A 72089-nucleotide genomic window follows, 5' to 3' on the forward strand; every position below is an offset into this window, starting at 1 on the left:
ATTTTGAAATGGTTTTTATTTTTATATTTTCAGGTTTCATGTTTTCACTTTAATTTTAGTTTGTTCTAGTAACTTTTTGTGCTTTTGTCATTTTGTCATTATTTTAATGTTTTTTTATTTATTTAACTTTTTAGTATGTTTTTACTTTTTGCAAGTTTTTACTTTTAGTCATTTTAGTTCTTAAAAATAATCTTATTTCAATTAGTTTCCAAATAAACATTTTTTAAGTTCCTTTTAAGTCAGGTTTTTTCATTTAGGCTCTGTTTTACTTAGTGATAAGACCTTTTAATTGTTTTTTAACAGTATTAGAAACATGCTAATTGACATTTTATATACTGACTTGCAGAACACTTCTACTTAAACTTATTATTTAAAACGTATTATTATTTAACGGATTATTTTACTGAGTATTCATTTCAAATATATAGTTATTAGTGCTGTCAAACAATTAATCGTGATTAATCGCATCCAAAATAAAAGTTTTTGTGTACATAATATTTGTGTGTGTACTGTGTGCATATATATATATATATATATAAATACTCACTCATACAGTATATATTTTTAAAATATTTATATTTATATAATTTATATTATATATAAATATATTTAATATACAAATATAACATATTATTCCTAAATATATACATGCAGGTGTGTATGTAAAAATTTCAGCACCCTTGGTAAATATGATCAAAGAAGGCTGTGAAAATTAATCTGCATTGTTAATCCTTTTGATTTTTTTATTAAAAAAATCACAAAAATCTAACCTTTCATTGGATAATAAGAATTTAAAATGGGGGGAAATATTATGAAATAAATGTTTTTCTCTAATATACATTGGCCACAATTAACGGCACCCTTTTAGTCAATACTTTTTGAAACCTCCATTTGCCAGTTTATCAGCTCTAAATTTTGTCCTATAATGCCTGATGAGGTTAGAGAACACCTGACAAGAGGTCAGAGACCATTCCTTCATCCAGAATCCCTCCAGACCCGATTCCCAGCTCCATGTTGGTGCTTCTTCTCTTCAGTTCACCTCACTCATTTTCTACAGGGTTCAGGTCAGAGGACTGAAATGGCCAAAGCAGAAGCTTGGTTTTGTGCTCAGTGCCCCTTTTTTGTGTTGTTTTTGAGGTTTGTGTTTGGATTATTGTACGGTTGGAAGATCCAAACATGGCCCATTATAAGATTTCTAACAGAGTCAGTCACTTATTGATTTTTTTATCTTTTGGTATTTGATTGAATCCATGATGCCATGTGTCTAAACAAGATGTCCAGGACCTCCAGCAGAAATATAGGCCCACAACATCAAAAATACAGCAGTATATTTCATTGTACACATGGGGTACTTTTTATCCCTGTGTTCACCAAACCCATCTTGAGTGTTTGTTGCTAAAAAGCTAATTTTTTAGTTTCATCTGACCATAGAAGCCAATCCCATTTGAAGTTCCAGTCGTGTCTGATAACTGAATATGCTGGAGATTGTTTTTGGATGAACTAGGAGAATTTTTCTTGAAACCCTCCCAAACAACATGTAGGTGCTGTTTGACAAATTTTTTAAAGGTTTTCTGACCCCGAGAACTATTTTCTGCAATTCTCCAGCTGTGGTCCCTGGAGAGTCTTTAGCTACTCAAACTCTCCTTCTCACCGTGCATTAGGATGATATGGAAACAGGAAGCCATGACTGGATAATTTCATGACAACACTAACAGTTATACAAAACAGGAATTATTTTATCCAGTATTCATGTGCATGGTTAGCTTAGCAACATGCTATGCTATACAACAAATGTCATTTATTTGCTAACTGATTTGTATTTGAGGTATGCACTTCACTCATTCCTTTGGGATCGAACTCATGACCTTAGTGTTGATAGTGCCACGCTTAACTATTTGAGCTAATGCTAATACTAACGGAAAACTCCACTGAAAGGGCATGCTATTCGCGTAGCACTTCCTATGTAGAGCATTCCCAATTAGTAAGTTAGGATGCTGTCTTAGAAGTCAGCTGCTTATGTAGGCAGTATGCAGCACGACAGCTCACTAGCTCTGGAAACATGTGCGCCTTATGTGTTTGTCTATTTGTGGCTATGTATGTGTGAGCGCTACATATAACATATCAGTGTCTACACATAATTAGACCTCACCGACCGAACCAGCAGTCAGACTGCCAGTCGCTTGGATTGAATGAGCGAGACACTAGGCTGAGCAGTAGAGTTCCATAAACACCTCTGGGTTTGAGTCTAAGTGTTTGAGACTGCTGCCTTAGGGTGACATGAGCGTGTGTGATTTTGAGTGGGAGCCCGGAGCTAAAGGCTGAGGGCGGCATGAAAGATACGCTGGCGTCTCCCTTCCGCCACAGGCTGCACACTTTCCCAGTTCTCCCCACAGAGCAGCCTCACTCTTCCCCTGCAAAGCTGTCAGTGCCACTTCAGCGATGCCGCTTGTCTTTGTTCCAGTCAGACGAGGATGATACAGATGAGAAGATAGATAAGATAGACTGCAGGCTGGAGAGGAAGTGTCGGCCGCTGTTTGGGAGTCTGCAGCTTGAAACGCCTCGCGCGTGCTTTCTGGTGGCACGGAGGAAGTGTTAAATTGAATCTGTGCTCCGTGTAGTGTGAACTACTCGACGTATCTTAACGTCTTAACTCGACGCCCCCTTGCCAACTCGACACATCAAAGTCATCCACACCTTTTGCTTTATATAACTATTTCAGGGCGCTGTAAGAGGAAGAGCCTTATATATACACACAATCAGATGTGATGTAGTAGAGAGATAGTTAGGTGCAATACTTTACTTTACTTTTAGTCATTTAGCAGACGCTTTTATCCAAAGCGACTTACAAATAAGAAAAAGTAACTAAAACTAAAAGTTAACACTGTAAATACTCTATACACACCCATTTAAGAAAATACAGAAATTAAATAAAATTGACAAATGCATACAACAACAACATTTCAATAGTAAACAATATAAAAAAATATAAATAAATAAAATAAAAATAAAAAGCGATACTAATATCCTTTGCCGGTGTCCTAGCCCGGTGGAGTCGCACGGTAGAGTCGATGGTCTTTACACTCTTTGGTCTTCACACTAAGAGGGCTTCACACGAGGGCTGCCGCGACCGCTGCCGCGGTATAATAACCTTTTTTATACCTATCTAACAAATCACTGCTAAAATTAAGCTGAACTCACTTTCCTATTAATCACTAAAAATGGCCAAGCAAGTGCACACACTGACAAGATACGCGATACAGTATGAGACCAAACGCGATTTCAGCAACTCTCAACATAGTAAACAAAATAAGCGTTTCCTTGCAACGGCAACTGCGCTAAACACTGAGACAAGTAAATACACTTACGAGCTGATTTTAACTTCCACTGATAGACTGCTTCTCTTAAAGACTATTTCATTACACTGCCTTCTGCTGGCGCTTGAACCCACTTTCCTATTAATCACTAAAAATGGCCAAGCAACTGCACACACTGACAAGATATGCGATACAGTACGAGACCAAACGGGATTTCAGCAAACATAACAATAACAACAACAACAATAATAGATATAATAATAGACCAAATAGGCTGCATAAATTGCATGTGACACATTACATGTTTTATCACACCAAGTGTACAGAGTGAACCAGGACCACTGTTTCAAGAACAGCTTTTTATTTAGTCTCACCTGAGCTTTTTGGGTTAAACAAGGTGTTTACTTTAATTCCAAGAACCAGTTTGAATGGTAAACATGCTCTAAACATGTACCGCTACATGATAGTTTCTGTATTTTAGTGAACAGAAAATATTTTGTCTTGTGAGGAGGCATTAATTTATCTTAGCAGTGGGCCTTGACTGCGGTAATTGTTGTGTGAGGGCAGGCGGTGTGCCGATTCAATCGCTCTCTTTGAGGCACGTAGATTCACTCTTTCCAACACGCGTGTGCATGCAAGAATGAGTCAAAATGACTTATCCAGCGGAGGATGTATTAACACTTCATATCCATAAACTCAAACCTGCAGCCTCATGTCATGTCGTGCACATCAGTCAGAACAGAGCACCAACACAATATAAAATTCCAATTTCAGGACAAAAATGGCTTTGAAAGACCTAAAGGGAGTATTAATAGCGGAGACCTTTTATATTAAAGTACCCTACAGCCTCTGTGTGTGTGTGTTGACTAGAAAGTATGTATGTTTGCTGCTTTTTCATTTTATGTAGTGCATATGACATTTTTCGAGTTTCAGTATATAGCCAAGTACAGCCTACGCTTACAAAAATTCACCATGGTAACCTAGTTTCCACAAAAATCCCATAGTTACCAGTACTACAGTTCTTTATACATTGAAGCTGTCAATATCAAGTCAATATTAGCAACTACTGTCATTGAAAAAGATTATAGAAAGGCTTCTTACACTATTTCAATGGAAGTCCTTATGAATTTAATATGATTTTACAGTATTAGCAACTAGAGAGTGCGGTATATTAACAGAAACATAAATTTCCAAAAATTTCAGAAATGTGGCATATTTAAGAGAAAAATATGATGTTGGATTGTGAAAAGTCACTATTTGACAGAAAAAAATGGCAGTTAAAAATTTTAAATATATTTTAAAAATGAATAACCCTTTTATGTTTTTATGAAATATTCTGAAGATGTTTTCTTTAGAATAATGCACTTTAATAAATCATTCAAGAACACCCAAATGTATTATTAAAAGCAAATAAGTTCAGTTGAGATTTTATGTTGACTTTTGTAACTATAAAATGTAAGTGACAAAACATGATGATATAATGAAAAAATTATTTTCACATTTTTATAAAATAATTAATTATTATATTAAGAATGAACTTTCTGCCTAAACACATATTTCAATGTTGTCACACAACCAATAACATCTTCCCTAACATTACCCATAATCAAAACCCTCATGCGGTCATGATTCTTCATAATCAACCGAAATAATCTGACATCCCTTTTGGCTTTCCCCAAATTTCCCTCAGAATCTCCCCGTGAGCTCGGAGGAAACATCTCGGGAGTGTTTTCCACTGCTTGTGCTATTGAGGCTAAACAATTTCACTGCACTAATTGGCCAATGTCAGGCGTGACACTAGGATAAACAAACGCTGCTCAGGAAAACTGAGACAAATGTTGGCTAATTAAACTGATGGTTGAGAGAAAAAAGCTGACAAAAAATTAGAAAATAGGAAGAAAAAAAATCCCACCATGTGAGGCAGGCTTCCTATTTCCAAACGTCTCTGCTCCTCTAATTAGACTTTATTTGGCAAACGGAAGAATTAAATAAATATATGCCGAAGTAAATAAATAAAAGCGTTTGAGAGGCAAAAGTCAAAACGATTTTGCGGTGTTTGGCGCCGAGACCTTTGAAAGAGGACAAAATGGGCGTTTTAGCGAAGGCCTCGGATTCACCGTGTGATCTCCTCTCTTCGTCATTTAATCACTTGTGTCAATTTGTTACTCTCTGTCTGCTTTGCGAATAAACAGTCACGGCTTGACGACGGACCTTGACTTTGTTTGCGTTGGACTTTGAGATGTGCTGGCACACACAAATGCTTTTCTGTTACCTTCCCTCCCTTTCTAAATCATTTCTCCGTCTCTTCTTCCATAATCTTTCATGCTGTCTCTCTCCCTGTCTCAATTCCTGGTTTTACCACCCCCGCTCTACCACCACCTCCTACTCCGGAGCGTGTGTCACTGGATGTTTATAGGCTGTTGTTTTCGACGCTGATGACCATTGTCACACAGTGTTTCTATTACCCATCTGCCCTGATGGATGGCCCCTCTCTGCGCTCATGCTGATAGGAGTGTCCTTGATCAGCAGAGGAAGAGAGCGGGAGAGGGGGATGGAGGAGGGGGACTGGCTGAGGTGGGGTTGGCACTACCTGTCCATCCACGGTCTCGGCAGACCACAAACTTCAGCCGTGACACGTGTAGATCAGCCCACTTACAGACACGCGGTGACACGGCGCTTGTAAATTGGGCCGCTGCCAGCTGAGGTGGGTGTGGACGCCGAGTCCCTTTCACTGGTTAATTGGCAACCAGCAGTCTGCTGAGGACAGCGCCGTCTTCGTCATACAGCTGTGTTGAAGGAGTCCACGGGACAATGGAGATGTAACGGGCCAAAGCTTTAATGAAAGACATAAGTTGGGTGTCTCTGCGGCACTTCTGTATTTTGAGAACATCTGCAGAAGTTGCGCTTGTTTAAATACAGATGTAACACTGCCAATCCAAGTTATAGTTGGGTTGAATACAAATACAGATTTCATTTGAATGATAAAATCCAAAGAAAGACTTTTACCTTTATGCCAGGGTGTAACAGACGATGTAGTCTGATTCAGGAACAAATGACTCTTATGAACCAGTTCTTTTGATTCTTAGTGAATCATTATTCGCACAGCGTTAGCAGTGTAGTCTGATTCAGGAACAAATGAGTCTTATGAGCCGGTTATTTTAATGAATCATTCAAAGAGACTCCTGAAATATGTTATTTTAAGATTTGAATATAAGACATTAATAATAAGAAATGATATATAGGCTATAATAGTCTGTCTGTCTATATTAATGTTTTTGTATTGTACCAAGTTAAAAGGTTCCCTGAGTTTGTATCATACGCAAATAAAGCAGATATTATAATTAAAATATGTATATGTCAAAATAGTTTGTATTTGAATTGAAAGCTGTGAATCAGAAGCAGCTCAGGAAATCTGTATCAATACCCAGCCCTAATATCTGCACTATTTGTTAATTGTTTTCCATGGAAACATGTAGCCCTTACCATTTCTACATGTTTTTTCAGCATTTTATGCCGGGTTCTTGAGACGTATCCCAAGTTAAAATGAGTTCAACTTAAATAAACACATCTCGAACGTCCCCTCAGTACCTATTTGAAGCTTAACACAAAAAGGGTTTAAAACGTACGGTTAGGAAGAGGTCACTTTAAAAAATGGATTGTGTGCCATATGTGGAGTCGTTTTGAGTGTGTTTGGCTGTTTCATCTCTGATAAGAGTCATATTAATGATATTCTGTGTGGGAACAATGATAGCAGCGATTTGCCTCAGCATTGTCATTTACTGATTGATTATCCCGTGATTTATGTTTTAATATAAAGGGGGGGCCGCACCAGAGCACATAATACAATATCCACAGTTAAAATAACTTAACAAGCTGGAGGGAGAGCAAAAACAATGAAATTTCAAATGGATAGAACAGCTTATCAGTTATGACCCCTCTACATATACGCTCTACGTGTGTGCGTACGTGTACATGAGAGAAAGCAGAAGATTGAGAGCGAGCGAGTGTGTTTCCTCTGTAGACAGTAGGCTGATGATGAATTTTTAAACAGATCACACTGATAATTGTATTTCATATCTGTCAGTGACGAGGAGACTGGCCACTGAGATGCTATTTATGTCAGCGCACCTCGCTCGGTACAGCCCTCAATAAAACTCAAATCACGAGGGAGATTGTTAAGTCTTCCACAAGAATTATTAAATTGAAGGAAAATTTATGGATGATACTTTATAACAATTAATCAAGAGATGTTGATTAATAAAGTTATCCTCCTCCTCCTCCTCCGTTACAGGCGATGTCGGGCAGCTCACAGATATGGTTTTGTCATTCTCTCTGATTAATGCAGCCCAGCTCCTTCTTTGCCCACCACACCCCAGCCCGGTGGCCCCACGCACTTCAAACACTTTCTACCTGTTAACCTTGAGAAAATATCCCAATGAGTGGGGCGACAGAGAGCGAAGGAGATCATGTGGGACTGACTGAAAAAAATCGAAATGGAGTTTTTGGAGAATGTCACCCAGCCAACCTTGTCACTGTGATTAGGCTACTGTGATTAATTAGTTTAGTAAGATTGAGCAATTAGGTCAGAATTGTGTGTATACGTGCAGAGACATCATCTACCTTTTTTTTCTCCCCTTTTTAACTACTCACTTGGGGGAAGACTACAAATAAATTTTGAGTAAATTTATAGAAATAAATACAGTGGATTATCAATGCAAATTCTGAATATTTATGCTGTAAAAATGATAAATATAATTAATATAAAAATTCAAAATTATAGATAGAAAAATAGATAAACATGAGTTTCATGAGCCAGGTTACATAAAAAAAATCTATAAATATAGTTACGTATATAGAGAGATATGATGAATTGGTTATTGTTCAAAAAGTAATTTTATTATAATTTTAATTAACATTGGAATAGTATATAGTATAACAAATAATATATAAACGTTATATACATATACATAAATAACAATTGAATTGTCTAGGCCATTGTTCATTTTTGAAAATTGTGATGATAAATGGTAATTATGATCATTATTAATTAGGGATTCATTTACATTAGAATTTACACAATATATTACGTATATTGATTGAAAATTATATTTAGTATATTGTTTGTATATATTATGTACGTCATATTTAATTTAATTTAATAAAACCGTAAAAGCAGTAATATTAAAATATTAATACAGTAGAAATACATACCTTTATTGTAATTTATATTCATTAAAAGCTTAATTATTCATTATATATTGTTTACAAACACTTAAATATATTATATAAATATAACATAACTATATAACTTACCTTTACAGTAGAATGCTTACAAATCTGAAGTGCCCCGAAATGGGTACGAGGTATGTATGTGTGTATTTGTATTAATGAAGGAGAATTTCAGTTGACGAGACCTCAGAGAAAGAGAAAAACATAGGAAAATCTCCAGCATGTGACCTGGCCAGTATTTGAGGAACAAAAAAGCTCTCATTGAGAAAGATGTGCTGCGTGTGAATGTTTGCAGGGTAGTTCGGGGTGGAGCAGGGCTGTATACGTCTGATTTGCTGATATAGCCTTGAGGCTGGCGTCATCAGTCGCTGCCGCTGCAGAGGCCAGCCAGAGCCAGCCGAGACTTTTGGAAAGACAGGGACGGCGTTCAGGCTCCTGCCAGGGTGTGGAGGGACAACTTAGGGCCGGAAAACCGGGCCTGGTTCAACACTCGGATCAAAGGCAGAGAGCCGTTCTCTATAGAGCCGTTTATCCCCTGATAGTATCCCCTGTGTCTTTTTAGTAAAAAAAACAAAAAAACATTCATTTGAATGGTCTCGAACGCGCCGTGTTATCATAACAGTTTGGGATTGTACGGGATATTTTAGCTGGTCAATGGAGAAAAGAGGAAAACATTTCTTGTTGTTCTTATTAATGCTTTTAGATCTTTTATACAAACAAACACATTTCCACTAAGCGTCAGAAGGAGAGCACTCAGAGCAGCTTTAGGGGGCTGTTTTTCTCTTTGTTGCATCAGTAGTGAGGAGAGATCTCTCTCTAACCGAAACCCTCAGGCTATGAGTTTGACTGAAGCAGGGGAAAAAAACATCCTATTTTGTTTCTCTTAAAAACCATACATTATCAAAGGCGTCTCGTGCATATCTTTGATCTAAAACGGTTACATCTTAATAATTACGGTTCGGCTGTGTGAAAGAACCAAATGTTTCTTTTTTCATTCCGGTATGGTTTGAAAGTGTGTTCACCGTCTTCATGAAAATAAGACCTGGGAGCAAACAAAAAAATAAATAAAAACAGACAGAACTGCGCTGCTATATTATTTAATGACAAGATGTGGAAAGAGGGGGAATATCCTTTTAAAAAACTGAATAGAAATCACGGTGTGTAGCTTTCTTGTCTCATCCTGATCTTTGCGCTCTTTCTTTCACTTTTTATAACAATTCATCCGCTCAATAAAGCGCTGAGAGAGATGTTTCCAGTAATCCTATATGCTTAAATATATCTGCACCATGTTTTCTGGCCACTCTCTTTCCAAGCTTCTGTGGAAAATGATGTTTTTACAGAACATTTCCCTTTGCAACCAATCAAAGAGGTGCAGTCAGTGGTAATGAAACAGGAAAACATTTCAGCACTCCTCTCTCCTCTTTAATGGCTGAAAAATGCTAATTGGAAGAAGACCGCATGTGTCAAAGAAAACAAAAGCGGTGGTATGGCAGGCAGCGGGACTCATGTTGGAGGATGGTATTTTGAAATGTGAAATGTGTCACTTAACTCTAGCTGAAACGCACGCCGTTTGGAGGGGAGGTTCGATGAACGGAAGCCCCTCCTGCATGTGGAGGTGCATCGGAGCAGGAAGAGACGTTTATGAGGTAATAACCAGATGCAGTCAACACAGAGTATGAACATCTGCTCCAAGAAACCCGAAAGGTCCAACTATATACTGATCCAGTCGTACCTAACACGTCTCAGTCGTTGATTTTCATGTGCATGACTTGTTGCATAACTACATCTATTTAAGATTGTTTTCATCTCAGACATCTATTGTGCAACTAATCATATACAGAAAATGTTTGGATTCTAGATATTTTCTTTGGCAGTACTGGAACTTTAAAACACTTAAATGCATTTAGCTGTATAACAACTGGATAAACATTTCAAACAATTTAAAAAATCTAAAATCACATTCCTCTTAAGTCATTTTTTCTGTTATGAACTATCAATCAAAACATATTTTTCTCCATTATTTGAAGGGGAGAAAAGGTCTAAAATAGAGGGATTCCACCAAATGTCAGATTCTCAAGTCAAATAAGTTTTGTGATCAGCATTTAGTGAAGTACAAAAGTAATGAGTTACGTAAAGCTGTGTGATGGGCCTCCTTCCTCCAGAGAAAGGTGACATTTTAATTACCCTGCCTTATCTGATGGATTTCAAGATATTCTTCCCAGTAAAAGCCTTCTCTTTATTATTTTTTGTGTTATATGTTCTTAGTTTTCGCCTGTCAGTGACTGTACAAAATTCATTTGACCCAGTCGTTGATTGAAGGTGGAAGTTTTTATATGTTATAAAATAGTTTTTTTATCAAGAGCCTCAAATCTCTTCAGTGTGAGAAGTGTCTCCTGCTTTTATGACAAAAGAAAAAATCCCTATGAAGGAACAATTGATAAAATAGATTTCTGACTTGAGTAATATAAAACTTGCTCACTCTCTTTTGAGAGTTTTTTTTTTTTTTACTTTTTTATACCATCAACTTTTCGTGAATTAATAAAATATATTTCATATATAGTTTTAAATGATACAAAAAATAACACACCAGAACTTTGTCCACTATCCTTTATTTGCATTATTATATAAATAAAAACAAAAAAATCACAGCAAATTGTTTGTTTTATTTCAAACATTGGACAATTATTTAAATAGTGAAAATACAAATATATGTACTGTATTAATACAGCAAAAAAATCCATAATTTGCAATACAACAAAAAGCTCAAGAGTCAGTAACAACATCAGCTGATCCAGCGATGGAGAACTAGAAGTGTAATGCTGTATATATTTCATATAAGTGAATGGAGAGATGTTGTAATTTTGGTTTTAATAAACATAATTGCAGTGGTGGCATGTGAAATGGCTTTGATCATCATCAAAGACGTAAGGTTACACCGCAGAGCCGATGTGGCATATTATTACTACTATTTGGGTTGCCGCGTTTAAGTGCACAGTTATAATTTTAGCAGTACTGACGTTAATACCCAAGCAGTCTATCAATAGCTGGATGGCTTCATGTGCAGTAGTGAACAGTGTACAGCTTTACAAAAAAATCAAATATATATATATATATATATATATATAAAATTACTCTAAATGCACGTTTTGCTGACCTCTGACCTGTGAACTGCAATATTGTCCTTTTTGGAGAATGACAACATCACCTACAAGACAAGAACAAGATTTTGGAAGCATAATCAATACATCTGAGTCACGTGCAATGTTAGAATACTTTTTCACAAAATTCACAAAGCTATTTCTGTAACCCCATGGGGGAGATATGTTGCTGAAAAATGCTTTATGCTGTAATTGGTATTTATCTTGCCTGCTGATTTTGTGAAAGTGAAATACATAATTATTTTAAAAAGATGACTTGACATACACATATTTGCATAGGGGTTAGTACACTGAATTTTTTAGGAGAATGTTATGATTGCTTGTAAATGTTCTTTTATTTGGCTCGGCAGTCTATTTACATCAGCACTGAAATGCAGAATTTATGTATCTGTATTTCCAACACGCATGCATACTGTATGTTCAGTTTTCATATATATATATATATATATATATATATATATATATATATATATATATATATATATATATATATATATATATATATATATATATACCTTTTTGTGTGAAAAACTAAAATGTCATTAACAGCCTGTAGTTTCTCTATTGGAAAATACAGCAGTGACAGCATGCTATGTTATTGTTTATAAACCTTCAGATCTCGCCATACATATCTGTGGACACATATGACGGCATCCCGCCTCGTGTAGCTTCCCAGCAATTTGGATCATAATTTGCTGATGTGATGCGACATGCTACATAAAAAAAAAAAATACTTCAAAGACTATCACCTCAAATCTCCCTCGCTTTTTTAGTTCCAGTCTTTTAACAACCGTCTGCGATCCCTTAAGCAGACAGCGTAATATTGAGACATGAAGAATTTCTACAACATATAATGTGCATTATAGCATGTCCTGGCATTTTTATGCAAATAGGTCCATCTTAACATCTACAGTAAATAACCGATCAGACTGAAAAGCGTATAAAACTGAGGTTATTTTTCATAACATAAGATAGATGAACCAAATCCATTTGCTGTCAGTCATTATGAAGTATCAACACTTCAAAACAATGATAGAGAATCAGTTTAAAATCGTATATAACACCATAAAGGGCATAACATCTATAATCCCTCAATCTGACGCAGCTTTCTTCAAATACATAGTTGATAAATGAAAAATATAAATATGTATTTCTTACAAATGCATGTTGTGGGTGAGGATCTACATTGAGGGGCACTTTTTTTATTATTATTGTTAATTTAAAAAATCTTCTCTTTTTTTCAAACATCTCCAGTCATTCATTTAATAAGAAACTATACAGAGCTTATACAGGAAAAGACAAACATGAACATTTCTCCTATTAGATATTTAACCAGGACTGTAAAGCTGAAAATGGCACAGTTCAGGCTTCACACGAACCTTTCAAAGTGCGTTGGCATTGCATCTTGAGCTTTATGCTTGTGCTTGCGTGGCATACCTTCAAGCATGGCCTTTTACAAAAGAATAAGATGCAATACACCAAATAAGATGATAGGTGCAAACATTTATACATTATAACCATTCCCAAAACACATAAAAACACACACACACACACACACAAACATAAGCCGACCTGTCAACACTAACTAAAGCTCAAAATTTGTGTTGCCACTGATTTGTGTTGGCACATATTAATAAAATACAAAGTGCATAAATAAAGGTTTGTTTGACGTATTTTTCATTAGATGGTAGAAAAAGATATGAGCATTACAATTCTCTTAACATCAATAAAAACTACTGTAACTATTTGTATATCTATTAATCTAAAATTATTTCTACAGGCTTGTAGCAGTTCATCAGCATACAATGAGCACAGCTGTGGATAATTCACCATGCCAAGACACACTCACGTCTGGGTTTGGAGAACGATAAGAAACCCAGCATGGATTTTTTTTTTTTTTTGCTAGTTTTTTATGCATTGTTTTTTGTTTACACTTTACATTACAGTTTTAATGTTACAGGCAAATTACTGTTACAAATGAACAATGAACATGTTCAAATAATTTTAGGGATTCATTTGTAAATTCAGACTTTCAATGTTGTTGCTTGTAAGCACTTACATTAATATATGTTTAGCACAGGCACTGCAATCTAAAGCGTTAAATCCCTTTTAAGTGCACACTAACACCTTGAAGGGAACTTCATCACAATGCTAAATACCAAAAATTATTTCTGGAAGAAAGTGCCGCAAGAACTGCTCCAAACAAAAAAAAGTCACTGAATTTAAAGTCTGTTAGGAGAGACCAAATAATGCTCAATGATATAAATAACACGACTAAACAACACAAAGCATTAAATTCTGGAAAATGCAAATGAATTTCAGTGGGACAGTTTCACAGTGAGCAACGGTTTAAGAGAAGTGGAAGAACAGAAGTGCTTGTTTTTACATATGATTTTCACGGCAATAATAAGAAGATTCAGATCAATCCATAATCATAATAAGAATAATACATAGGCTATATTATCATCAATAGCAGCAGCCTATTATAAAAATTAAATTTACTGAAAGTTAAAAAGAATTGAACTGTACACAGAAAGCACGTTTATTGAACTATGACAAGCTAATTATCATTGTGCCGTTGTCTTGCACCGAGACCGAGAGAGCTCGGTTGTTAAATCGCAATAATCTCGGGAAAGCGTAGCATTTTTTAACCCAGCGATACTCTAACCCTACAGCGGGAGAAATCTCGTCTTCTTTGAGCCCGATGAGTTTCTGATGGGAGATTGGTGACGTAAGAGCCATCAACAGCGACAGGCTGATCGAGGTAGTCGCGAGGATGGATAGATGGACAGATGTTGGGGCGGAACTTGGACATATTTCCACATTATTAGCCCCTACCGACAGGCGTACAGCATAAATGATCAGTTAGATAGCAACTGGCAATAGCTCAAGGATGCGCAGCACCGTCAAAGGTAAGGACATGATTTAAACGTCGCGTGCTGAAATATCAACGCTTTGGCGGCGGTGATGTATAATATCCTAGCCTGGCTTGTTCGTATGTTTGCACTATACTAACAAATGTGTGCACTCACCGGGATGCGATATGCAAGGCGAAGCTCTCGCGTCGGTCCACAGGCTGAATGATCCGCTGAAATCACAGCAGAATCCCGGCGCGACGAAGAACCTTAAAATCCGTTAAAAACATCAGGCGACCGGAGCGAGCCGAGGCCACCTCAAAAAAATTCACTCGGATTTCTCGCGTTCCCCTTCCGAGCGATTTTAAAAAAACACACCCACCCACTCGCCAACTTACAGAAAGAGTGGACATTGCGTCAACGCTGGTATAAAGACAAAAACTAAGTTGAGATTTAAGTGTGATTTTGGGGGGGGTGCCAGGTAGGCTACACCGGTGTCAACAAAGTAGGCTACTGAAGAGCAGATATGCGGTGGGTTTAATATGGTTCCTATTCGAATAGGATGCGAAATGTCTAACACCGTGGACTCGTTATTTAATTTGTGGATGTTTTGCACTTGATGAATAAGTAATGTGTAAGCCTTGTAGAGAGGCTTGTTACGGTCATACTCAACTTGTTCCAGGAGTCCCTCCCCTTCCCGTGCAAAGTGTTCACTTCCTAGTAAGGTGTAACGAATCAATCTGTAACTTCCAACTGTCCTTTTTTTCGGCGATGGAAAAAGGTCGCAAATAGTTTCCTTTTAGCGCATGAAATGGTTCGCAGTGTTGTTCACCCCGGTAAACGTGCGCGAGACAGATAAACAAAACTGGCAAAAAAAAAAAACAAACAAAAAAAAAAAAACAGTGAAAGGATCAAAGACATGTTGCCGTATGCATGGAAATATATTTTTATATGCATGGAAATAAAATGAAATTTACAGCGGAGACCCCCTCCTTTATGCATTTGAATGTTTTGCGCGTGACGTGAAACTTATTTTATTTTCGCGATGACGCCGAGAACACTGCATAACTGGAAAAACAGTTGTACAATCTAGTTTAATTTCAACACCACTGTTTGTTTCATAAAACCGCATACTTAGTGCATTCGTGTGAATGGACAACATCCAAACAAGTGATGTCTTCTCCAAAAAGGCAGTTCGTTGTCTTTCAGACGCTCCTGTTTTGTGGGGAGGGAGAAAACAGAACAATTAAAAAGATTGACAGGTGGGTTTTCACTGTCAGAGTGACGCTCCGGAGGGGTGGAGTAAAGAGAGAGAGGCAGGAAAGGCAACTCGATGTGTCTGTCTATCAGTTGAGACTGTCTGAACCGCTCACGCATCCTGAACGCGCGATACATATTTCAGCGAAGAGCCGCGAGACCGACGCCGCTTCGCTCCCTGGAGTTTTTGTTTTTTTTAAAAGAGTAATTAATTCACGTTCGGTGCGAGAGAGTGTGTTTTTTTGTTTATATATCGCTCTGTAGTAAACGCGTCACGCTCGCCCGAATCAACTGTCCACATGTTTCCCTGAGCATGGACGGACAGTGTGTTTGGTGAATATCGGGAGGAGCACGAGCAGAGACTCCACTGCGCGCGCGGGGAATTTAGTCCGTTGAAAATGCGCACTGAGCTCGAGCCCCATTTGTGACTGACATTAACTGTCTCCTGTCTGCCTGTCTCTTCCCTTGGTTTTGTCCCGTTTTTAGGCTTTCCACCGAGCGAGAGGACGGAAATACAGTTGGACGGGCTCTCCATAACTGGAAGTTTCTTCCGTTTTGCTACAAACTATTGCCATAATCTGAGGAGAACCTGAGGAAGCGTTACCCCCCTTGTGCGCTTCTGCGCCGTTAGACATGGACGGGAGATATATCTGAGCTCTTGGCAATCATGCTATGACTTAGAATTATTAAACGTGTCGGCCAGATACACCTACATTTTTTTTTTATTTACAGACCTTTCTAGTCTGTAAAAATATCTACAACCTCTCAAGACCTATTGACCCCTCTTAGACTTTGCATCGGCTCAAAGTGACTTTTTAAGAGGTGGAATAAAAACAGACTCTGAAGAGAAGAGGAGCGCCTTAATACATGCTTTGTATTACATTTTTGAAATTAATTCTTTTTCTCCGTCACTGGCATTTTGATTCTGTATGCGAAGTCAAGTGGAGGGTGGGACGACAGCATGCCGCGGAGAAAGCAGCAAGCGCCGAGGCGATCTTCAGGTAAGCGGTGCATGCATGTTTTGTTTACTAATATTAGTGCATAGGGAGGGGGGCATACAATCACGTACACTTCATCGTGTTGATTGAAATGCTTGATCTAAATATTACCTGTATTATTTTTTACTTTTAGATTTTTTTTCATTTCTTTTTTTTTTTTTTACTTACAAAGAATGTCAAAACAAATGTAGTCTCCTCAGAACGCCTTGTTTTAAAAACTAACGCGTGAGTAACTTTTTTTTTGAAGGTGTGCCAAATTAAAACTAAACACTCCACCGTGGCCTATATAGTCGAGTGAAAATGTAGTTTCAAAGTGCTCCAGTTCGTCTATTTAGATGCGGATTGCCGTCCTTGATTTGATGCTTGATTGATCGACAGTCATGTGGCCGCCTTTGATCTATTCATTCCTGATAAACATCAGTAAATCATTCACCATGGAAACACGCATGCGCCGTGCCGCCGCAGCCACTCAAAGGACAACTTTTGCCCCCGTCGTGCCGGAAAATAGAGAAATGAAAGAAGTTTTCGGCAGGGTTATACACTACTTTTTTTTCGTTATTCAAAGAGAGGGAGAGAAAAGGGGGATAAGGGATTGCTGGGGCGTGTCGAGAGCACACAATGTAGCAGAGAGAACATCTCTTCCTTGATAGATCACTGAGCAAGGCCTCTGTACTAAGATCTGTTTTCCTCTCAGCTCAATTTATTCATGCAAAATGTACCTGTGCTCTTTGATGTTACAAGAGAGAGAACTGATTTCAGTTTTTAATTAATCTTCCATGAAGAGCAAGAGAGCGAACCTCTGATTTGTAGCGAATGATGTTGGATTTCTTTCGGGGTGATTAAACATAAAATAGCCACTATATTTTAAACCATTTTGGTGTTTTTACTAAGGGAGTTCTACTTTGTCCTTTTGGTTTTCCTTTTTTGTTCCTTCGTTTACCCCCCCCCATTTAATCTCTGTGACTAACAGGTCCATTCTCTCCCGAATGAAGGATCTCTTTCAAGTTCAAGCGTCAGCAGAGTTACAGATCTGCAGAATTAGGCCCTGATATTTGACCGATGCCCTCATACCAGACACACTGCTGTTAGCGAGGTTGACTAACCAGTGCGATACATAGTTGACGTTTCATTCACTTGCACTGAATAACAATTGTTATTCCATTATTTTTACACATACCTTTCTGTTCAGTGGGGGGAAATGGTGTTTTTAAGGGATTATTTTGTCTCCCTGGCTGTGGCAAGACTGACATGGGGAGTTCGAAAGCTCACAGAGGTGAGATGGCGCCTGGTAATCTGACCTGGCAGCTCCTCCACAAAAACAAGCCATCAGCCCCCTCCACCTCAGCTGAATATTGATTTAATTTTCTCTATTCTGACAGGCATGTTCATCATTTGCTTTAATGGTCATTCAAAAGTTGGCAGGCACATTGTTTCCGTTTTTCCCAGAGCCTGACACTTTTCCCCTCTCCATCAAAATAAAAATGTTAGGAATTATTGATTGAGGGAATAAAAAGAAAGCCGCTTAACGTGACAAGGTGATTTGTTTTTACTAAAACTTCTTCCAAATCATTCAAGCTGTTTTAGTAGTATTTTATATTTTTTTTTTTATTTTGCGCTTTTCGCTAAAAGCACCTTCTACTTTCAATGCTCCACTCTTCTATTATGCTCCACCTCTTTTAACGGATGACTTTGCCTCGATTTGGTTGCTATCATTGCCATTGTTTGCTCTGAGTGATTTACATGCATCGGCCGTAGGCTCAGGTTGTTTTGGTGCAGTGGGATCGGAGTGGCCCTCTCTGTGTTGGGCTGCTGCAGTCATTTGTATTTATTTGCTGGCTTTTCTCTGAAACAGACACAGGCCTCCCACGTAGAGCACAGACTGTGTCTGTGAGTTTGAGCTCTAGCAGAGAGGAGAGGAGCCAGGGGAGGACTCGGCGATGAATGCGGTATCTCTCCACTGCTCCAGGTTTCATTTGGTTTTGTGTTTTCACAACCTCCCACGCAGATAGAGACACGCTCGGTTTGCGTCCATTCCACGCACCTCTGTCCTCTGGATAGCTGGGACATAAACACCACCATGAGGTGGTTTGCGATTTGTTTTTTGCTGCCTTTACTTTTCCTTCAGTATCAATTGGATAATTCTCTTTTTGCTTTTTCTCAATTAAATTCTTTTCACATTCACGAGTCACATTTAAAAAAAAAAAACAAAAAAAAACAGCAGCTTACAAACACATTCGAAAGAAGAAAAATAAAACGTGAGGAGGGAGGAACCAGCATGGGGAGTCATTAAAACACACTCTGTCCTTGGCACCAGAGGCTTCTTAATTATCTGACATAAAGGTAAAGGTTCCTCTGCTGGCTTCATTAGGGAGGAACCCTAATTATCTGAGCTCCTGATGGATTTGTGACAGGCTCTAACGATTAAAGCTGACAAATTCAGCGAAGTGTCAGGTCTGCAGCTGCCTTGATGTAATCAAGTTGATATTATACAGTCCCTTTAGCCTGTAGTGCTGAATTAACTCAATTTTCTGGTGCAGGTGACAAATGGACTTTGCTACCTGACTAATCACGTCACCGTGGCAATGCTGCCTAATGACCTCAGTAATCCAGGCTCTTAACCGCACCGCTGGGCCCAGAAAGCATTTGAAGCAGCCAATCAGAACGGCCCCTGCATTAGCCAATTGGGCCCAGCGCTCGGTAAACACGCCATCGTTCCGTCTCCGTGTTGATGGACGTACTACTGTTCTGTGTCATTGGTCGCACCGCCATTCGAGCTCTTGAGTGTACCGACACACCGTGCTCCTGCTGACAATAATCGTACCACCACGCTCTTGAAATCTGAAAATACTGTCAGAATTTGAGTGCCGTTGAGCGCTCGCTTTGCTTAAGTCTCTCAGTGCAGCATTACATACAAATCAGTCTGCTTTGAGAGCTGAATTATTTCATGTGCAGGGCTGTTAAAGCTCAATTGTGATTTATATGTTTTTGTTGCATGAGTATGAGGTTAATATCTTCTATTCCCTCACACAAATTTATTATATTGTGTTAAAGATGTGGAGGTTTTGTTGTAGTCTGTTAAACAGCGTGGTGCCTCTTTATATTCATTCTGATATCTGGTGAGAAATGTGAAAGATTGTGAATGATCATTTCTCAATTTGGGATGTATCTGTATTAAGAGATAGGAGTTGACGGCCATCATTTGTTTTGTGTGTACGGCGCAAATTATAGAAATCAATCTATAGGTACATTTAGATGTCATGTTCTATCTGTTTCTTTTTCTTTAATGCCTGTTTTCATGCTAGGAGGAAAAAAAATAACTATCCATAAGACGTGCGAATGCAGCGTGACATCTGGGCTCACCTTGTGTTGGCTTCGCTGGAGGGTAGACTCATCCGCTCTCATGTCATTAACAGGTGACATTGACCCATTTAGTCAATATTCATGTTGGGACCCACCACTTACAACTAATAGTTTAATTTGCATTTGGGGATCAAGCCAGTGGCCTATAGGAAATCAAAGCGTATCCAGTCCCGAGCTTGCCGTTCCCCTTGTCCGAGATCGTGGAGGTTGAGTTTGATTAATGAAGATCGATGACATGTTTTATGGGAAGAGTGGATCAAAATGAAAATATGTTGGGACTTTACATGAGCCAAGTGTGATGGTACACACTCTGCGGTAAACAGCGCTCTTCGGTTTTAATGAGCTTAGACACATTTGGGAGTTATCTGGTTTCCGCGAGTTTTGTAAAGTCTGAAATTAAGAATACTTCCAGACGTGTGTTTGTGCGTGGAAAAAAAGCGAGTGCGTCTGCTGATAGTTGCTGAAAAACGAGCACACAGAGGACCGCAAAAAGCTAGTGTGTCAACAGAGGAGGTTTGGATTAGAGGTACTGTAGCATTATGGGAACTCAAAACTATCAAAAGGGCCAGCTGTGTTTTTTCTTACTATTTCTTTTTCTCTCTCTCTCTCTCTCTCTCTTCTCGTCCTGTCTGTTTTGATCCCCCATGTTTCATTTCTCAGCTAATTTAGTCCACAGTGAGTCAGAAAGATGAGAGGGAGGGGGAAGAAAGACAAAAGAGAGAAAAGCTCAAGTCATGACCCAGCAACGGGAGTCTCCAAGCTTGAGCAGTACACGGAGGTCAACGTGTACCCAGGGGAGCCCACGTCTGCCTTCTCTCTGTCCTGCCCTGCACTCATCTGTTGCTGCTTTCCCTTGCTTTTTTTCCCCCTAGCTCACAGGAAGGATGGGGTGTTTTTAGAGGCTCGGCGGAGTTTTCTCATCCCAGTATGCCATTTTCCTCATGGAGCGCCTTATACATCCTCATCAGATAAAACACAAACGGCTCGGCCAACAGATCCGTGCCAATGTTTATAAACGGGCTAGCGGGAGATTGAGCTTTGATGTTTGTGTCGTAGGATCTGAGGCGTTTGTGGCGTCGCGAACAGGATGATGCTGTTTGTGACGTTATCTGATTAGTTGCCTATTTTTATACATAGCTTAGTTATTGTGATATTTCAGTGGTTGACATCATTTTATCAAGGACGGACTTGCGCACTAAGGATCAAGCCTTGCGGTCATACATTCATATTTAGCAACATTCATTTTGACAGACGAGTATGAAATGAAAGGAAGCTCTTTGATGATGTTAAGTAAACACCCATGAAGCCCCCTCAAACTCGGGGAAGTCACGTCCTGGGACTCACTGTTCCTCCTCCCATCAACCACTGTATTCTCAACTCAAAATATCCTGCCTGTCTGAACACAAAAGACCAGCTAAAGACAGATGAAAGAGAGAGAAAACACTTTGTAGTTTTGTCTGCAGGTCCCTTTGCCTTTATTTTCGTGCGAAAAACTGCAAAACTATTGACTGTTTTCAAACAAGTTTTCAAAATGCTTCCCCTTCTGTCACTGGTCAGAAAAAAACGTAGTCCCGCCTCCAAACATTTGTGTGGGCTATTCGGGATGCTCAAACAAAGATAGTACTGGGTCTCATTCGCTAATAATTGCATGGATTGTTATAAATTTGCACGGACATGAGAACTTCTCACAAAAATATTTTGCTGAAAATATCTATTTTAGATAAAATTTAATACAAGTTATTTGTGAACCATGAAATCATGAAAATCTATAAATGCAGATTTTATGCACACTTGGTGAATGAGACCCAATTTTATGGTAGCTTACTTCCTCCACACGTGAAACATTGTCATATCAGAAAATTACGCATTTAACTCCAAGAAAGGGCCTTGGGAACAAGACTGCAGAACCAAGTGTTTAGTGGGAAAACGGTGATGTTCAGAAATGCAGAAAGTAGAGAAAAAAAAAAGGAAGAAATGGAAAAAAAAGGGAGCGAGCGATAGAAGAAAGGAGTGGTGCTCAGAAAGGTATTAGAGCTGACAGATGAACAGGAGTGGGGAGAAATTCTCCCGCAGCAGCTGGGACTGCAGTCATTATCCTGACAGGTGTCAATTAAGAATTACTGCCTGCCTCAGTCCTCTGCGCAGCCCAGCTGTCTGCGCAACAGAGAAATAACACTTTACCCTTGTCACTTTGTTAGTTCGTAGCCATAGCCTCCGAAAATGAGTCGCCTCAACGCTAATCGATAACCAGTGTATTAGCAATTATTTTGCACATTGATTTACGAGGGCCAACGACGACTTCTGTGCTGTTATTAGCCCTTGATTAGATCTGCCCGCACACGTGAACACACACACACACACTCTCACACGCATTCATAGCATGCTGCCCTGTTGCCAGGTGGATATATGTTTCCTCTGAGGCCCCGAGGTCTAGAACAATCTTAGTGCACAGTCTTAGTGGCCCTGTTGGGCCTTCCATCACCCGTGGCCGTTACAGAGACAGGCCCCTCTTAGGCCCCACATGCACCCACACACACACACACACACACAAACACCTCAGTGGGGGTTGAAATACAGCCCCATTTCAGACCGGCCCTGGATGAACGCTGATAGGGTTTGAGTATGTGTGTGTGAGAGAGGGGCTTGTAAAAGGCAAGAGTATTAGTGAGGTGTCGTGGTCTGTTTCAGCTAAATGAATGGCCCTTTGCTGTAGAAGGTGCTCCTGGTTCCCGAGAGTTATGGCTGACCAGATAGGGGGCTTCTGGGTAATGTCTGTGTGAAGGAGCGCTGAACCTTCGCTACATTTATTTTCATACCTGCGGTTATTTAATACTCAACTTTAAAACCGTCGTCAAGAGCTTTGTAGGTGTCTTCATGCGTCTGCAACAAGTGTGGTTGTGCAAGATATGAATTTTGGGATTTATTAGTTGTTAAAGGGCCAGTTCACCCAAAAATTAACTTTCTGTCATCATTTACCCACCCTTGGGTCATTCTAAACAACTTCTCTATATCCTGAAATTAGAAATTTGTCTCCATCGTTTCAATACACAAGACCTAAAGCTTTCAAGTTTATAATTGACATACTCCCATTCAGAAGTTTAGAAAGTAATTTTCAGAAAAAGGGTCAGAAATTAATACTTGTATTCAGCAAAGATGCATTTAAAATTTTAATAATATTTTATAATATTACTGTTTTACTCCATTTTGATCAAATAAACGCAGCTCTGGTAAGCATAAGAGACTTCAAAGAGATTTTAAAATCTTAATGCTGTTAGTGTGTGTGTGTGTATTTTGAAACATGTAAGCTTCAGTATTCGTTTATTGTAATTAAATAGAGAAGATTAATGAGCACAGTCTTCAAACCTTCAGTTTTTATGAAGAAAGTAAGTCGTGCGGCTTTGAAACGATATTGAGGTGAGTAAAATTGTCAGAGTATTTATTTTTGGGTGAACCATCCCTGTAAATATTGTACTTTCACAAGCCGTGAGGTAACTTGGTTATCATGTCACCTGTGAAGACAAAACTTGCGTATGTGCTAGGCCGAGGCGAGTACAACAAACTCCCAAGTCTGAAATCGTCCTCTCACCATTATGTAGTGGTGGATTATGTTCTTTATGCTTGGGAGTGGGATTCGTGTTTGCTCGAGTGCGACCTTTGCCCTACAGGAACTAAAAAGAGAACCTAATCCCTGGGTTCCCCTGATGTGGCGATGTAAGAACGGAGATCCCTCTCCCTCCGCTCTTGATCAGAGGCGTTACAATTCTCCTCTATGAGCGCTAAGCCACTGGACACACAATGAGTGGATAAAGATAAGCCTCCAGCTTGTGTTGACACTCTCATTGAGCCCCATAATGCACTGCTCCGGATCGCTCTCATAAAGACTCAGCTCCCCATTTTTACGAGCAGTCTTCGAATGGTCGCGCAAAATGCCTCGATTTTCTGTGTTTTTACCCTGACACTTTCATTGCTCGTTTTTCGTGCGGTGTTTAAGACCACATTTGCAGTCCATCACCCCTAAAGCTGGGTAAAGAGCCGAGTGTCACCCCCATCTCCTGCTGAGGGTCACTTTTATTAGCTTCATTGATAAAAGCCTGCCTGCACACATAGACAATAGCTGGTAGATCCTCCAAGTGGCTGTATTTTTTTTTTTTTTTTTTTTTCCTGGGTGTTTTATTTAACTGATAGGACACTGGAAAGTAATGAATATCATTTTTCCTTTTTTTGTCCCCAGTTTTATGGTGCTGATAAGGCATCTGGGGGAAGTATATAGCAAAACAGTACTGTTTCTTTTTTAGATGGACAACCGGCATGACGGTTCCCTTTCTCACTATATATCATCGCCACATATGCTTTCTAATCTTTGATTTATATGTTCAATCTGGTCTCAGAATCATCTTCTAAAATATGAATCTCTGGCATTTATATTTCAGGATCTTTGACAAACACATGCAGAGTTAATATCAGTTTTAAAATAACTAATGCGACTAAAATAACGTCTGGTTTTCATTTCATTCACGCACAGAAGCCCTAAGGGACGTGAACTGTATTTGAATCCTCCTCATATCCGTTAATAGACGGGCACACATGTCGTGACTAGTCTCCCAGACTCAACTTTATAGGTATTTATAGTGATTTGGACACAATCGCATTCAAATGCCAAATGCCACATGTTCTGAGGCCTAAAGCTTGTTTGGAGACGGACTCGCCCAGACAGTGTCAATCATAGCTTTGCTAAGCTTTGCTCTGAATCTTCTGTCTGAGAAACCAGCAGGGGGTGTCCTCTTCAAATCTGCCCCCACCTCCCCTCCCCTTCCTGTTTTTGCCCTCTTCTCTACTGGCCACTGCCTTCTTTAAAAAGCCATATGCTTCACAGTTAGACTTCAGCGTGCGCACGCATACATACGCCGAGGCTGCGACACGTATGAGGATCAACTATTAACCTTGTCCAGCTGACTGAAAGCCATACGGTTGGTGGAACTTTAACCGAGGGATGCATCATTGATCATTGACTTGTTCTGCTCGGCCCCTGAAGTCTGTGAGCTTGGGAACTTGAGATGAACAGATGTGCTGTAAAGAAGAGAAGTCAGGTGACTCAAAACGAGGAACGCAAACATTTACTCTTCCATTAACAGAAGAGTATAAAAGCAATACTCTTGCTTTATAAAAGCAAGACAAACTCAATCTAGGGAAGAATTAAATCAACAATAGAGATTCCAGATCTTAGTACAGATTGAAAGTCTTGACATGTCAGTTCAGAAATTCAGTATCTCAGGCCTAAACCGGTTCTAAACCAAAACATTACGATGTGTCAATCATATTTGGTAAAAACATAGGGAATGTGCCAGGGATTTTTTTTCCTTGACCCACAATAGGAGACAAGCGTTTTCAGTGTCCTGCTGAAATGTAGCGTTGACGTATGTGTGCGTTGGTGTGTTTTTGCATGCGTGCATGTGTGTAGCTCTTCTTCACTAGCGCACCGTCTCCATGTTAAATTGGTTATGGCAGCGCAATCTAGCCCTACTTAGAGCCGTCAGAGCAGCCGCTGTGTGACGAGCCTCAGCGAGGACGTGTCATAAATACTGAGGTGCCGTTTCTTTCATGTAAATATACCTCTGTTTCAAGTATCGTCCGTCAATACTGCACACGGGGGGGAGATATCTAGCTGCAGCACAAAGTGTGTGCTCTGGAGAACTGCAGCGGCTCCTATTAGGCCTAGTTTTGTCTGGTAGTAAAATAAACACTTTTTAAGGGGGCGCATATAAGGTATTTTTTATTTTTTTTTGCTTTGCTTTAAGCATTTCCCCCAAACTCTACTTGGAATGTTTGTGAAGGATTCTTGCACCAAAAAAAATTGTAATTTAGTTTTCCATGACCATTTTCTAGCCTTTCTCAGATCCAGATAATTAAAGGCAACATAAACAAATATATACATAAACGAGGTAGTGTCAGCTGAGAAAATTGTTTTAGTTATTGATTTTTGATTAACTATTATTGCCGCATTTTCTTTTGAATTACATGTACTGAAGAATTATTCATACATTTAAGTTTTATACTACTGTTCAAAAGTGTGTGGTTGTTAAAATGTTTTTAAACAAGTCTGTTATGCTCACAATGTCTACATTTGTTTGATGAATAATCACATAATTTATGGATAATTTAATTTAAGTTGCATTGTGAAATATGATTGCAATTTAAGTAATTGTTTTCTATTGTAATATTTTGAAATGCCATTTATTCCTGCAACGGGAAAGCTGAAATTTCAGTCATTACTCCAGTCTTCGGTGTCACATGATCTTTCAGAAGCATGCTAATGTGCTGATTTGCTGCTCAAGAGACATTTCTTATTATCCATGTTGAAAGGGGTCGTGAAACACAAATCTATTTAAATCTGAGAAAACGGTTATCTAATCAATCCGATACATCCTTGCTGAATAAAATTGCTTATTTTAAACAACAATAAAAATCTTGCTGAACCCAATCTTTTGAATGGTAGTGTATGTAACTGACCTGTTGTGATTGTCTAACCTCTTTGCAAATTTTTCAATTTAAGTTATGACGAGCCAAGATGCTAAATTGTTATTGCATTGTCAGCAGTCATATGTGAATTGTTGACAAATCCATGATTTCTGAATGACCCATTTTTTCTTAGTTTCTGGAATTGATGTTGCATGAACCTGAAGGGTAGATATATCTATATAGTATCCATTATGCAAACTAGGAAAATTCAAACTTTCCTTGATATGCCTGTTTAAATTACTGTAGCTACCTTAAAGGAGTTGGTACAGTAATTTGGTACAATAATTTAACCTGCCGTTTTGCGAGTTGAGTGTGATGTTTCCAGCCATTTGCATTCAAAATGGCGGTGTTTTGATGTTTAAGTGAATAGCAGCTCTCAAGCCAAATGTTAGGACACTGTTGTGGGACAGACAGTGCAGGGATGGAGGGAGGAGGGGCAAGCACTGTCTAAAACCCATCACTCATTGGTTAATGATACTCTCCTCTCATTTAGCCACACCATTCTCCCATTCCCTCCTTCTTTTAACCCTTCACAAATCAAACGCAGGGTCATCCACAGTTCACAACCCCCAGGTGGTCAGGAAAACGCTACCACGCCCTCAAGGGTCCGTTTGACGGCGTGTATCAGAGTATACGTTGTTCCCTAAACTGTTGTCCAGGTGCCGATTTCTCTACAACTTCATCGCCACTGCTCTGTTTTTTGTTTCGCCGCCTGTTTGTCTGGTGTCAGTCTCACGGCGTGTGCGCGCGAGGTGTTTTTTGAGCCTGGTGGCAGATTTATTGCCTTTGCGCTGTTATTGTGGTGTAAGAGCTGAAAAGTGTCTGTCTGTTCCTGTCACTAAAATATGTCAGATGTTTTTCCTTCATCTTTTAAGGTGTCTGTTGATTGTAACCCAGTGGCTGTATAACGTTCAGGATTGCAGATGAAGACATCTAAAGCGCTCCCCTCATATGTGTGTTTTTGTTTGTAATTTGATTTAAACGTGTCATTCAATGTTCTATATTATGGATATTTTGACGAATTTAATTATGCGTTAAGCTAACAGTAAGAGTATAATAAAGGTTACAATGATTAAAACCATTTAAAATCCCAATTTCCTCAGTTCTGAAAATGCAAAAATTGACGTAAAATTCAGTTTTGGTCTCGCAAAAACATTAGTCTGCGCGAACAATCTTTGTGCGGCTCGCCTACATCCATCCTTGAGCTTTTCCTGCAAACTGTCAACTAACAAAATGCAAAATGAAACCTCTCTCCCTCCCTCCTGCACTCCCTCTCTCTCTCTCTCTATTCCTTTCCACAGTATACTCTTTTCTCACACTAAATTTAGGTCACAGCTGTAAAGACAATGAGGCTGATTTGAGTATTTCTCTAGTACTTCCTCTGATGTTTGGTTTTTGTCAGCGAAGACTCAAATAGACACGTTTACATTTGATGTTTTTATCATAGCATATCATTCTCCAAGTACAGTTTGGTAGTTTCTCAGTAGTGATACTGTGTCTGTTTGTTTCCTCTCAGGTAAAGAGAAATCACAGAGGGGAATTAAAGCCTTTTACCCATAATCCATCTGACCTGGGTTTGTTATTCCCCCACCGCAAACCTTAAATCAATCTACAAATTCAGCTCCATGTCCCTGTTCATAAAAGAGTTTCTTTTTGCGTTCACAAAAATGAGGAGAAAAGAATGGGAGAAGAAAAAACAGCCGTGTAGGAAAGCAGGGACCTTATATAAAGGGCATGGTCTGCGTCCATGCCAGAAAAGCCTGATTTCCTTTTGCAGTGCAGCCATACATCAGAGGCCCTCCCAGCTGGACTGTCACACTCTGACAGAATGACATGTGTCATTTATCAAAGAGGCCAGAGCTTGGGAAAACTCATATGACAAAGCCTGGGAGAGTTCATTCCCCCTTATCCACAAAAACACACACACACACACACACACATAATCCATCTCTCTCGTTCTTTCACTCTCTCACACACAATTCCCTCCCACCTTTTCGGGCGCTCGCCTGTTGCCAAAAAAATGGGTCTGTAATATTTCTGTCATCTACACACCAACTAGCTGCTCTTTTTTCCTTTCTCTCTCTCACTCTGCCTAAAAGTTTTTGCTGTGTATTATTCTTCTCAAAAGCTGTTTTGCAGTAGCAACCCTTCATCTGCATAATTCCTGCGTTACTTACAGAATCGTGTGTATTTGAAGTGATTAAACCCGGCGTAATGAAGCTGAAGAGCTCAGATATCCTATATTGCGCGAGCGTTGCTCTGCTGAAATCCATTCATCATTTCGAGCAAACTTCATTCTAAAGTCTACTTGCACCAGCTGAGAGAGAGAGCGGGAAGGAGAGGGGTCAAATATAGTTCACACTGCTGTGTACTACTCTACAGGGCACATTCACCCATCACTCAAAATGTGCTTTCTGTCTCACTCTGAGGGGCGGGAATAGATGAATTCCACAGGCTCTCAGCTCTGGGTTCCAGCACTGCACGGCCGACCTTCGACCCCTTAAACGAGATCTGAATATGTGGTGTGTAATGATCCTCGCGCTGTAAACATTTAATGACGCAGAGACTGTCATGGGAATCTTCGCGTTCCCCACCCAGAGACCACAGCAGAGTGAAGATCTGGTTTGTGAGTTTAAGTTTATGTAGTATGACTTTTCATACAGATCTGTGCTCCGAGAATGAATCTATGTGCCAAGTACCAATCTTGTATCTGAACTGGACACAAAACTTAACAACAAAGTGCTGGAATCATGGCAATTGGGAAATTGAGGCGTGCTGCTTATGTAGGTGATGCCTAGTTGAATTTGGCTCACAGTAAGACAAACGATTCATACTCAGAGTACCAATTGTTGGCTTAAAGTGTGAATCTTTTGCTCAGAGTGCAAATCTGGCTCGCTCTGGGCATGAGTTTTCTCCTTGGAAAGAACTATTTGAGCTCAAAGCATTAATCTTTGTATGAGACTTCATACAAATCTTTGCTCTGAGCATGAATCTTTGTGCCAAGTACCAATCTTTGTTCTGAATTAGACGCATAACATCCTCGTTAGATGTAAACAATAAAACAACAAATAAAAAAGTAATTTGGCAAATCGTGCTTATGTAGGTGAAGTTGAATTTGGCTCACCCTAAGTTCACAAATGAATAGTGCTCGGAGCAAAAGATTCATATGCAAATGACCAGTGTTTTGCTCAGAGTGTGAATCTTTGGCTTGAAGTACAAATCTGAGCCATGTTGCTTATTTGAGTGATTGTGTTGAATCCGGTTCGCTCAGAGTATGAATCTTTTGCTTTGAATGTGAATCTCTTGCTCGGAGTGCAAATCTTTTACATTATACATTAAGCCATAGTGCGAAAACGAATGTGGCTGATGTCATTCCCTGCTCTTCTCCCCATCCGTCCTGAGTACGAATCTTCATTCAAAGTACGAATTAGTTAGAACTAATTAGTTCATTCAGATACTTCATTCGCAGGTCGTTTTGTGAGCTCTTGTCCTCAGGATATGAAAATTATGAATAAAAGATGGAAAGAACAAGATTAAATGAGTAAAAATCTGTATTGGTACGTGGTGCCGTACGACGTCATCTTCCCTTTAGGAGGAACTCTCTCTCTCTCTCTCTCTCTCTCTCTCAGCAGGTTGCTGCTCCTCCTTTCACGAATTCTCTTTTCTCTCCCTCCCCTCCACTTCTCCTCACCGTTACCCTCCCTCCCTCACGGTGACGGGGCAGGCCTTTTCATTTGTCTTCATAAGCCTAATTTATTTTTGCAGCCAGATGTGATCTGACAGGCATCAGTCAGTGGGGCTGTTGCCCCCCCCCACCATTCTCAGGTCAGCAAAGCAGTCACGTCTCTCCGTTTGACTGAGTCCCCCATCAACATTACACAAGATGGATGTGTCTTTAAAGGCCAGATTGATTGTGGATATCGGAGTTATGGCATCATTTATCATGGTGAATATTATTTAGGTGCAGGGGAAGAACAAGACAGAGATGGGGGGGACGGCGTATTGTTAGAGGGCAATTGGAAGGCTGTGAAAGTTTAATTGTGTGTGTGCGCGCGCGAGTGTGCATGCGTGTGAGCGGAAGGAGAGGTCGTTTGTTTCTGGAAGGTTTAGCGAGTTTTGCTATGCTTTGGCTTCTGCCTGGCAATATCATGTTGTGTTGAGGGATGAGCTTTTTGCACTTTTTTCCCCTCTTTCTTTCTCTCTCTCTTTCTCTCTCTCCGTCTCTGATGTGTTGTTATTGATTGTGTGTGATGTGGGCCTCTGTGTGATTTAGTGCTCCTCTCAGGACCCTCCATACACTCCGCTCCTCTCTCAGCCCACTTTCACGGCCGTCACAGAAGCTTCTGGAAAAAAAAAGAAAGAGTCTCCAGCTCTTCGTGTGGCTGAGCTCAGGGTCAGAGAAGAGTGTTCAGGAACCAACCAACAAATTTATCATTTTCCGTCCCTCAGCTTCAGTCTCTCAATGTGTCCAAGCTGAGGTGAGGCTTATTGTTAGATACAGCAACAAATTTTCCTTTCTGCTTTTATCTAGTCATCTTTCATTTCTCTTTAGGAAGGTGGGATGTTCTATAAGACACACAACCTCCTTATTGTGAAATGTGAACAGTATAGAGCAGTTGCAGCAGATGGCACGTGTGATCTGACACATTGAGCCATGGTGCTCATGTGGGCGACACAGGTTCAGACCTTGATTGTCTCTTTTTTGATCCTATTCCATAATTGTTTTCCCTTTACAACTTTTTTTTTTAAAACATTTTCTATTTTACTAAGTATATTATAGTCTCTCTTCTTTTTCTTAATTTGTGTTATTTTCTGATTCTGTTTGTCTTCTCTTTTTATTTTATTTTTGTTATTGTTGTCATTAGAAGTTTAACATTTTTAATTTGACAAAATTAGTATAATTAAGCATTTTATTCATTATTGATACTTAATACATTTATTATCATACATTTCCTATATGTGTTTATTCAAAGTGATTTAAAGTGCATCCATGATATGCATTTTAATGTATATGTTTATTCCTTAGTAATAAAACCCTTTAGCTAATGTTGCTAGACTAAAAGATAATGCTATGCTTGTGCTATGCTCTTTACCAGTTGCGCTACTATTGCCATGAACAATTTTCTATTGATTTCTTATTTTTTTCCACAACAAATACCGTGGCTGCTCCATCCGTTTTTTTCTTTCTTTTTTTCCCTGCGTCATTGACTCGGGAGCCAGTAGTTGCCCCTGAGTAGACCAAGGGCAAATGCAACACCAACAAGCCCTTCTCAGAGCAGGTGTGAATCGAACAATCAAGAGAATACGGATGACATCAGACACTTATTTCTTTTAGTCGTTTAGGCAGGCAAAGGTTAGACAGTAGAGAGAGGAGCAGAGCAGCATGTTTTATGGGACGGTATGGAAGATTATTTATGACAACGGACGCTTTTTCCCCGAGTGTGGAGATGCTCTTTGGAGCGCAACCTGATATCCAGTAGTAACAGTCTGGTCTTCAGAGAGCTGCTGAAGTTTACAGTGATCTGACCCTCAGGGGCCTCCATCACAGATCATATAAAACAGGAAATCAGGAATAATGTTTTTAATTCTGTGCTCCTCTAGAATTACAGGATGTTGAAAGGCAAAGTTCCAGAGTGCGTGTATATATGTGAAGGGGCTCTGACTGCCCATATTTGTCTGTGTCCTACAGGTTTTCAGTGGTTTTGCTGTATGTATATACGTGTGCGTCCGGGGATCTCTGACAATTGGCTGCTACCCATATTTGTCTCTTGCATGTGCAGGGTTTCCCGGTCAGGGAAGGGTCAGGCTCTGGGAATGTATGTATGTGTGCTAAGCTGAGGGGTGGGATGACGGCACTGGCACATTTGATTGATGGGTAATTGTGCAACCAGACTCAGCTAGACTGAACTGGTGAGGTCACGGCCTGAGAGAGGAGGTGCTTTTTGTCCTTCTCGCTTTTTCTTGTCCCTTTCTGTGACGTCTTGCCATTCTCTTTGTTTTTATTAATACTAGTAGTTGCTCCTTTCTTTCTTTTTGGCTGACCATCTTCTTTTCCCTCCTCCCCTTAGCTGTTTTCTTTATCCCACTTCCCAGGATTCCTCCTTTTTAGATTTTTTTTTTTTTTCTTTTTACATGAAATATTTTCTGTAGTCGCATGTTGATTACGGCCATTCATCAGAAGTGTCCTCTTTCAAGAAACTTTTTCGACAAAGTGCTCTCATCGCAATCACTTTTGTTATGGTTTAGACCTTAATCTCTATGATCTGCTATCAAACCCTGTTTGTACTTCGCTGCAGTCATATTTTACTCCTCAGAGTTAGGAACTTATCATGCTGAGCGATTGCAGGACACTCTCCTCGCTGCGCTCACAGGTGCTGCACGAGCCTTGCTTCACGGCTGTTTTTCCTCTGATTCACTCCAGATTAGATTACAAACAACCCACCTCTCACCAAACAGCTGCATTTCAGTCACAGATTTGACAGGAAGTCTTTAGCTCGTGATAAATAGGACAACAACCACAAACACGTGTATCGCATTCCTGCTAAATTCAGTTTCTCCTTTGCTACTTTTATAAATAAAGTAGCAGGATTGGGAAATGTCACCAGTAAGATTAAAACTCAACCAGGGCTCAATGTGTCGCAAACCACTCAGCCACGGCTCTGATGTAAAGTTTGTTTTTAAGATGCTCATGTTTCCTCAACAGTGTTTGGTGTTGATGTCTGAGGCCTTCGAGAGGTGAAGTTGTCTTTTAGAGCCGAAGCTCTCGGCTGTCTGACAGGAATGAGGGAGGAAGAGTATGAGGAAAGAGCTGTGGAAGACAGGAGTGTGTTGATGAGGGTCGTACTGCAGGCTCTACTGTTTTTCATCTTTTCTCTTTCAGAGCAGCCTGATTTATGGTAATTATCCATATTTAGGATCATCTATCAACTGGTAGTTGCTAGGCAATGGGAGCAGCTGCTGTGTGTGTGTGTTTGGGCTGGTGAGTTTTCTGTCAGGTACTCGGCTCAGGTGATGGCCTAGTGGAGAGACTGTGCTGGGGGATTTAAAGAGACAAAAAAAACAATTCCTTCCTTCATCCTCGTTTTCTCGCTCTCTCTTTCTCCCGCTCTGTTTTCTTCATAGCTCCCTCCGCATGGGGGTTCTCTGTCTGTTCTGACATTGTTGTGTCTCTGAGCACCAGGGTGGATGGCGTGTTATCTGTTTCTCAGCGAGGGCACAGCGTTGCGGAGACGCTATTTACAGGCGGCATGTTTGGACTCCAAACCTCCCGGTTTAGCTCAGGATTAGGGAAGCTTTTGAACCCGTGTGACCAAACAAGCGATTTTTCAACCGATAGAACTGTTTCTCCCATAAAGGGCCAGATGGGGACGAGACTGCAGTGCTTAGGATATAATGGCCATTGTCTCACGGCTGGGCTGTTCCTCTATGACAATGGCGAAAGGTGATTTATTGACTGCGCCTGATGGCACGACGGCCCGCCAACCGCAACGACCAAACCTGGATAGAGAGAAAAAAAAAAAAAAAGACACAGAGAAAGCAAGTATATAGAACCTGAAAAAAAGCACTGCAATGCAGGAACAAGCAGCAGGAGATTGAGGATAAACAAACAATATGAAATATTTGTGTTTATTTTACAGCTGAAGAGATTATTAGAGACAGCTGCATGGATGGTTGGAAAATCACTTATTGAAGTCATTATTGATTGCAACGCACATGCGGGCGTTTTTTCTTCTCCCCCCTCAGATACCAGGATCAAGCAGAACCCCTGGAAATCAGGCTTGTTATATTCATTCTTCTCTCGTCTGACTGCTAGCATAGCTTTTCACCTCGGTTCAAGTGAACTACATATCCTGCTTATCGAAAACACATTTTAATTATGTGTGCGAATGGGATGTACTAACAATAAAACGAAATGTCTGTTTACAAACATTAATTTACCTCAATTTCATTAATTTTCCCAGCCATTCAAATATTTGATTTGATATCTTTGAATTCCGACCGAAACACACGTGTGTATCAGATGCGTGTCGCACGCAAACACTCTATCAACAGCGCTAATTACAAGAAGGTAATTATTTGTGGAAGTATTCAGGTGAAGATTGAGGCACCTTGAATTACTCAGCAATCATGAGTGCTGTTTAATTAGCTAACATCCATTCGTTTAGCCTCTCCTTGTTTACTCGGCTCTCCGTAATTCACTGTGTGGAGCTCGTGCAATAACAACATGCAGCACAGCTGCTTCACTCAGACTGGAAACGTCTTGGGGTGATTCTTCACTTAGGGGAACTTTTCTGTCCCCCTAAGATGAATTTAAAGAAAAAACAATGATTGTAGTCTTAAAGGATGTGTTACAGTAGCTTTCTGTGTGTATGTGTGTTTGTTTTATAGCCCTTTCTTCATTTTTGAGAATTATTATTATTATTTTTTTAGAATTTAATTATTTTAGCTTTTATGTACACATTTTATTTTAAATTATGACAGTTTTCTAGCTTCTACTTAGTGTTAGTGTTACAGTCAGGAAAATAATGTGCACTTTTATAAAGAACTTAATTATTTTTAAGTTAATTTGGGGAACAGGACAGTAGAATAAAAAAAATTGATTAGTTTTTTTTCCTCACAGAGACAAGAAACAACAATTTAAACGTTTTTTTTTTCCCAATTAGGCAATGGTTCTTCCTAACTGCAGAATCACCCTTTACATTGACACATTCAGAAATAAAAGCTGGATTTTTTTATTTATTAAATATTTTGTTGTTTGCAAACATTTGAAGGAGATGTCAGTGTATTTTGTTTTATTAATGATTTTATCCAATAATGTACTTAGTTTTTTAGTAACGTCCACTATTTTATGCCGTCCACTTTTGTAGGCTGATATAATTTCGTTTCATCTCGACTTAGGATCAAGTAATAAATAAATGTAAACTGCAAATTCATTTTTGGTTCCTCTTCCTTTTCTCTACAAGCAGCACAGCTATTCATGCTATATTTAAGTAGCCAAGCAAACGTTAGCTACGCTTTGCACTTCCTCTTCTTAAAATATGTCTGACCTCATCGTACTCTTGCAGGGTGGATTACCCAAGTAAAGTAAATTGCTGTTAATAATCCGTTAATTGAGCCCTTTCATTATTCAGCAAGCATTTTGATATCGGTGTTTAGCAGTCTTGGGGGATGATGGGACGTGAGTGCCTTGTTGTGGTTTGTGTGGCCGTGAGACTTCCATTCACAGGCTGCTCTGAATGAGGACGTAACGGCGGCTAAAGGAGACAGACCCCATCTCACTCCCCCAGTGCTGCTGTCACCTCTGCTTTGCTCTTCCCTCCCTATTGTTTGAAGCTAATGTAAAACGCACTGTCTATATGACCCATTTTAGCAGCCCATTAGCATAATTTGGCTGTCGCATGGCCACCGAGTTAATGTACTTGCAAATGACAGGGAAAGTGTGTTATACGACCTTAGGGTTTTTAAAAATTAAATGACAAAGTAGGCCGCACTTTGCATAAGTATGGACTTGACATTGGAGCATGTGTGTGTTAGCGAGTGATATTGTAGTGTGTCAGTGCAAGGTGATGTGAAAGCATTTACACAGTAGTATTTTAGTTTGTTCATCTGCTTAAAACTGTTTTTTTTTTTTTTCCATTTTTAATGGCTTATGGATTTAGGAACACCTTTGACGGGGTTATTATAGTTAACTAAAACTCCAACTGCCAAGGCAACGTTGTCTTTTTAATTAAGTTTGATTAATCCAAAAACAGCTAAAACTACAACTAAAATAAAAAGGCTATTAAAAATGACAAAAACAAAGTTACTAAAACTTTAAAATTAAAAATAAAAATTGATTACAATATTACAACTAAACTATGTAATATTAACTAAAAAATATATAAACCCTATTATAATAAAGATATAAAAACTAAGTTAAACTAAAATAAACACTTTTTTTGGTATTGTATTTCTTACCCAAATATTCTAAAATGCTGACATTTGAAATGTAATCATCAGGGAATCAAATGTAATCTGATTCTGAATCTGATAAGTAATAATTAGTGCACAATTATCAGGCTGTTTATTCTCGCATCCTCCTCTCTGTTTGATGTAATTCTTTGTATTTTTAATGACTCGGTCTGTTGCCCCAGTTATATACCTCCATCCACACTCGTCTGCAAGTATCTAAAGCGAAAAGATGAATTTGGAGCGCAGAATGGAATGCCACACCAGTTCTTCAGGGGCCCGAAGCTATTCCGCCATATGGTGGCCTATTCCACACGGAGGATGGTGGGAGGGGGCTGGGCCAGCCTTTTACAAGAGATGCTTAAAGAGGCAAAGCAGATATTAATTCAGAGAGCCTACTCCAGAGTGTCCGCAGGAGCACAAATCACTGTCAGCGGATACGGAGAGGTGGGCAGGGTCCGTGTAAAACGCCCGTCTGCACTTCAAAGCCTTCTTTTGTTTAGTCTGTAATAAAGTTAGATGTGTCTCGCAGAGAAAAGGGACGAAAAAAGCCTGGAGACAGAGCACAAAGGAAGTCCTCAAAGAGGACGATTGTGTGGAAGATGGTGAAAAATGTGAAGGCTTTTCACATTGGGCTAGAGAGAGAGAGACAGGGTGGGGGTCAAATCTACAAGCCAAACCCCCCTCAGAAATCTGTCCATCTCTGCAGCGCCCTTATTACTTTGAACAGCAGCCATCAATCAACGTGTGTCCGCAGAATAGAAACCACGATCATTATTCACACTTCAGAATAAACGGACTAAAGAAAGTAAGCACGAAAAAGGTTTACAGGCCGGGTCCAAAATGAACACCTGCCAAGCGACAAATGGGAGTAAGAATTGGCACTGGAAATGAATTAAAGCAAAGTTACTTGCATGGAACTGCAACATAATACATGGCTTAAATCAAATCGTATGAATGATAGTCAGACGTGAACGATTCAACTCAAACCATCTAAATCAAAGAAAACCTCAGTCGTGACCTTTACCTCAGTCAATAACTTACTTTTACAAGTTTAAGATGCCTAAAGGTTTTTTTTTTTTTTTTTTTTAACTCAGTGTTGCAAATCATATTGAATATGTAATGAATATATCAGAAACATATTAGGATGCAAGTTACATAAAGACATGCATAGTTTGTCTAATATGCAATAATTTCTGCATTATGCAGTCAAATGAATCTATTAGAGACATATATGAGGATGCAAGGTATGTAATAACCTGCGTATTTTGTCACCAATATGCAATAATTTCTGCATTATGCTACCAAATGTGAATATATTAGAAACATATGTGAGGATGTAAGTTATGTAATGACCTGCAAAGTTTGTAACTAATATGCAAGAGAAAAAGAAAACTAAACACTATTCTGATAAATATACGTTTTGAATGATTTACTAACAAAATCATTCACAAAATGTTAATTTTGGACTCTTTTTACAGTAACTTGCCCAAGAGATCACTACAAATCACTACACCTACACAACATATTGTATATCTCTATAACAGTTTATTTTTGTAAACTTAGATAATTAGTTTTTCTGGTATGTTATAAAACACACAATGTGCATTCATTTCTAGAATCATCAGTTTCACAGACAACCCTTCCAGATTGCAGCAGGCCATAAGTGGACCGGGGCAGACAGCATCATGCTACCGAAGCCTCGTTTTAACTGCCCTGGAAAAAGGGGAGAGGCAGAGAGAGAGAGGGAGAGAGCGAGAGATTGCTGCATTCTCACTGACATGCAGAGCATTACCATAATTGGCTTTTCTACATGATAGGACAGAGGAAATAATAATGTCATTTTATTTACAGCCTTCAGTGTCCTGCCCCTCTTCCCCTCCTCCTTTTCTCTTTCGCTCTCCATCTCTCTCCCTGTCTGCCTTCAGCGTGCTGCGTAGGTCAAAAGACATGGTTTGATCAGCCCTGTCCAAAGGCATCAAAGTTGAGTGGCATGTAATGGAGACCCAGTGACAAACCACATCGGCCAGCCAAATAAGACTTGCCAGTTTTCCCATTAAAATGTCGGGTAAACGGCACGGCTTTCCTCTGCACACTCCAAAACCACTCTGACCGGCTAAATCAGCCGACTGAGGGAAGGCAGAATTGGACATTAGTAGTGCAAATGACTGTAGTGATTGCCCCCTCTCCTCCTAGATAAAATAAATAAATAAATAAGAGGAAGGGGGGGGGGGGGCATTGGTGGGCCGTGTTAGTGACAGTCTGGGAAGGAGAGGCCTTCGGCATCTGCGCTCTGTCCGCGAGCATACTCGTTCCCCTTTTCGAGTTTGAACACTTAGGCCTGACACGTCCCAAGCGCACCAGCCAGTTCAATCAGACAGACCTGGTTTTGTCCAGCAGACCACTTGGAAGCAGCAGAAAAGATGTATTTTTTAAGAACAGCAGATGTTATTGGCCCACCAAAATCACTTTGTTCCAAGCTCTGTAGGTAATATTTTGAGGCATCATAAGCAAGTAAGATGACTATGAAAGTTCTCTAGTGTTATTTGCTTAGTGGTTAGCATTGTGCTCTGGAGTGTATATGGGAAATTTGGGTTTGAATCCTCTTCTTTCAACCCTGAAGAATTATTAAGCAGAGCTTTAATGTGTATTTTCAGATTTTCGCTCGCAGAAACGGTTCAATCTCGTCTAGAGTCACGGATTGCTAATTCTCTGCTGTTTGTTGGGCAACTGCATGCGAATCTCAACGCTCGAGTGCTCGTATGTGGGCGGTGTTTCTAAGAGCTGGCACTGGCTGTGTTTGTGTGTGCGGTGTCATGGGTGTCTATAGCAAGAAGGTTCACTCTGCGGCTGATCTTTGTTGGCTGAGACAGTGAGCTCTGCTCGTGTGCGTATGTGTGTGTATGTCCCACTCATGTCCCGTTGCTGTGTCACCTGTCTAAACTCAGTGAGATCTCAGCAGCCGCAGTGACAGCTCCGCTCTGGACACAGATGGCCACGCTCTCCTGCACAACACACATACGCACACACACCTCACATCTCGCACACCTCATACATGCACACAAGCACAAGGCCCCGGTGCTCTGGCTGATCGTTTTAGATGTCGGTAGGCACTCAAGAACATACACACCTTTGTTCTGTCTGTCCATACTGGTGTGTGGTGTTTGATAGAACACACACAAGCACACGATTTGAAAATTGTGTGGGGTGGTAGGGGGCACATTTTAAATATTATCAGCCTGGCTCATAAATATTAATTGGATGGCATAATTCTTGTCAGGTAGTTTTAAATGATTTGCTGAAAGGCATGTAAGTGTAAGCCATATTAGGAAGATTACAACAAAGCAGGTGTCTCGTTATTTTTATTTTAAGTTTAACTGAATAAGACATGTATGTGTGTGCATTTTTTTTTTCTTTCTATTTATTTACTTTTTTGTTTTTGTTTTTTACAACGTCATTTATAATTGTGACCATAGACCACTAAACCAGTCGTATGGGTCCATTTTTTGAAATTGAGATTTATACATCATCTGAAAGCTGAATAAGCTTTCCACTGACAATATTTGAAAATCTGGAATCTGAGTGCGCTAAAAAAAATCAAAATATTGAGAAATAGTTCTTAGCTATGCATATTACTAATAAATTAAATATTACTAAAAAAATAAATTAAGCTTTGATAGATTTACAGTAGGAAATTTACAAAATATCTTAATGGAACATGATCTTTACTTATATTCTAAGGATTTTTGGCATAAAAGAAAAATCGATAATTTTGACCCATACAGTGTTTTGTTGTCTATTGCTATAAATATACCAGTGACTTATATTTAAAATTGACTTTTGACTTGTTTTGTGCTCCCGGGTCACATGTAGATCTTTTGATATGACAGACATATGTATAGATGCTTATATGATTTCTATTTAAATATTTCTCAATTAGGTATGTACTGGAAAACAAATGAATTGGAAGCAAACATTTAATATTTTGTTTTGGCCTCCCAAATTTGATCAACATTTGTTGAGCCAGACTTTTAGGCCTTTTGTATGCTATCCTTGGAAAGTGCCTGCTTCACTCAGTAAAAATCAAACTCTTTCTCATTCCCCGCCGCATGAAAAGCATGGTCTTTTTATAGCAACTATTGATTCGCTTAATTGTGTGTATTCTTAAGTTATGTGGCGTTTTCTGCTGACAGTACAATGTGGGCTTATTTTTGACTGACAAACACAACAAGCCCCCCCCCCCCCTCTCCCCTCTCTCTCTCCTCTTAATCCCTCTCTTATTGTTCGGCGTGATGTTTAAAAGCAGGCCCCCGATAAGAGATGTCAGCAGTCAAACTTCTGATTGGGTTATTAAGTGTGAGCTGTCGTTGCCGTCGTCTGGCGGGTTTCTTTTTTTTTTTGACGCAGATGGCAAAAAATTGCCAAGTCGTGTTTGACGGCTTGATGTGAGGACAGTGACATGCCAGCGCGCATGCCTGTCAGATGCCACGCGGTGTCAGGGGCTGAGGAGATGCGCTCGATTTAGTGTCAGGTTCTGCCCATCTCTTTGCAAAAAAAGCCTTCTCGTTCCAGCTTTCTTCTGCGCCCCCCGTCTCACTTTTCTCTCTCTCTCGGCCCCTCTATCACTCTCTCTGTAATTACAGCAAAAATGAAAAACTTCTCTCTTTGTTTTAACGTGATAAGCTGTCTTAAATGCTGCAGTGACTTGAGGGAATTATCAGGGCTTCAATCCACTGAACCGTGTTGCGGCGTGAACATTTCTTTTAAAGCGATATTTGGATAAGTGATTTATTTGACAGTCCGTAATGTTTATTTCACCAAATCCTTTTCGCTTTACGCCGCCTACTTGATTTCTCAGAGGAATTGACGGATTGAAATCCGTCGGAGAGCTCAAGGCGGAATCAGTGATTCCTCCGGAGCAGAAGCCGTCCTTTAAGAATATCCGAGTAAAGGGAACGCCACATATGCCATGTTCCCAGCTGTTCACGCCCCTACAGCTTCCTCCATGCAGCTGTAAATGGCACCTTACAAACATCAGGTACGGAGTCCGTTCTGATTACGTGTGCTCAGCTGCACGCCGTTTGAAGCTGACAGCACATCTGCTTCTACCACTGAGACGGATCTTGGCATCTCGGACAGACATCTCCTGGTGGCTCGCTGAGATAAAGGAACAACTCTTCAAGCGCTGCCTGTCTCTTTTTCTTCTCTTTACTCCCTCTATCTCCTCTACTGCTCCCCTCTTTTCCTGCTCTGTCTCTTCCTATTGCCTTCAAAGTTTTGCAGGCTGTTGTTGCGGCTTTTCTTCTCGTGTTGTGTTCAAAATGGCTGATAGTAACAATACCGCTCTCACAAAGCGAACAGGAGGCTTTTTTATAGCCGGACATGCTGTGAAGATGCATGAGCTCGCTCACACACACACACACACGAGCATGCTTGAAAGAGGTACTTTGATGTGTTTCGATGACGGAGAGCTCATTTTGTTTATCTCCCACTGCAGATCGAAACCAGCTGATGAAACAGGAATTTAATCCTACCGCTCCTCATTAAGCACTTGGTCTCATGGACCTTTATTCTCTTTTCATTAAGCGAATTAAATGAGTAGCATTCTCTCTTCCTCTCTCGCTCTTTTTGTCTCGCAGCTGTGGGTGCCGACAGTGGGCTATCACTCTGTTTTTTCTGTCATAGCACTGTCGGCACACAATAGAGTGAAGGAGCTTTTTGTGGCTGAAACATGAAACCTTACATTTGTGAACATTATTGTTCTGTTCCTTTTCCCCCCCCATGTAATACATCTGACAGTACATCTTATTACCACACATTTAGCTGAGGAAAATAAGCATTTTCTGGTGTGTGGCGTAGGCAACATTTTTCAGTATCCTTTTTTTTTTTTTTTTTTTTTTACTTTGAGAAATAAATGTGCACTTAGCAGTAATACGCAGAGCAAAAAGAGCCATATTTGCACAAATAAGCATGAATGTGTATTTCTGAAAAACACACTCATGGGCCGATGCTGTTTTCACTAAAAATCAATACATTAACTGGTTCTTATCAATCCACTGGGACTCTTTGGTCAAAATATCGACAAGGGAGGAAGACATCGTTCCTAGTTGCTAGCTTTAGAGAGCAGATGGCCAAAATAGTACATATAAAGCAATTCAAAATCAACATCCAAAATGACTATTTAATTTAAGTTTTATTAGGAAAGTTCACCTAAAAATGAAAATATAAATGTACTCACCCTCATTTTGTTCCAAACCTGTATGACTTTTCCAAAAGATGTTATTTTAAAGAATGTTTCAACTGTTTTCGTCCTAATAATGAAAGCCATTTGGCTCCAAAACAACAATGGACCACACTGACTTTCATTGCGTGGACAATGGGGGAAAAAATTTGACATTTTCAAAATAAAATATAATCTTTTGTGTTCTGCAGAAGTCTTCATAAACCTTAAAATACAATTTACTGTTAACCAAGATACAATTTTTCTTTGCAAATCTTTAACTAAAAGAAATTTGGACACAAATGATGGAATTAAATCCATATATTTTTAATTTTAAGATTTTTTAGAAAAAAAATAGTTAATGACACTTTGGAAGTAGATTTTGAGACTGACCCAAAAGCAAATCCTGCTAAATCCTACAAGCAGGCATGATTATTGGTCAATAATGAAACATTGGCCAATTATTAACTAGCCTATCGCTAGATGGAAGGAGCACTATAAAAGTGAAGTGAAGTGACATACTGCCAAGTATGGTGACCCATACTCGGAATTCGTGCTCTGCATTTAACCCATCCAACGTGCACACACACACACACAGCAGTGAACACACATGCACCGTGAACACACACCCGGAGCAGTGGGCAGCCATTTATGCTGCGGCGCCTGGGGAGCAGTTGGGGGTTCGGTGCCTTGCTCCAGGGCACCTCAGTCATGGTATTGAGAGTGGAGAGAGCGCTGGACATTCACTCCCCCCACCTACAATCTCTGCCGGCCTGAGACTCGAACCCGCAATCTTTGGATTACGAGTCCGACTCTCTAACCATTAGGCCACGACTTCCCCAATTTTAAATTATGTATCGTCTTGTCTTTTCTCTCACTCGCTCTTTTTCCCCTGTGGCTGCACACACTCTTGACTCCCCGAGAGTTAGTACAGCATGGACCATGACAACATGACATGCCATTTCCACTTGCATTTTAGCATGACTCGCTGCGAGAACTTCCATCGCCTCTGCCAACAGCATTGAGGCAAGCTGCACCCCGTGCTGCATCCCTGGCAATAACTCAGACACAATCTCACACTCAGAGGAGTCTAGCTTGGCTAGTGCATGGGAGAACTGCATCAATGTCACACACAGTCTGTGCCCTCTAACTACAGGGAAAAGGAGGACGAAAAAAGCAAGAGAGAGAGAGAGAGGTCAATATGGTGGTGTTCATATGGAGTTCGTTTTTTGTAAACAAAAGGGGTGGGGGGTAAATTTTGTAATAGATGTAAATGGATGCATCAGTTTTGGAATGATATATTTTGCTTTTATTATAATGTTCACAATGAACGAATGAATATATATATATATATATATATATATATATATATATATATATATATATATATATATATATATATATATATATATATATAAAAAATGTTGTACAAGCATGACATTACCATTTTCTCACTAGCAAATCCTTATAAAATTCACCTTTTTACAATTTTTTTAGCTTTAGAGGACTGATTTTCAAAGGAGGACTCTCCTCTGCCCTCTTTACCCTTGCTGAGCTGTTACTCAGGATAGCTTTGTTAGTCTCAGCAGTGAAGGGTGCTATCTATCATAGTCAAGATATGGATGTTTGCCACTTTATAATTGCAAACCTGCGTCCTCTGCCAGGACTATTGACAAAAAATCTCTTTAGGATCATTATGTAGGCATGCGCACACACACGTGCAACGATACATTTCCCACACCTATTCCATTTTTTGTGAATTTACTTATTCAACAGTCCGTGCTAAGTTGCACATTTGGGGGGCTCTTTTGTCTCATCATCTGTTTTTTGTTTTCCCCCCTCTGTTTTGTTTTCTCAGCCTATGTGCCGGAGGATGAGCTTAAGGCGGCTAAGATCGATGAGGAGCACCTGCAGGACGACGGACTCTCCTTAGACGGTCAGGATGCAGATTACCTGTGCAATGAAGAAGACGATGGCCGTGAACAGCTGAGCTACCAGAACTCTCCACTCAGCAATGGCACCAACCCAGACGCCGGCTACGGCTCGCCCCTCAGCGACACCAGCGATCACCTGGCTGACTTCAAAAGCACCTCCTCCAAAGAAGGCCAGGATAAAGAGGAGGTTGAAGACATGGAGACAGATGCTGGACTGTCTTTGCAGGACAGCCTGGCACAGATGAAAGCAGTCTATGCAAACTTGATTTCAGATGCTTCCTGGTCGAGTATCACAAAGGACATTATGAAAAGCAAACAGGTTAGTGCTAGTAGCACTAATAGTACTCCAAGCAGCCACAAGGGGAACAACAGCGTTGCAAACAGCCATGTAAGCAGCGTTACAAGCAGCGGAGCTAGTGGCAGCAGCAACGCTAGTGCTAGCATGAAGACAAATGTGATGCCAAGCAGCAATTCTACAAAAGCCACCGCATTAAACAATGCCAACAATGGACCCATCAATGGTGCTAACAGTGGGGGTGTTGCATATGACTGGCACCAAGCAGCTCTTGCTAAAACCTTACAGCATACGCCCTACCACCTCATGCCTGAACCAAGTCTCTTCAGCACAGTGCAGCTGTACCGGCAAAACAATAAGCTGTATGGGCCTGTGTTTACGGGCGCCAGCAAGTTCAGATGCAAGGACTGTAGTGCAGCCTACGACACGCTTGTAGGTCTCACGGTGCACATGAACGAAACAGGCCATTACCGTGATGACAACAAGGACAAGGAGGAGGACAAGGGTAAGAGATGGTCCAAGCCACGGAAACGATCCTTAATGGAGATGGAGGGCAAAGAAGATGCTCAGAAAGTCCTGAAATGCATGTATTGTGGCCACTCGTTCGAATCCCTACAGGACTTGAGTGTCCACATGATCAAAACTAAACACTACCAGAAAGTGCCTCTCAAAGAACCAATGCCAGCTCTTGCCTCAAAGCTGGTGCCCTCCACCAAAAAGCGAGCATTTCAGGACCTTATGTCTCCATGCTCACCTGAGTCAATCTCTAGCACCCCTGGCATTCCACTAGCAGAGACTGCACCCACCAAAGATCAGAAAATTTCCAACCCGTATGTCACGGCTAATAACCGTTATGGCTACCAAAACGGTGCGAGTTATACCTGGCAGTTTGAGGCCCGAAAAGCTCAAATTCTTAAGTGTATGGAGTGCGGGAGTTCCCATGACACCTTGCAGCAGTTGACAGCCCATATGATGGTGACTGGACACTTTCTCAAAGTCACAAACTCCGCCTCCAAAAAGGGTAAGCAATTAGTGTTTGATCATGTGGTGGAAGAGAAAATCCAATCCATCCCCCTTCCGCCCACAACAACACGTCTGCCGGCTCCCACTATCAAGTCCCAGCCTGATTCACCAGTACACCCATCTACCATGGATGAAAGGAAAGAGTCGGATGAGGAGAAAGTGGAGGAACCTGAGGAGAAGAAAATCAAGCAAGAGAAAGAGGATCCTGTTGAGAAGGTGGAAAAGACGGAGAAACCCAGCCATTACAAATATCTAAGAGAAGAGGATCTTGAAGAGTCTCCTAAAGGTGGACTAGATATTCTCAAGTCATTAGAAAACACTGTCTCCAGTGCAATCAGTAAGGCTCAGACCGGTACGCCCACCTGGGGTGGATATCCCAGCATTCATGCCGCCTACCAGCTCCAAGGGTCTGTGAAATCATCTATACATGCTGTCCAGAGTGTCCAGATTCAACCAACATTCAACGCCAGCAGCTTGAAATCTTTGACCTCTGACTCCAACACTCTGATCCATTCTCCAAGCAGCCCATCGCCACCTCCAAACCATAAAAGCAATGTCCTAGCCATGGAAGAGTTGGTGGAGAAAGTAACAGGAAAAATCCCTTCAAAGAAAGACAGGGATGAAAGATCAACTGAACGTGGCTCCAAACATCTCACTGCTGAATTACCCTCTCCTGTTCTCAAAGACCGAAAGGATCTGCCAAGACCAGATGATCTTTGCAAGCCAACAAAAAACGGCACGGTAGATAAAGACCTAGAGCACGTTCCGGTTCGGGACGGAGAATACAACGAAAGCCATGCAGATAATCCTGTCAAGAACGGAACGGATGTCCTCAAATCGCAAGTCAGCAATGGTTGCGGTAATTTAGGAATCATCACTGACCACTCACCGGAACAGCCTTTAGTCAACCCTCTCAGTGCATTGCAGTCTATCATGAACACTCATTTGGGTAAGGCCTCCAAAACAGTCAGTCCACTCCTAGACCCACTAGCAATGCTGTACAAGATAAGCAACAACATGATGGAAAAGCCCATGTACAGTCCAGCTCAGGTCAAGCAAGTTGAGCCCATCAACAGATATTATGACAATGACGACGATCAGCCCATGGACTTGACCAAGTCCAAAATTGGCAGTGGGCCCACCAACAATTGTTCATCTACAGTTATCAGCAACATCACAAACAGCACCCGGCCCATCTTGTCCTCGCTGACTGAATCGATCTCATCTCCTCTTCGGGAGAATGCCCTAATGGACATCTCCGACATGGTGAAGAACCTCACGGGTCGCCTGACGCCAAAGTCGTCAACCCCTTCCTCTATATCCGAAAAGTCGGATGCAGATGGCTGTGCTTTTGAGGACGGCCTGGAGGATCTTTCGCCCGTTCAGAAGAGGAAAGGCAGGCAATCAAACTGGAACCCTCAGCATCTGCTGATCCTTCAGGCTCAGTTTGCATCCAGCCTTCGGGAAACCCCTGACGGGAAGTACATCATTACAGACCTAGGTCCTCAGGAGCGTGTACATATTTGTAAGTTTACAGGTCTCTCCATGACCACCATCTCCCACTGGTTGGCGAACGTCAAGTACCAACTCAGGCGGACAGGTGGAACCAAGTTTCTGAAGAACATAGACTCGGGCCAGCCATTGTTTCTGTGTAGTGATTGTGCCTCCCAGTTCAGAACTCCCTCCACATACATTAACCACTTAGAGTCCCACTTGGGCTTTAGCTTGAAGGACCTCTCAAAGTTATCAATTGACCTCATAAGAGACCAGCAAGCAGTCACTAAAATGATCACAGATAAGACATTCAGTGCCCTTGGCTTGACTGAGGAGGACTCTAATTCCATATTTCAGTGCAAACTGTGCAATAGGACTTTTGTCAGCAAGCACGCAGTGAAACTGCACCTCAGCAAAACACACGGAAAGTCACCGGAGGACCACCTGATCTTTGTTACTGAGCTGGAAAAGTTAGAAAAAGCCTAAGGAAAGCGGGCTGGTGGCAGTGAAGTGACTGGATTGAGAATCATTGCACTACATCACTGTACTGCACTGCGCCTGAACTGAGCCTTCAAAATCAGTCCAACTTCTGTCGTGAAACTGCCTGATTGGACCATGATCTGTTTCGACCCCCCCCCCCCCTCGTTTTTCAGTCTCCTGATTTCTATCTCTTGCTTTGTACTGTATTTATCTGATGTGTCGGTTATGTGCATGTTTTTGTTCTTTATTTTCTTTCTGAGTGACTTCATTCAAACAGAATTTACAATTTGTACTCTGTTGAATTGGGAATGAAACAAACATGGTATCCATGGGCAAGGTCTAAAACAAAGTGGCAAAAGAACTTCTGAATAGAACGAGTTGCGTTGTACTGAACTCTCGCTATACGTCAAAAAAAGACTGACTTCATTAAAGCACTCCATAGTGTCGAATGTTATGAGAATATGTATAAAATGAGACAGAGCTATTTTGTTAATTTGAGCTCCGATTTTCAGATATTGGCTTGACATAAATCAAACTGCAACCCTTTGAAGTGAAAACAATGCATTGTAGATTTTGAGAGTCTTCTAAACCTCGAAGGATATTGAAGATTTTGACGGGCTGCCTATGATTATACACTTTGGTTTTTCAAAGGCATTTCTTTGTTTTTAATACTCATTGTTTTTTGTTGTTGTTAAGTATCATTTTATACAGTAGCAATTTGAAACGTATGCTTTGGTACCACTATTCCTCTTTCTATGGTTTCGCTTCGGTTTCAACCTGTAAAGACTTAATTGAAATCTTATATACAGCACATATATTTAAATGATCAGCGAAGATGTGTAAATTTCCATCATCATATCTTGCCAATTGCCGCAGCTCAACATTGTTTGTATGGTGTGCATTCTTTTATATTGTCATTTTATATATAGTAAACGAAAAGGAAATAATGTACAGAGATGTATATGCAGTATATGTGCTGTAGAACCACGATTCATCCTTTAGTTGAACTAAGTTCTCTGATGTGGTAAATATGAATTGACTGAAGTTGCATCGCTGTTGATGCATGGAGTATGAGAGGGAACCAAGCAATGCAAAACATGAAATACAGTACATTTCAATGTTTTATCATGCCATTGTGAAAAGTCCCATCAAATCCCTTAATTAAAAAAAAAGAAGAAAAAAAAGTGTTTTTGTCCCTTAATTGTAAAATAAAACCTGAAGGATTTCTTGATTAATGCTGTTCTCCATTTGGTCATTCGTGTGTTTTTCTCTCTTCTTACAGTCAACAAACGTTCTACTTCCACCTTATGGACTTTATTCCAGCTACTTCAGAGTCGAAATATTCGGATGTTCGTTGTCCAGTTTTGCCTTTGTTGTTCTTTGAATGCAGCACATTTTCTGTGCTGTATGTAAATGAGAGATGTTTCCAGACACAAAAGCTGCTGGTAAACAGGAAACACTCTCTCGCTAGAGCCAAAATAGGCAAAGAACTTGTGGATTTAACACTTTTCCGTAAAGCCTGTATATCTGGCTTCTCAGGGCCGATTCTGTATCATTGATCCAACCCGTCCTCTTTTTTTTTGGAGGTATTCTATGTTAATTACAGCAATAATGACAACTGCGACATTGTGAGTACCTGCAGAGCAGAGTGAAACATCGGCAGATAGATGCAGTTTAAGCAGATTTGCATATATTTTTTTCTCTCTCCTGTTCACACAAGCGCTCTCCAAGCATTTCACGGGGTTTTCAGACTTAGAAATAAATGCCCAATTTCTAGTGGGAATCAAAGATTTACTCTTTTCAGCTCAATTACTGAGTGATTATACATGTGGACACAGGGGGCTTGAGGGGAAACGAAACAAGAAGGGAAAGGACTGAAATATGCAGTGTTTGCACAATAATCTCAATCTCCATTTGAAGCCGCTTTGGGGAGTTGCAGTATCAAACCCCTTGTTAGTTGCCCTATTTGAGAGTATCCTCTCACTCAAATTGGCATGTTTTGATTTCCCAGTGGTCCCACACTGAATATTCTGAGCCTCCATCTGCTAGTTTTGCTTTCCTCAAATACTGCAATTCTTTTTCATTTTCATTCAAAAGGCAGGATATCTGTGCAAACTATTGGAAATATTAAGCCATATAAATCCAAAAGTATCCAACTATTTATGCATAAACAGCCAAATTTGTCATCCAGAGAATTATTTGTATGCATGAAGGAAGCAGGTTTAGGCTTTGAGTATGTTCTGGAGTAGATTTAAAACTATTAATTTATTCAATTCATGGTTCTGGTGTAACTTTTCCATGCGTTGGAATATCCTCGAAATAACCCGAAAGCAATATTGTTATTGAAATCTAACCTTTTGAGTATGGAGCAGACTTAAGTCTATTATAAAATTAAGCCTTCCATTTCCTTCCACATCTGGGTCCCGACGCACATGGAGATAAAGGTAAGTCTTTCCTCAAGAATTGACTTGCTGCCTATCCGCAGATATCACATGCTATGAGAAACAAAATGTTGTAGAAGCGTTTGGCGGCATACGTTTGTGTCTTAAAGCTCCAGTTAAATGCAAATGCAAACACAAAGCTTTAGGTGAGACAATGTTAAAGGCACAAAGGTTTGCATGCCTTGCAAATTTGTAACATTTTTTGCAGTAAACAAGCATGTTTCATTCATCTCTACATGTTCCGGCCAAGTACATTTGGATACTGATACATTTCTGTTTGAGGAAGAATGCATTTGGAATGAAATTCTTAAAGGTGCTTCTTGATTAATGAACAAAATGATTGATTAATCAAACAAAAATGTAGCTTAGACCTCAAAACAGATCCCCACTTTCACTTGTGCTATCACCACCCTAAAATACTAAGATGTTTCATATCGAGACAGAATGAAGGCTTGAAGGAAAGCAGAATTTTGAATAAGTCTTTGCACGTCAAACATCAGTGTCATTACTGATGCAACTCATCACTGTGAATTCATCAGCTTAACCTTGTGTCTCACGTTTTATTTCGCTTCAAGCAAACAAGAAATAAATCATCTCTGTCTGTTCCTTTGCTGCTCGACCTCACAGACAGACGGCGAAGCATAAATATGATGTCACACAAAAGAATTCACTGATAGTGGGACTATGATGAATTTTAACTGGTTACAATTTGTTGTTTTCAAAAGGCAAAACAGTGAGACCTCAACATAGTTTAAACGTTCTCTATCGAAATTTCACACTTTATCCGGAGAGGAATAAGTTGACATTGAAATAATGAAATCTGGAAAATTACACATTGTGGTCCGTGAATGACAGAATTTTTGAATATAAAATGAAAAAGAAAACTGTCAACATCCATCCAGATGGACTGTTTGGCCAAAAACATTGATTGGAATCTTTTAAAATATTCAATAAAAAAAAAAAAAAAAAAAAAATCTCCTATCACTTTGTTATTCTAAACCCATTTGACTTTCAGTGTTCTGTAGAAAACAAAAGGAGATGTTTAGCAGAATGTTCATGCTGGTACTTTCCGTAATTTTTGAAGCTCGTCAGCTCAGGTGCACTTAAAAATTAAGCTTCCAAAAGAGAATATTTGCAGTGATGCCTTTGAAGAACCATTTTTGGTTCCCAAAAGAATATTTTAAGTAATACGCAGAAGCTTTTGTGGAATGTAAAGGTTCCATGGTTGTCCAATAAAGAACCTCGCAATTCATTGTATAAACCATTCTGCTAAATGGCTTCTTTTGTGTTCCTCGGATGGAAGAAAGTCACACAGGTTTGTGGTGACAAGAAAACAAGTAAATGATGACAGATTTTTCATTATTGCGTTCACCTTCATCGAAAACCTGGACTTTAAATACACAACTTTAAAAACACATGCAGTTTGAAATGCATCAGCGGTGACACCTTAAAGTGTTCCTCCATTAAATTCGAAATGTTTTAAGCCTTTAAAAACTCATTTGACACCCTGTGTGCTGACTATTTCCAGTCTGAATTTGTTATTCTAGGCCTGTGTTCCTTTCAAATGGCAGCTGTCAAACTACAAGGCAGAATGTGTAAAATTGAATCACAGTTGAACACTGTAGCAAGCAAAGGCCTGTCAGATAAATGCACATGGCAGAATAAATTGTGAGCCCGTTTGATTGGCAGCTCTAGGACGAAACGTACATTTCCGAGAATAAATATGGCTGGAAAACTTTGAGTCCCATCAGGTGATGGACTGTGGGATCATTGCATTAAGACTTATTTGATGTTTCCTTCCCAACGGATGTGTGAAGTGTTGGGGAGACGGCATCACATATGGTTGTGTTCCTGTCAAAAGTGAGCCGTGTTTGGAGATGGAACGTCCCGCTTATTCATCTGCGTGAGGATAGCGGCCTGAAGAATGGAGATGTGACGAAATCGCTTCTTTATAGAATAATGACGGCTGACACGAGGCCTAATGGATGCAGTGTTTTTAATCTCTGTGAAGGCTCAGCCCGGTGATGGACTCAACTGCCAGGCCTACAGGTGTGCTGTGACAGCCTGTCTATTCTACTGCTCATCACTCACGCCGAGCAGAGACGACCAGCTTCACTTCAGCCGCTCTATTGGACTCGATAGCAAAGCGGAGGGGAGTGGCACCAAAACCCGGGCTGAAATCCGCCCACAGCTTCTCTGGTATCTTTATACAGAGGTTAAAAGAGTCAAGTCCAATGTTGTGCCGAATACATCAAGTTTGCTATGACAGGAAGAAGAGCAAGTTAGCTTAGTCAGGGACACGCTTTCAAGCTGCAGATAAACTGCTGGATAGCAGAGGAAAGACATTCAGATCATTCATGAAACAGATTTTATATAGTCAAGAATCTTAACAGAGTTCTAATAGTCGTGCAAAGTTAATAATATAAATAATGAAAAATTAGTGTCCCGATTATACATATAATTGGTGTTATCAAGGTTAAAAAGTTGTATTTTGAAAATATAAGAAGTTGTGGAAAATTCCCTCCAAGATCAAAGTTCAGAGTAAGGAAATGCTGTTCATATTTATACTTGGTTTTGGTTGTGGCTAGAAGGGATACAGCCGACTGGAAACTAATAATGAAGTTTAATTTTCTACACCTAAACCTACCTCAATCATAAACCTACCCCTTACAATTATGCAAAAATATTAATTATTGTTGTACAGTGTGACAAAACTTGCGCTGTATTGATGTACGCATGCCCAGTAGCGCCATATGTATCCCTTGGCCTTAACCCTTGGGTTTTTCTGCACTAGTTTTGTTGAAAAAGGTAATTAATTATATTTTAAAATATCACTGGTGTTACATTTTTTAATTATTTATTTGATGTTATGATTTATTGAATATAGTAAGTCAAGTATTTTCAGATAATATCGACACCACCTTGGAAAATCTATTCAGATTTTATTTTATTCAAATTAGTTAAAAAATAATCAAGAATATCTTTTAAAATTCTATAATTAAGGCTTGAAATTGGCTTTATATTATTGTATAATCATGAGTACTGTTTTCATCCAATGTCTGACCTTCTATAAAAGATGTCTGGTTGCATCTGGAAGCCATTTTTTTGCCATTCACTCAACAGTGAATGATTAAATTTCGAATTTTTGCTAGACTGCTTTGTGAGACAAAAGCTTCTGCAAATGTTGCTGTGGGATTTGTATGCAATTTCAGATTAAATTGATGTAGGGAAAAGTCAGCGAGTGATGCAGAGTGAGAAAAAGAAGAGAGGGAATGAGAAAGATCTGTGTGAATTAATGAGCCCAAATATGCTTCCATGCCATTATTATTCGTTGGTGAAAAATGTGTATTCTTACTCCCTGACGGCCCGAGCAGCTGAGAGAAAGTAACTGACTTTGTTGTTAAGTTTCTGTGATTGTTCTTTCAGATTCAGCTGAGTTTCCTCTCAGAGGCTTTCGACTGGCTGAATACATTTGTTTATCTTCGTGCCATACAGGTACAGTAAGTGTAAAACGTTTCTTTACTGCACAGTACTCATCAACAACAACTGAAAGACTTGAATGACGGATGGCTGAAATGACTTGACATGTTTGCATCTTTGATTTATATGAAAAGTACACTCTACAACAAATATCTCTACTAGTACGTTTTCAGTGCAGGGAAGTTACTTTCATGGCTACAAGCTAATTATAAGTTACAGTAGCTAAACAGCCAAGCTATTAAAGGTAGGGTAGGGGATTTCGGAAAGGCTAGTGATAGAAAGCTTTGAAACCAAGATCCCGACCCTCCCCGCATAATCATTCTGAAAAGCCACGCCTCCCCCAAAACAAACGAACACATTCAGGCAGACCAGCATGGTGACTGGGAGGGGACATGTTCGGTTCACTTAGTTTTGTTGTGGCCATGAAATATTAACTCATGGGAACGTGATAATATGTCGTGCCCACAAGATGTGAAGTTGTGGCCTCGATATCCTATGTTGAGGGAACAACATCCATTTGACATAAGGATATCGTTACCTCGACAAAATGATCTCGTGGCCACGACATATCACGTTCCCACAAGTTAATGTTGTGGCCATGACAAAACTAAGTGAACCAAACATATTCCCTCCCAGTCACTGTAGACTAGAGACTAACCAGCGACACGATGATAGACACCGTTGGTGTAGGATTGAATGCAATACTGTCAGATTACCTCATGTCTCATTCACCGGTGAGAAAACATTACAATACAAAGAGCATAATATTACAATAATAGTGCCTGTCATTCTCGCTGGAACGCGCTGATGACTTATGTCTGCGCAAACAGGGTGTGCAGAGGTATGTAAACGCATATTTGACAGGCAGGTAGGATAGCCTAACGTAATGTTCAGACCGAACATTTTGATTGGACGAACATTTTATGATCCTACGCCTTCCACAGCCTATATAAATAAATTTAGACCATTTAACTTAGTGATTGCAATTGGGTTGTGAAGAGACTTTCAACCAGCATTAAAAACATTGTTTTTGAACCAAATCACCTACCTTGCCTTTAAATCAACTACATTGAAGCTGTGCAATATATTTTTAAACATATACTTGAGTAATGGCTGCTGAAAATGTAAATTACATCTTAAAATACATTTTATTTCCAATTGTAATATAATTTCAGAATATTACAGTTTTTACTGTATTTCTGATCAAACAAATCCAGCTTGAGTAAGCATAACACATGTATTTCAAACACATTAAAAAAAACAGTTACCAAACGACTGGACTAGGGCTGGGCGATATGGCTGAAAACTGTATCACGATATCAGTGTTTCATATCGGTCGAGATCGATAATTATTGATATTGCTGTTAAGGTGGTACATCAAGTTCGTGATATTACCAGTCTTGGCGGGGACGACGGTCTTGCATAATTTGCAGACGACATTTGGTCTGACTACGGTCAGACTTATAATATCCAAAAAACTGCCATACTGGCGAGCTGACTTTCTCTTTTATTTACAATTTCCTCGCTCGCTGCGGCACTCATTTTCTGCTTATGAAGAGGAATCCAGCAGACCAGCCAATAGGGTCTGGCTGCAGACGTGCACTCTCAGCCGCGCGTGCGCACTTAGACACGAGACAACGATATGGCGCAACCAAACATGATACTGTTACATGATTGGCTGTTAGCGTGTCACTCCCTACGTTGCTAGGTTACCAGAGAGCGAGTGCCTTTGTTAATGCAACCAAACTTGCTTCGCAACCTTTGTTTTCTTCCGACAAAGAATAAAAAAATATCGAACGTTTTATCGAACACATTTTTTATTGATATCGTTCACGTGTCTATCGCGATACATATCGTTATCGTTTTATCGCCCAGCCCTAGACTGGACAGTACTGTTTTTTTTTTCTCTTTCTCAAAACCAGCATTTTAAATGAATGAACTTTACTGGAGTGACAGCATTTAACTTTAATTTGACTATAAAACAATTAAGTTTTGTAATGAAGTATTAGTATTATGCAGTGGTGGAAAGAGTACTGAAAAAAATATACTCAAGTAAAAAAAAAGTAGCATTACCCTCCAAAAAATGTAGTTTGAGTAGAGTAAAAGTACTTGTCCAAAAAACTACTTGAGTAAGAGTAAAAGAGTAGCCTATTTAAAAGTACTCATGAGTATTGAGTAGCGAGTACTGAGCTATGGATTCTACCCCCTCATAATAACTGCTCTACACTGCAATTTGTGCATGTGTGACCCTGGAGCACAAAACCAGTCTTAAGTCGCTGGGGTATGTTTGTAGCAATAGCCAAAAATGCATTGTATGGGTCAAAATTAACCATTTTTCTTTTATGTAAAAAATCATTAGGACATTAAGTAAAGATCATGTTCCATCAAAATATTTAGTAAATTTCCTACTGTAAATACATCAAAACTTAATTTGATTAGTAATATGCATTGCTAAGAACTTAATTTGGACAAATTTAAAGACTATTTTCTCAATATTTAGATTTTTTTTGCACCCTCAGATTCCAGATTTTCAAATAGTTGTAATATTGTCCTATCCTAACAAACCACACAACAATGGAAAGATTATTTACTCAGCTTTCAGATGTCGCATAAATCTCAATTTTGAAAAATTGACACCTACGACTGGTTTTGTGGTCCATGGTCACATTAAAAAAAAACCAAAAAAAAAACCGGTTGTACATTCTGTAGTTCACATGATCTTGTTTGTCGTAAAGAATGAAGAATATCTATCATCAAACAGTTTTAATTTTGACTGCCAACTCTTTAAAACGCATCAAAACAGCACAAAAACAGTATTCAGTTGAAGAAGAGATGAAAGTTATTCTCAGTACAATTATCCCCATTTAAATCATAAAGTTTGAAAAATAGATTTAAAATCATGTGTAAAGCCACTGAGACAGCATGCTGTTGTTGCACATAAAATATTGTTTACAACAGTGCAAATACAAACACCATTAGAAACTCATAGTTGAGCATCACACACCATGATATGGGTTAAAATGAGAGCACATTTATCTCCAGAACGGAGCCAGTTTTAGCGTTTTGCAATACAGAAACAAGAAAAACTAAACTTGATAATTTGTGTTACAATTTTAACAAATAAACATTGTTCTAGAAGGATGGCATCATGCCATATCTTTTACACATTTACTCGAATTGTTATGTTGAAAAAACAATTTGTAAGGAAAAATGCATTAAAGTATTTCTGGGGAAACTTTTTCAAAAGAAAACACAAACGCATGTCTCTTTGCTGAGCCGCGGCGGTCTCGGTGAATCAGCAGCATGCACAACTGAATGGATCAAAAAGTGTTGACCTTGAAAATGGATTATGCGCGAGTGCACTTGCTAAACGGAGGCGGATTGTATGAAAATAGATAAATAATAATAATAATAATAATAAAAAGGTTTATTAATGAGCTGAGGTTTTATTACATCACGGGCTGACAAAGATGCAGTGTTTTAACGCCACGGGTCATCAATAAGGTGCAGATTGGTCCTCAATTTGAGTACGTTATTTCAAATCGTTTTACAGTGTTTCCAAAACACTTTTTCACAGCGCGCATCACGCACTCAAACTCATCAAAAGTCAACAAGTTCAACAAGCAACAACAACTTATCCAAGTGTCTGCAGCAGAATGCACGCGAGAGAGACGTTGGAATTTACCGAACTTGCACGCAATATCCGAAACCCCACACCAAATTTCAGGTTGTGTAGATAGGCAAGCATATATACAAATCATTTAGTAAGCAGAAATCCGAAATTTACCTTAACATATTAGAGGAAGATGTGACTGAATTGATGCTTGAAGAATGCACTTCCTGCAGCCATGATAGACAGCAGCTGGCGGTTAAAGTTTTCTATGCACAATTTGATTTGACGAAAGTCACGAGACACTATCTCCCTATCCAATCATATTAATGGATAAAAATAAAATTAAAATAAGCATGTAACGACCACAAACGGAGGAAAATAGAGGAGTAAAAGTACCGATACATTGCTTAAAATGTACTCAAGTAAAAGTACACAATTTTTAAACTACTCAAAAAAAGTACAATTACTGATAAAAACTACTTAATTACTGTAACGTGAGTATTTGTAATTCGTTACTTCACACCCCTGGTATTATGTAATATATTATTTATTAGGTTAGTTAGTTTTGCTGTAAAAAAAAAAAAAAAAAGAACTAAAAGGGCTTGTAGGGACGCAAATTACTGAATCATTTTTTTGAATAGGAAACAAACTGATTCAGAATGAATCTGACTTTTGGGCGCTACAAATGCAAGAGAATAGTTTAGGAATTTTTTGGTTCATTTTAATGTTTTCTGTTGGAAAAAGTAGCTTGTTACTGGAAAAGCTTGTTTTGAAAGCAGCATTTACAGTCATGCCAAAACAGTTAAGTTAGTAGTGTTTCTACTGTTTTGTTTTTACTTTACCTGTTAAATAATTTGGTTAATGTAGACAGTTTAAAAAGTGCAAAATGTACCTTTAAGTGTGTCTACAAAAGCACAAAACCACCATTTTTTCAGTCCTGTTTTCAGTCCAGTCTTTTTTTTTTTTAAGTCAAAATCCAGAAAAGTTTACACAATATCCTGCCTTACAAGATGTCCAGTGTTGTTGTTTTTTTTCTTGTTGTATTGCAAGTCAGACACCCAAAACTGTGTTCCACACCATCCACCTTCCCACCTTTACAAACAACGCGAGCATGTCCACCCCATCGCCAGCTTAACCTGACACGCGTCTGCGCTGCGTTTTTTCCCACCTGCTTTTTCTGGTTTGGTTTTGTTTTAATCAGATGGAGGGTCTCTACTGACGATGTCACGTCTGGGCTCACACACGCACGCTCAGAAGGACAGTGGGCTGTCCGGTGTAGCATCATTAGCTCAGCGGAGACGTGGCGGCCCTGACACATGTCGAGCGGCATGCAGCCAACCCACGAACGAGCACGAGTCGCTCCTGCATAATTTGAAGGTAACGCCGCATTTCTGTGCAGGCATGCTGTCAGTGGTCCACGGAGAACAGGGGACACTGGGGTGGGGGGGAGGCAAGGAGAGACGGAGAGGGGAAGAAATTTATCCAGAGAGCTGTAGTGGTCTTCCTTATTCCTGCTTCTGCTTGTGGAAAAACATACCTATGTGCTTCTTCTAACACAGCTTGAACATAATTCACTGTCTGACAAGTCAGTTTCAAAATGTCAACCACGGCTGATTGGTTTCTTTCTTCCTTTTTATAAACTGACATTGTTTTCATGTATGCTGATTTTTGAAATGCCAGGCCTGAACTCCAAATGAGAAATTCTAAAGTTGGGGTTAGTGGGAACCCGGAAAGACTGTTATACCATGCTAAAGTTAACCATTAGCATTCTGGTTTATCTCAACAGCACTTGCTCAGTATGTGATTTGAAATAATTCATCATGGGTGCTCAGTTCTGCTGCCAGGTTGTTTTGAGCCAATGTCTGAAAATGAGCTGAAGATGACATCATGACAGCGCTGATTGGCTGAAGGCACCACAAAACATGCATAGTTCCAAGTGCATCACTAGCAAACTGTGACATTAAAGGCAGTGGACGAAAACATAAATGTCTAATTCAGACAGTTAAAAGCTTTCTGAAAACAAATGTTTAAAACAATTACAATATGATTTTTTTTTTTTTTTTTGGATGGATGGATGGATGGATGGATCTGTGGAAAATGTCAGAAAAAAAAAACAAAGACTGTAATAAATGTACTTTTAGGACTGTCAAAGTTAAAAGTTAAACTGCTCTGGAAAGATGTTTATTGTGAAAAGAGCTTCATAAAATACATTTCAGTTGAATTTAATCTCTCTTTAGGTTTATATATCTAGAATTACTCTAATAATAATGTGTGAAGAAAAAAATATAAACTTTACACAAAGTCAGTCTTTTCCAGGTCTTATTTTAAGAATTGGGTAGGAATATAAATGCTAGAATATAAATACCAGTCAATTTTCTCACACAGTAAAAAATAAATTAATTGTGAGTAACTTACATTTTAGAATATTTCTAGTTACTTTTCTCTGGCAAGTAAACATTTCAAACAACAACAACTACAACAAAAACAGATTTAAACAGTTATAACTTTTTTGAATGAATCATTTGAATAAATGACTCAAAGACTCACTCATAAAGACAGCTAATTATTTGGTTGCTTAATGAATCTGTTGGAGGGAAAAACCTTCAAACGAATGATTCAGTGACTTTTCACGTTTTGGTCCTGAAGGAACCAATGTTTTGTATGAATGAAGTACATTTGATGACTCATTCATAAAGACTGTCGCTTGTCACCAGGCCCGTCCTTAGCTGACAATGTTTCAGAATACAGGGTTAAATATGAATGGCAGTCTATGGGGAAAGATGCTTTTGCTTACAGATGGTAGGTCTGTAGGTGCGGTATCCACCAGAATGGGCTAACATGTCTGTACTAACCTACAAAACCTTGACCCCTTGGCGTAAGCTCAGATGCGAATGGAGGCAGAAAAGCAACTACTCCAGTGCCCGATTGGGACCCATCATGAGTGATCCATAATTCTATTACCGACAATCAAACTCAATTGTACTTGAGTCATGTCTTCGCAAGAAACCAGAGTCCTGTTTTACGAACAGTACATTACCTTTCAAGTTGCATCCATGCACAATCGATCAAAGGTCAAAGATACTATTCCTGTTTTCCAGCTCAGTGCTAATATATGAAGCAGTACTGCTCTGTAGGTATTTCACAGGCCTCATCCATCAGTCTATCCATGCATTATGCATATCAGAGGTCATATTGGCGGCTGCCTCCCCTGCAGAGGCGTTAATCCTTATCTTAGCTGTAATAACAAGATTAGGCAGGCTGAGGGGCTTATTGGGGCAGCTGGGGGTCCTGCTCTGACCGCAGTGGGGTTGACAAGGCCGAACCGATGGGGAAATCCTGCATATTGGGCCAACGGAGCTCATTGATTACTTTAACTTACTAAATTGGCCCCGGGTTGTGTTTGACGCAGTGTATGGAGTCCATCTGTTAAACGGTAGTTAGCTTCAGAGGGAATGGGCTAATGTAACACCAGTGGTGCTGAGTGGAATTTACTTGGACAAGCTGGGATAGAAGTGATGCTTTAGGCAGCTCACATCAGCTCGGTATGGTCATAAAGGTTTATGATGCCTAAGATAATTCTCCTCCGTGGATGTTCAATGTCGCCAGCTATGTTTTTCAGTATCCTATTAATTTGAACTACATTATATAGCCAAAAGTGTATGTGGACATCTGAACACTACACCGTGCGTGCTTGTTGAACATTTAATTTCAAAATCTCTCTTTGTGGCAATAACAGCTTTCAATCTTCTGGGAAGGTTTTGCACAAAATGTTGGAACATGGCTGAGAGGACTTTCTCTCATTAAAGCCTCAAAGCATCAGTTAATATAAACCAAGCGACACATATTTTAAATAATCAGACTATACCACAAACACATTTCAACCAAAACAGTCCATAGAAAGTAGTTTGCCTGGTTTCAAATCAAATTTGCCTGGTTATCAAAAGCTGCCAGTGGATCATTTGCATAGGTAATGTGATAAACTACATTTACAGTACACCTGTGGTTACTCTGCTAGGAAACCTGTGAACTTGAGGTGAACTTTGTGTAAAGCTAATTTGAAATGCATATGTCATGTAACTATAAATGTTAATTTTATATATCCTTTTCAGTTCTTATAAACTATAAGTTTATAAGACTGATTCTCGAGGGAAAGAGCCAGAATTATATGCTTATTTCCTTTAATGGCCCACAAACAGCTCAACCAATTCTCGAACGCATGACTCTTACAATCCAGTTGTTCCAGTGAATCACAAGCATTCAGTGCAACCAATGAAGTCCAATTCCTGAACAAAAGACTCTTACTAGACGGTTCTTTTAGGTAAATCACAAACATTTCTCAAACCAGCGAAGTCCAATTCTTGAAGGAAATACTCTTATGAGTCTGTTCTTTAAAGTGAATCACAAATGTTCAGCACAATCAGTGAAGTCTGATTCTCAAGCAAATGACTCTTATGAGTTCATTCTTTTAAGTGAATCACTAATAATTAGTGCAACTAGTGGAATCACGAGCCAGATCTTTAAGTGAATCACAAACAGCTCAACCAAGTCAGATTCCTGAGTGAAGGACTCTTGTGTGCTGGTACTTTAGTGAATTTAATACATACACCATGACTAGTCTGATCCCCGAGGTAAATGCACTTATAACCCATATATATTTTTAGTGAATCACAAACAGTGTGACAAAGTCAGATTCCCAAGCAAAAGAGTCAGTTATTTCTAGTGAATTGCAAACACCTTGATAGCAAATGACAATTTGGGTATATATTTGTATATAATGCAAATAGAAAACATTTTTGGTATGTTTATGGACCTTTTTCATTTCTGGCTATGTAATCGTCCTCTTTGCTGTCCATAGAGTCATCCATGGCAGTGCTTTGAGAATCCTTCCCGGCGTTCCCCATGACTTGAACGGAGCATCGCTCAGCACCGTGATGGCCCTATTCACACTCAGGTATGCCCGGCATGTACTTGAGATTCATAAACATTTTCACCGTTAGCAATTTTTATTCCTCAAAAGCACACGTCCCATAACTGTCACAGACAGATGCTTGCTTGGAATGATGTATGAATGCTCGGGATGACATGGCTGGCTGCTTTGAGCGGCAATGTTTAGAGTCTATTAATTTTACAGTGCTGTTTGGAATTATCCATCTGTTTAAAGGTTAACTGCCTTCTTGCTTGTGAAGAGTACATTTCTCACACACACTCAAGCTTAACACACGTAAGAACATTACCATCATAGCCGCACGCAAGTTTTACCGCAGTACACTGTGCACGTCAAGCGACAAAGCCCATTAAAGTGGTATCGGTACTTTAACGGGCCTGCTTGGATGTACACTTCCGTACGAGATGTATTATCAGGCAAACAATCCACTTAATGCCCAAAGTGAAGTGAAGAGGCGTTTTTACAAGTCTGTAGATGAGCCTCGCTTTCATGGGCGCTGTCCGTACTCTGATTTAGCACGCTAGCCTGCCACTTGACTGTCAGTCGGCCAGAGTAATCTCTCCCCGTCAGCTGCCAGCGAGGGTGAAGTTCATCTTTGCAATAACGTTAAATGCACTGGCGCTTCATCCTTCATGAATATGAATGGCTATATAAATAGGAAAGTTGAAGAGCAGATAGATAGGGTGGCTGTCACTTCAAACTTCCTAATCATCTCCGCTAAAAGCATGCCTTGCCAAGCAACACGAGTCAGTGGGACTTGACACGAACCTTGGGTAGGTAGCGCTGTTTTGGTTTGTTTTTTACCACGCAACCTATCAAATGTATCTCCCTCGCGAGATTCTCATGGGACGGGTATATCAGCTGCAACACGCTATGGCGGCCGATTACAAGATGTGTCTTATCTTTGATAATGCAGTGCGTGGTCTCCTGAGGGTTTAAACCTACTGTGAAGCACATAACGATTCCTAATTCATTGTAACTCAAAATAATAACCATTGAAGCTTACTGCTTGTAGGAAAATGAGGTGAAATTGATATAAATATTTATTTAGGCACATCAGCAGAGATAGCTAGTATGTCGCCTTTAAAGGAACATTTCACCTAAATATGAAAATTCTGTCATCATTTATTCACCATCATGTCGTTCCAACCTGTATGACACTTTCTTTTTTTCCCTGGAACCCAAAAGATGCTATTTTTTAAAATCCAATTTCTTCTGAAGTCAAATCTATGGAAGCTTATTTCCACCGCATAATTATTTGTTTTATATATATATAATTGAGACTTTTTATCCCACAATTCTGGTCTTTCAATTTCTGAAAAATTTCAATTACTAGTTATAATCGATGAGTTAAACTCAAATCAGATTCATAAACAGATCACTGACAATGTTTACATGTGCACAAATAATGTGGTTATTTCCACAGGATTCAAATCGGCACATATATTGCTACAATTATTGATCAATGTATTGTATTTACATGAAGTTTATTTGCAATATTACCTACTGTAAATCTCATTATCGCATTATAAGTGTGCATGTAAACAAAGTCATTCAGACAGTTTTTTTTTGTATACTTGATCAAATGATTCATTAAAAAGACTTGTTTGAGAGCCAATGTGAACATAAAGATTTTCAGTATATGATGAATTTCATCTGACAAATCTGTTGTATGGCTTTAGAAGACTTGGAATACAGTGCATGAGTCATATTGATAGCTCTTTTGTCTCTTCTATCTGGTTGTTAAGTCTGACGCATGCGTCACAGTATCCAGGTCCAAAAGCAAACAAAGTCTCAAAAGCAAGTAATAAATAGTGATTCATTTTTTATGAATTGTTAAAATATGTGATGCCGTGACATTTAAGTGTATACAGTGTGGTTTCAAGAGCTTAGCTATAAATGAATAGTCCTTACAAAAGGCTGTTGAGATCATATTCTCACTTGAAATGGAGCAGAAACTTGGACTCAGAAACAGTATTCGATATGCAATGACTTAACAAGTGGATGGTGCTTTTGTATCCATTTTGAAGCTTTTTAAAACCTTCGGTCCCCTTACAGTGAAAACAGCCACCAGTACAATTCTTCAAAATCCTAGAAAAGTCATAGAGGTTTGGAACAGCATGAGGGTGAGTAAATGATTACAGTACATTCATTTTGGGGCGATCTACTCCTTTAAGGCTTCTTTCATTCCACCTCTTTGTGGTCTGCTAGTGTTTCTATTGACACCCTTTGAAAAACAACAACCACAAGGCAAGTTGTCAATCATGCTCTCTCGTTGCTCTCTGGAGTTGGAGAGGGAGATCTAGCTCTATCTGAAAGCTGTCTCAGACACTACGGTCTCTACTCCGGGGCTGACACGTCCCCATGCTGTTCCCTGTCTCCTCACACACGTATACACACACACCAACCAGAACATGTGACACCGAGTGCGACTTCTTCCACACACACACAGAGTTAATTCCCACCTGCGTATGTTTCTTCTTCCACATTCAGCTGGTGTTAACCAAACCCATGGATGGCGGAGAAAGCAGAGAGGGAGATGATAAAATAAAAAATGAAAGGGAAAATTGAGCTTCAGCACATGCCAAAGCCGGGGCTGCCAGTCAGTGACACGTATTTTGACAATCATAGGCTGCCATCACTCTGTGATCAGAACTGCCAGTGGTGAGACAGTTGGGAGACGAGCCGAGGACTGGCAATCCTCACCTTCCTCCCCATACAGCACTGCCGGGAGAGTCACTTTTGTTATTTATACACGCACACACCACTGTGTTGGAAGGCAGCAAATCAAACATGTCAGAAGAGCCATGTGCCACCCAGAGTGAGTGTTACAGACAAACTGAGGTGCAGGGAGTTTAGAAGAGTGTTTTGTCCTTACAAATGTCTCGTACAGAAATCTGTCCGTCAATGTATGCTATGTGTTTACTTCTGTCTGAGCAGTTTTTTTGTTTGTTTCTTTGTTTTGTTTTTAAAAATGTGTAGAGTGATCTGATGGGGCCATTGTCTGAAATGTTGCCCCTGTAGGATTAAGAACTGTAGGATTCATGTAGCTCAGACAGTACAGTGTGGCACCAGCAAGCCCAAGGTCATCCGTTTGATTTCCAGGAAATACATCAACTAATAAAAATGTGTGTGGAGCAAGTTCCTTTGGATAAATGCATCTGCCAAATGCATAAAAATGTAAACGGCAAAACAAATAAATTCATAAAAAAAATAATAAAAGTTTGGTGCATGAAATTTACATGGTAGTAAATGATTATGTTTATTTTGCATGGCATTTAAGTATCTTATCTTTCTGTTAGAGTATGAAGGAAATAAATTCCATAAATTATGCCTTTTTTCCACATATGCCTAGTTCTTTCCTGAAACTCTAGATGGCGCAGGCTGATGGGTCTTAACTGATGATATTCACAGCATTAAACGAATTGGCACAATCTGATTGGTTCATGTTGCATACGCAGCCGATGAGCTTTTGCTGCTTTACATTTAAATGGCTGGTTAGCATCCACTTGAGCATTTTGCAGTGTGCTTTCAGAGTTCCTCTGAAACCCTCCACCTTCCCCAGCTCCACCTGTATAGATCTGCTATGGGTTATTTTTATATGCTATTTGTGCAGCAGCAGTATGTCTTAAATACTCACAGCACCGTATCGCTGTATGCATTGGCAGTAGCAAATTCCTGTACTTGCTTGCAGCAGCAGCAATAATTTACAACTACAGCAATAACCAACAGCAGCAGCGTAGCCAAAATCAAATTTGTTGCTTAGCTAGTTAGATTTTGTGGTGAGATTATATAAAATTACTCTTTTATTAATATTTTTATATAAAATTTAAAGGTTTGGGGTCAGTAAGATTTAGTTTTTAATGTTTAATGTTTGCTTTGGTTAACCAAGCTGGCATTTATTCAAAAGAACAACATGTATATAATAAAATATTACATTTTTGCAGACAAAAAAAAAAAACATTGCAGTCATTAAAGATTTGCTTGGTTTTGTCTGTATTTGGTGTGGTTCCTTAGACATGAAGTTATGTTGCCTCAGAAACCTGTCTGAACCCTGTTTCCGTAAGACAGTTTTTTATTTTATTTTTTATTGCTGGGCAAGGTTGCAACATTTGGTTACAAGTGCATCAGTTGTCCGAACTCTCTCTAATCATAATTGTCTTAAGCAAAGCAAAGATAAGAGAACGCAGACCGGGTGATGATCACATGACCTCCTCCTCATTGGTGTTCTGATCTGTCCATAAATTATTCAAAACTTCAGTCAAACCATCCAGATTTACAATCCAAATTTACCACAGCTGGGTGTACCAGGAGATTTGTAAAATCAGAAAGTGATGTCTTATGACAGAGCGGTGGACCATATATCATGAGTTACAAAAGCTATTCTGTTACACTGTTGTTGCTTTAGCATTACGCAAGTTTATATCGTTGGTAATTAGCATTAGCCCAAACATTTTGACTGAGATTTGTCATGAATTTTTACCGAGGTGGGAGAAGATTCCTGTGTTGTTAACCCCAGTGGTGACGGGGTTAATTTGAACAGTCTGCCCATGAAGCTGCAGGGCAGGAGAGCAGCTTTTTGATCTGTGTGATGGACAGACATTCAACAGCATCAGGGCACAGCATGTAACGAGAGAGAGAGAGAGAGAACGATAGAGGGGAAAGACGTACAGCATGGCATCTTGTCCATCTTCTGATGTTCCAGCGCTCTGTCTGCCGAGTGTTGTGTGAGATTGTCGGCGTATGATTTTTCTCTCTGGAGAGCAGGTGGAAAGGAAGGGGGGATGCCGCACCAGCCCGTTCTGTGCAGCCATGTGAACAGAGCCCTATCCCAAAATGAGCCTAAAGTGGTCATTACATTACAGAGAGAGCGGCAGTAAAGCAGTGGGAATAAAACAAGGCAAATCTAATGTAGTGCTTCACACACTAGAGGTTTGATAAGAGGTCTCTTCATTTTTTAAATAGTTTTCAGGGCCAAATTTGAATCATTTGCTTGTAGACGCACAACTCTCAGTTCTCTCAGAAAATCATTTCCGGGGTTATTAGAGTATGCAACGAGAATATTGCCCTTAAAATTTGCTTTTGTTAATCAAAAGGTGTGTCCCAATGCCTATAAAACTGCATAGATGCAAAAAGAGAGTAGTCATACTGAAGAGAACATGAAGAAGTGCACTACAAATACACAGATTGTGCACTTATTTCACCGAAAAAAGGACACTGACCACTCAATATTAGCAGCTTTCCTTACATAGCAGAAGGGGAGAGGCTATTAGACATGCTGGTGGTCAAAATAACCTTCTACAATTCATACACTGGAGGATTGAGTACATATACTACAAGCATAGTAAAAGTGCATAGTGTATAGTTTGTCATGTGAGACACAACTGTATACTGTAACTGCTAGTTAATCAAACTTAACCTTACAAAATTCTAGAACAATTCTGAAAGCAATTTACACACTATCTTAATCGGAAGTTGTGTAATAATGTGAAATGTGTTCTTTATATAGTCTTTCAGAATCTATTTGTCATTTTGTTGAAATTAATGATTATAAATTCTTTAGGTATGGAAGTTTGTATGAGGAACTTGAGATTACTGTTTAAACTTAAAAATTACTGTTTGTCTTACAGTTTTCTGACTTTTTTATAGAAAAGTTTAGAGAAACTGAATAGCAGGCGAGAGAGATGTGGGAAGGAGAATGGAACTTGACCTGCAGTAGGCCAGAATCGAACCCAGGTCCCCATGAGCCAGCAGCATATATACATGTCATGGGCAAGCGTGCTACTTTTCCGTAACACTCTCCCACAGCAAGTTTTAAGAGGTCAGTCTTTGATATTTACATCCCATAATGCTCACATATCTTTTATACAGTATGTATTGAATGAATTAGCAGAGTTCTTAAAGCAATAGTTTTGTTTTAATTAATATTCTGTTATCATTTACTTGACATCATTCAAACATGTATGACTTTTTTCTTCTGTGGAACTCAAAAGATGATGTTATTTGGGCTGCGCTGGCTTTTATTATATGGACAAAAACATATATTTTGTGTTCTGCTGAAGAAAATGGCATTTCATTGTCAATTTTGTGTGAACCATCGCTTTAATGGATGTAACCAGAACACAACGTGTGACAGCTGCATATAAAGATGATCCTATATTGATTAAACAAGATTTTATGGTCGAAGGCACATGGTTGTACCTTATTTAATCCTTAATAGTTCATAGTAGCAACTTAACGGTACCTATTTTATTACAACTCTAAGGTGAATGTGCAACTTTTAGTGGTTGTGAGGTACAAATTGTCCTTTTAAGGGTAATGCCCCAGTGACAAGCTATTGTACCAAGCGATTTTTCCCTGACACTGTAATAGTAACTTTAGTATGTAGCATTTTGCCCAAAGCTACAGTGACAACCCATTGTTCTTGGAATATATTTAATTTAAATTAACTGCAAATGTCAGTAATATTATGGAGTAATATTATTCAAAGCTGTCTTTTCACATCTGGCTTACTGGGCAGTTCGAAACAGATGTTTGAGTATCTTCCATTTGATTCCCTTTTGTTTTGGTTAATAATCAGAATCATCTGTTTGTAAACAGTGTGACCTGTATGGCCTTGAGAAGCAGAAATCTTGATCCCAGGTCAGATGTATTAAGCTGTGAATGAGTGGAGTGCTTCTAATTACCGCAGGTGTGATTTAATGCATTTAGTCTGCGTGATATTGTGTGTCAGCAGCATTACTCAGTGAAGGTATAGACAATGTTTAGTCACTCCGTCTGACAATAACGAGGGATTTTAATTAACAGCCTGTCTTATTATCCTCTCACATTGAACAACATATCATCAGAAATGGAAAGAAACACAGCTGACTTCAAGGGCTGTCTCAATTTGTACACGGTAATTAAAATCAAATGACAATTTCATTTGACTGTTTAATTGCTCGTTTAGAACAAACCTCGCAGAAATGCAAGCAGGTACGTACAATGGCATGTAAACACAAATATAGGCACGGTACCTGTTTTGCATGAGCATATGCGTGCACACACACACACTCACACACGAGACTGACTCACATTCCGCTACATGCCGTCTGCTTATCAACTTTGATGCAACTTAAGAAGAAATCACCTCCCACTTCTTTCTCTCGCGACCTCATGGTGTGAACGATTTTAATGCAATAAGAGAATATGAAAAAAAAGTCTGTCAGTAGTCGACGCTGGAATGTGTGCTTGTCACTGCGTGTTTATCGAAAACAAGTGCCTATCTCGTCTCAATGTCTAATTAAAGGGATAGATTCTCACAACAATAAATGAATATGCAGATGAGTCTTGCGTCTGGTGCTAATTTCATGAAGCGACGATAACGAGGCCGAGTTAATCTCCTCTCTTTTAACCCTGATTTAGTTGATCCACCATAACAAACAAACAGGAATAATAATCCTATTATTGTCTTAATAGCACATTTTGTTCTGAGAAGTCTTTCTGAAGACGGAGCTTTGAGGTAATGCTGCCTTTATTGAAACAAACAAAACTCAAAAATCAATTTTCATTCATGCTTTGTTTCTCGCTTTTTGCTCCCTACGATATCTTTACGTCTCCTCTTGGTTTATATATTTATTTATTCCTATCCTCTTCTCGTCTCTGCCCTCTGTTTTTTCCTCTGCTGGTCGAATAATGATAATGAACAATACGAGCCCAGGCTGGAATTAACAATAAGGAGCTTATAGTCTTCCAATGTCACAAGCATTTACCACTTGCCATTCAAAATTACAGTTGTATAGGTTTTACCTGGATGTTTGTTTCAGTGAATCATTCACAGACGACTTTAAGCTCTCGGGATATGGAGTTGTGGTGTTTGTCCTTTGTCTGGGTTGTTTTGGTCTGTTTTATGCCCGTGACAATTTTCAAAGTCAGCATTAAATTAAATTGATGTTTACTTAATACGCATTCTTGGTTGGCTGTGAATGATGAAAGTGAGGAATATATGTTTGTCATCTTTGATCAAACTGTAATTATTTTCCTGCAATAAACTGGCACAATGATATTCACGTTTATCAAACTGTAATAATGATATCAAACTGTAATAATTCATTACTTTGTTTTTTACCCATTATCTGATGTTCATAAAAAATGTATATGATTGAAATATAAAATGTAATAATAATATACAGTATAATATTAAAACATTATTATTTTAATATAATTATTATAATTTTTTTTACCCATATTGTACATATAGAATATTATAATTAAAATATTATAATAAATATATAAAATATATTTAAAACTACACTTGTCTCCAGAATCGCAGGGGGCACATACCCCCTTCATTTTGAATGGGCACGGTGCTTCTGGGCGACTGCAAGGACTGACGAGTGCCAGTGTGACAGCGTTGCAGGTGTGAGAGAGGGTTGGCATTTTGAAGGGCACAGTGGGTGAGGCGGGAGAGCAGCCAGGACTTGCAGAGAAAGGCAAAGTGGCACACAGTGCAAGGCTGGGTGGACAGAACAGCACTTCCTTTGCGAGCGACAAGGGGAGGGGCGCTGGCACACAGATAGTACAGGGTATTTATAGAATGCAGGGAAGATGGTGCCATAGCAGACACTGCTAACTAACATATGGACTGATCTGTTATAGATCGGGGGGGGGGGGGGGGGGGGGCTTTGAGTGTTTTAGCTTCCTAATAAGCAGCAGATTTAAGAAGATGGGCTGATTGGGCTTGTATGATCTAAACAAAGCTCTGCAGTATAACTTTGCATTGTTTTCTTGCTGTACCATTGAGGTAATGCATTCTGCTCCTGTTGTGTACAAACTGAGCAATAAAAATTAGCATTCAATCCTAATTTGTGTTGATCAATTCATCAAATGAAACAATATCATCCTAGTCTTTTATTTACAAAAAAACTGAAATCTTTGCATTTGAATATCAAACAAAATTTTAAAATATTCTCCCCATCCATTGTTCAACCAACAGGTAGTCCCTTCCCTGTGGAAGTTTGTTACTGCCTCAAAGTACAAAATAAATGTGATAAAAAATCATTTTGAAATAAACTTTAAAATAAGAAATGTGATATTGAAATATCATCACATTGACAATCAGTGTTATTTTAGTACTATTTATGTACTATTATAGTTTTGAATTAGCTTTCATTTTTGTATTTTCAGTTTTCTTTTTAGTGTTTGTTATTTGCTTTGGGCGTTTTATTAGCTTTTGTTTATATAGCTTTATTTTTTATTTTAGTTTGAGTCATTTTACTATTTACAATATAAAATGATCTATTTCAGTTAGTTACCAAATCAGCATTTTTTTCCTTTATATTTTATTTTCTTTCATCTGTATTTCATTAGTTTTAGTTAATCATAACAACGCTGATGACAGGATATAAAGTTAAAATGGGAAACAAATTAACATTGTGAGATTAAAAAGTTCCATTTGGGAGTTGCAGTTATGAGGAATGAAGTCACAGCACTATTACCTGCTTATTTCTCTATGATCAGAATGTGCTGTCAGTTTGAGCGTCTGTAACTG

The 72089-nt window shown here is 39.4% G+C and overlaps 1 protein-coding gene across 2 annotated transcripts; it reads left to right on the top strand.

Annotated features, from left to right (window-relative positions):
- The first annotated feature begins 14420 nt into the window (after positions 1-14420).
- LOC306885537 (teashirt homolog 1) lies at positions 14421-49314 on the top strand. 2 transcript variants are annotated; one of them, XM_079442131.1, is made up of 3 exons: positions 14421-14613; positions 16300-16814; positions 44714-49308. In XM_079442131.1, the coding sequence occupies exons 2-3, from the start codon at positions 16775-16777 to the stop codon at positions 48085-48087; spliced, it is 3414 nt and encodes a 1137-aa protein (XP_079298257.1). In that variant the 5' UTR covers positions 14421-14613; positions 16300-16774; the 3' UTR covers positions 48088-49308. The 2 variants fall into 2 exon arrangements, with proteins under 2 accessions (XP_079298257.1, XP_079298258.1); XM_079442132.1 differs by lacking the exon at positions 14421-14613 and having other exon boundaries at positions 15905-16814; positions 44714-49314.
- Positions 49315-72089: the final 22775 nt, after the last annotated feature.

Source organism: Barbus barbus (genome assembly GCF_936440315.1).
Source record: "Barbus barbus genome assembly, chromosome: 19".
In the NCBI taxonomy this organism is placed as follows: Eukaryota; Metazoa; Chordata; class Actinopteri; order Cypriniformes; family Cyprinidae; genus Barbus; species Barbus barbus.

Coding starts and splice junctions, on each gene's coding strand:
- LOC306885537 (XM_079442131.1), top strand. CDS start 16,775: ATGCCGCGGAGAAAGCAGCAAGCGCCGAGGCGATCTTCAG. Junction 16,815..44,713: donor AGCGCCGAGGCGATCTTCAG/GTAAGCGGTGCA, acceptor TTGTTTTCTCAG/CCTATGTGCCGGAGGATGAG.